Source organism: Protopterus annectens, chromosome 10.part0, assembly GCF_019279795.1.
Source record: "Protopterus annectens isolate FY-2018-M chromosome 10.part0, PAN1.0, whole genome shotgun sequence".
Classification (NCBI taxonomy): domain Eukaryota; kingdom Metazoa; phylum Chordata; order Ceratodontiformes; family Protopteridae; genus Protopterus; species Protopterus annectens.
Window position 1 is genome coordinate 465,932,957 of NC_056744.1, and position 72,089 is coordinate 466,005,045.

The window sequence follows — 72,089 nt, forward strand, 5'->3', positions numbered from 1 at the left end:
CAAAGGAGCAGAATTATTTTTGCCAAACCCATTGAATATAAAATACATTGATTTTGACAGATGTAAAATAAATAGTCATTTTTAAACTAAATCATATGTGCAAACCACACCAGGTCCATCTCTTTCTTACTCTTTCTGCATTTGGAGATATGGAGTTAAACCCCGGTCCTAGAAAATGGCAACACTACCCTACAAACCCATATAACCAATCACTGGGAGAAATAAAATGGCGTAAAACTCACCCATGTTAATGTCAGAAACTTTTGAAACAAAATCACTAAATGAGATTCTTGCCTATCATATTATCAGCTTGACATACTTGCCATAACAAAAGTATTTTAAACCAAATACAGAAGACACAGTCAATCACCCACCATGATATAACAATATATTTTGAACAAATTATTAAACATACAGAGGTATAGACATAATTTACTCAAAAAAAAACTAAACCTGTCCAGTATCACCACAAAAATACTCAAATGTAACAAGGCTGAGTTGCTGCTAACCACAATATAGATGAATACGCACAAGGCAATAGTCATAGGTACGATATATATACATACATATATATATATATATATATATATATATATATATATATATATACCCTCCATGAATATATATACCGACACCTGCACTACAGAAGATGCCTTCTCTTGGATTACTGCCAATATAAAACATGAACTCATAAGAGTAAAGGACACTGGTATAGAGAGTGACACAAACAGGACAAATGATAACACAAAGCTAGGCAACTTAAACTTCATTTTTTATAGATTCTCACATCAAATAACATGCCACACCAAAATAAATACAGCAATAGGCAAAGATAGTTTACCTGTCTTGCTTCTGACAACTAACCCTTTAATCATAACCAAATCAAGCATATTGTAGGATGCCATAAGTGACCATTATCCAGTTTCCACAGTCAGAAAATGCACCAAAACTGAAATATATATACATATACATCAAGTTGAATTGGGTTAGAATTGAGAAACTGATTGATAAAAGCACCTGCAACTCACTACTGAAATTTTCCAAGTAGAAACCACTTCACCTGTCATTTGATAAAACAGTTGCCTACTATGATGACTCATTCCTTCAGACAGAAAGAAAGATATTGGAGGTTGGAATGCAACAACAGACTATCTGTTGTAAAAAATAAGCGCTTTCACTTGTTTATTGTCAAAATGGAACTTCGTCAGATTACAACATCATTAAAAATCAACCAGTAAATAAAACAGTTCATCCAATCAACTTGAAGTATATCCATTGGATATAGTAATAATCTACATGTCCAACCAATGATTAAAAGAAGTCAATTAATTCTCTATTAAATATACAAAGTACATATAAGCTGATGTTTGTAAATACATGGGCATTTGAAGCTTTTGATTTCATCAACAAGCTCAGGGAACATCTAAGTATAGTGTGTAAAAAAAGGTAAGAACATCAAGAATTTATTTGAAAAAAAACAAGGGTCAAGTGGGTGAAGGAACTGAAAGAAGGGAATCATGAGGAAATGTAGTTCTTGTAAACTATGTAGGTTTATCTATGAAACCACAAATCTAACACTGGGGAACTACCCAAGGGTCCTCAAGGTTCAAGGGATCTATGATTGTAATACCAAGAGAGTGGTTGACACAATGACTTGTTTGTCTTGTGCAGCTTTTTATAAAGGGAAGGCAGAGAAAAACTTGAGGAAGAGACTATACCAACATACATGTGTGATTAAAAGGAATGATCCTACTAATGCATTAAGTACACACACTACAGAATGTCAAAACTTTAATAGATTTGTTTTCAGTGTTCTAGAAAAAGTGGATGTCAATGTTAGTGGAGGAAATTGGCCTACATATCTAGAGTACAGAGAAGTGTATTGGCAAATTTTGGTTAATGCTACACAGCTGCCAGGAATTAATGATAAGATTTCTGTAGCCAGTTAGTTAGTGCTTAGGGCAGATAGACTATGAATTACCTTACTTATTTCTAAGTACTATTTTACAACTTGTGTTTGTTTTTAAATATTATAAATTTAATTATATGTATTTACAAACATATATATATATATATATATATATATATATATATATATATATGTATATATATATATATATATATATATATATATATATATATATATATATATATATATATATTATGTTTAACAGAGATAATTGATGTCTTTTAATCATTGGTTGGATGTGTAGGTTGTTATTATGTCGAATGGGTATACTTCAAGTTGATTGGATGAATTGTTTAACATACTGGTTGATTTTTAATGGTATTGTAATCTGATCTAGTTCCTTTTTGACAATAAAGGAACAAAAGTGCTTGTTTTTTACAACAGATACTCCATTGTTGCATTCCAATTTCCAATATCTTTCTTTGTGTTTTTTTACATTTGGAATTCCCTCAGATGCTAAAATCATTCACTGCCTTATAGCACAAAAGAGTGAAACATGCAGCAGCCCCTTTCAAAACTTCCAAATGCATCAAGAATATCAGAAACTCTGAACATTCACTAAAACCATGATTAAAATTATAATAAATATAATTATAACAATGTATGTAAAAAAACATGGGTATGGTCCAAAACTATTCTGGAGTACCATCAACACCCTACTAAAACCCAATAGAAATCTGAAAGCTCACCCCTAAACAATTATGATTATTGCCTTGCTTGTACCCTCAACCCCCACTTTATTACTTCTGCATCATGTCACACAAAACAAAGTATAACCATTTCAGATTTAAATTAGCTTTTAAATTCCACTGCGATCAGTTTTATTAAAAAGGAATACTCAGCAAACTGAAACCCGCAGCTCTAGCCCCAGATATGTTACCCCACACTTCCGCCAGTTGGCAGGGAAGTCAGTTGCATACCAACAGTTCCATAAAAGAGCCACATTTCTAGATGAGTTCCCATATCCCTGACTAATGAATCAACTTTTAAGGATATTTTATTGATGATGTAGTTACCTGGGGTGGCAGACCTAACAAAAAGGTACTATAATACATTTCTTGGTATTGAGTTTTAAACCATAACTTTGGCACCCAGCATTTGTTTGTATTAGACCTTCCTGAAGGTTGTTCCCATCTTAGGGGGATTCAGCAAAAACTCCCAGATTGCAATCATCTGTGGACTTGGTTAACCAGGGGCCTTTGACATCTGTGAACTAGGTGCCAAAGTGGAGTGGACCTAGCACAGATGCCTGGGGGACTCCACTGGTGACCGGCTATTTTGGAAGAAAAATACTTACTTTTCACAAGCTAAACATTGGTGTTTTCTTTTTCAGATGTATTTATTTTTGTTTGTTTTTTCTTTTTTTTAGAGCAGGTAAGTTGAGTATCCAGACATGATCTACTTATAGTAACAGCAAAAGCATATAAAAATCAAAGTTCTACATGACAGTGATTTACTCTACAGAGATAAAAAATAATTATTTGGCAATTAATCAAATTTTCAATTTATAAGAGCAGCACAGGCAGTAGACACAGTAAAAACATAACATGAGAGAAAAATACAGTGCTAATGGTACCACTATAAACAGTGATGAGAATTGATAAAACATGCCAGCTAAGGGCTTCTAAAGTTTGTGAGGTAAAAAACAACTGCTGTAGTAAACAAATATGTTAACTGCATTAGAATATTTTCAAAAATATGCAAAAGACAGCAAGGAGTAGCTGAAAAGGGATGTGAATGGTATGAGTATTTGGTCATGTGACTCCACATTTGTCACATCAATTTGTGTGTTTAAAGAGGTACTTCATTACTTCTTTCTTAAAGTAATCAAGACATGTGTGGCCTAATGGTTAAGGTATTTGCCTTACAAACACAAGGTACAGGGTTTGAATCTCACAGGGGTTAATTGGTAAGGCTTAAAGTGGCTCGCAAGGGCAGTTGGTCTAGTACTACTCTATGAACCTATGAATGTGATGCACAAGTGAGGTGTTGTTTTAGGTTTAGAAGACAGTGAAAGTGAAGGCTCATCACCTTCATGTAAAGGAAACATTAGGTATTTTGAAGTTACTGGTGTTGTGATGGTTTAAACAGAGGAACCCTGGAGGCATAGCATCAGACCAGGAAGACCTGAAAGCTAGGTAATGGTGGAAGCTGAGACTGCTACAGATAAAGGTAGCGAGAATAAAGGTGCTGCTTTGTAAATAAGGTAGACAACATCTCCAATGGCAGAGAAGTAAGGTGACCTCTTGAAATTATGTACCATGTATTTACAGGTTTTGGTTAAAGAAATTTAAAGATTTGGGATTGTCAGAGAGATGAAGAAAGTAGACAGGAGTATAAGGAGATGAGGTGTATGGTGAAGAGAGAGAGGTGGTGATAAGGCATATGGAGAGTTGTATGAAAGGTTGGACACTAAAGAGAGAGAGAGAAAAGAACCTGTACCAATTGGCTAGACAGAGGGACCAATCTGGGAAAGATGTGCAGCAGGTAAGCGTGATAAAGGATAATGAGGGAAACATACTTACAAGCAATGAGAGTGTATTGAGGGGCTGATGAGTGAACAGAATGGGACAGAAAGAAGGTTGGATGATGTGGGGATAGCAAATTAGGAAGTGCAATGGATTAGCAAGGATGAAGTAAGGACAGCTATGAAGAGGATGAATAATGGAAAGGCTGTTGATCTAGATGACATACCCGTGGAGGCATGGAAGTGTTTAGGAGAGATGGCAGTGGAGTTTTTAACCAGATTGTTTAATGAAATCTTGGTAAATGAGAGGATGGTTGAGGAGTGGAAAAGTGTTTTGGTACTGATTTTTAAGAATAAGGGTAATGTGCAGAGCTGTAGTAACTACAGAGAGATAAAACTGATCAGTCACAGCATGAAGTTATGGGAAAGAGTAGTGGAAGCTAGGTTAAGAAGGGAGGTGATTATTAGTATGCAGTAGTATGGTTTCATGCTGTTGAAAGAGCACTACAGATGCAATGTTTGCTCTGAGATCATTGATGGAAAAGTATAGAGGTCTTAAGGAGTTGCGTTGTGTCTTTGTGGACTTAAGAAAGCATATGACAGTGTGCCTAGAGAGGAGTTGTGGTATTGTATGAGGAAGTTGAAAGTGGCAGAGAAGTATGTAAGAGTGGTACAGGATATGTATGAGGATAGTGTGACAGTGGTGAGGTCTGCAGTTGGAGTGACAGATGCGTTTAAGGTGGAGGTGGGATTACATCAAGTATCATCTCTGAGCCCTTTCTTATTTGCAATAGTGATGGACAGGTTGGCAGACAAGATCAGACAGGAGTCCCAGTGGACTATGATGTTTGCAGATGACATTGTGATCTGTAGTGAGAGTAGGGAACACGTTGAGGAGGCCCTGGAAAGGTGGAGATATGCTCAAGAGAGGAGAGGAATGAAGGTCAGCAGAACTAAGGCAGATTATATGTGTGTGTGAATGAGAGGGACGATAGAGGAATGGTGAGGATGCAGGGAGTAGAGTTGACACAGGTGGATGACTTTAAATACTTGGGATCAACAGTTGAGAGTAATGGTGAGTGTGGAAGAGAGGTGAAAAAGAGAGTACAGGCAGGGAGGAGTGGGTGGAGAAATGTGTCAGGAGTGATTTGTGACAGACAGGTACTAGTAAGAGTGAAAGGGAAGGTATACAGGAGGGTAGTGAGACCATCTACGTTATATAGGTTGGAGACAGTGGCACTGACAAAAAGGCAGGAGTCAGAGCTGGAGGTGGCAGAGTAATAGATGTTAATATTTGTATTGGGTGTGACGAGGATGGACAGGATTAGGAATCAGTATATTAGAGGGTTAGCTCAAGTTGGACAGTATGGAGACAAAGCCAGAGAGGTGAGATAGCGTAGGTTTGGAATATGCTGAGGAGGGATGCTGGGTATATAGGGAAAAGGATGCTAAGGGTGGAGCTGCCATGTAAGAGGAAAAGAGGAAGGCCTAAGATAAGGTTTATGGATGTGGTGAGAGAGGATATGCAGGTGGTTGGTGTGACAGAGCAATATGCAGAGGACAGGAAGAAATGAAAACAGATGATCCACTGTAGCATCCCCAAATGGGAACAGCCTAAAGAAGAAGAAGATGTCAAAGAAATTTGAAGAGCCTCCATATTAGATTAATCTGGGTCAGTAAAAGAAGGACATATTCTAGAATGAAAATATAGCATTCTTGTCAAGTACTAAATGGCTTCTTTTGGTTATGAAAGAGGATATTCTCTTTCAGGATTGTTGAGACTTTGTGTGTTAAAAGAGAAGAAAGAATCTAGAGCCATGTCAAGGTATTTGATGGTGCCTAGTGTTTCTAAAGATGTTACCTCTGTGGAGATGATTGACCAGTTAGGATATACTAACCCACTGATAACCCACCTGCAAGGTCTTTGTTTTCTGTATGTTCTTAATTAGCTATTTTTATAATATAGTCAGCAGGAGATGAGATGATTGAGAAATTGTTTTGTGAATTGTCATTCACAATGCCACAAGAGGAATTTGATCTATTTAAGACCATATTAAAGGCACAGTATGAAATGTGTTTTTTTCCATGACTAGTAGCAAAGGCCTGTATTTACCAAAGGTGTGTAGAGTAAGCATCATGCATCAGTCCTTGAAGGACTCCTCTTATTAGGTTAAAGAGGGGATGCATTGCCTATGCAAACCCTATCAGATCTATTGTTAAGGTGATTAGTGAAGAAGCTAATACTTCATGAAGTTCACCACTTCTGTCTTAAGAAGCATGAAGTTGGCTTTGGAGAAATTTTTTACAGTGGTTTCCTTAATAGGGGGTGGGGTTGGGATGTGGATATCTAGGGTGATTAGCTTATGGTCTGATCTGACCAATGAGGAGATGACCTCAGATGTGGAACACTGGTCGCTGATGTTGGTAATGACTAGGTCTAGGATATTGTTGTCCCTGTTGGGGAGTGTGGATAAGTTGATCCAGGGCATTGGAATTTATGAATTGCAGAAAGCGTTGAGCAAAGGAGTTGGTGCATGAGTAGTTTTCCCAGTTAATGGTAGGATAGTTGAAATTACTCATTATTAGGGTGTTTGGCTGAAACCTAATATTTTCCAGTATATGAAGAAAAGAGAAGTGGGAATCCTGGGGCATGGTGGGGAATCTGTAGCAAACTACAATTTGGATTGCAGTTTTGCCCAGAGTTAGTTGCACTTGGATAATCTCAGATGCATTATGCTGAGCAACTAGCCTAGAGGTGTGAATATCCTTAATGAATATGGAGACAGCTCTGCCATTAGTGTTCTGGTTCAGGTTAGATGGCCGAAAGGTGTGGTATGAATTATAGCCTGGTAATGCAAGGGTGCTCTCTGGAGCCTTGAACCAGGTCTCAGTCACTGCACAGATATCGATGTTCTCCATTTTAAGGAGTGCCTCTAGTGAGTGCATTTTCAGGTTTAGACTTCTAGCATTGAGTAGCATTACCTTCAGTTTTTGCTTGCCTGTACCTGTTATGGTGGTGAATTTGTCATTTGAACATTGCCTGAAAAAGGCACTATAGGGGCAGCAGGAGCCCTAGCTAGTATCCAGAATCCCAGGGGCAACAGGTGCAGGCCATCTCTGGTAAAGCATCGTGGTCTGTCAACCATGTCATCCCAGGCAGACAGATACTGGATCCCCTTAGAATAACACCAGAAGCTTAGCCAATTGCTGAAGTCAATCATTTTGTCCTTGTACTGTGGTATAATTCTGGGCAATGGCAGGATGCTACTCAGGGCTAGGGTTATACCTGCCTGGGTTACAAGATCAGAGTGCTCTTCCATGTCTCTTCATGTAGTCCAGGGAGGTACGTCTCAGGTCGTTCACACCAACATGGACAATGACAGAGCCATATTTGTACTTGTTGTGGAGTGACCTGAGTGCGTGGGTTATATGGCAGATCCTGGCACCCAACAGGCAGCTGACAGTAACCTTCTCCTTGTTTAGCCTGATGACTGGGACATCAGTGTGCCTGACTGTAGAGTCACCTATGACTAGTGTGTTGGATACGTTGTTTTGCCTTATGGGTTGTGGTTGAGTGGCACACTGAGTTTGTGGACTATGTGTCATTTGGGTTGTGTTGGGGGGTGGAGGTTGCTTGCATTTCTGCCCTGGTCTATGTTGCTTGGGCAAATTATTATTGAGAGCCTCCATGCATGTTTTTGTGCTTCTTTGTGTGGATTTTGGTGGTGTAGGTTTAATGGGACTATGTGATGAGTGTGGTGTGGTGCAAATGTATACCTTCTCCACTTGACTGTCAAGTCCAGTCTTGGTTGGAGAGAGCTTTGCCTCCAGTTTGGCTAGATAAGTGCATCTCTCACAGGTTGTAGTGTTGGGTGGTAGGAGGAGAGGGCTGTCAATCCAAATTCATACATTGATTGGGACATGAATTAGGAGAAGTCCAGAAATCAGAAATAAGAGATGGTCTAGATAAGGTGACTCATTCAGGTTAGAAAATTATTCACTGGCTTTCATGTCTTAAACCATAGTTTAAATGCATTTAACACTAGATGATGCATTAGATTAGAAAATGTGCTTACATAAATTATGTCAATCACAGGTTGTAAGTGACTATACTCTGGCTCTTCTTTTCTCTACGTAGATCAACTATTGTCTCACTGTCCCCTCTTTGTCACACTTTCATCACTCCCTCTACTTATTTCTCCAAAACTAATACTCCTTATAATAGTCCAAGTAGTCCCATCCATTCTCACTTTGCTCTATTACTAACAAATCATGCATATTTCATTATCAACCACCTTCCTATCTTTCTAATATTTCCATAGTTGAGCTATGTCTTCATTTAATTATTTTAATTGCTTGAAATCACGGGTAATATTACAGTATCATTTGTAATATTATATATCTCTCTGCTCTATATAGGTCTGTGTTTATTTCTAATGAATGATCAACACTGTGTATACCCATGCAAGCTAAGTACATGCTCTGTTTCTAAATAATATGTAAAGTATTGTAAAGCTTTTTCTGTCATATATGTACATGTACCTATATTTTTGTATTTTTGATGATAGCATGTAACTATATTTCAGGATATGTCAAAATTGGAGTTAAATGTGGAGCTTTTCTCCCAAGGCCTCCACTGAAAAATGGTTTTATCCCAGTCGGACTTTCCCAGGAAACAAAGATGAATAAATTAATTACTGTATTCTCCCAGAAACTTACCATTCTTCTGGGTGTTTGGGAAATGGGACTTTTATATTTTAATTAAAAAAATAAATAAATAAATAAAAGTACAGTCTGTGTCTTTAAATATATTTATGATATAATTGATGGGATGGGTACTGGTGTGCATTTCTTTTGATTGTAAAATATGCAGATATAGAATGTCCAGCAGTTTGTGGAATTTATATAATGACTGTTGAACAAGTATACCTGTCTATCTGTCTGGTGGACTGATTGACTGATTAGTTAATTGACTTTTAAGTGCTACAGGTGTTTTTTATGAAAAAGGTGTCACATTCAGCAGATAAATGCTGATTATGTATATGTCTTCTGGGAGAGCAGTCTGCTTTGTACAAGAGGGCATATGTTTTTAAGTATGTGAAGCCCAAAGAATTTTTTCTAGCAGTTAGAGATGACTCAATGACTTTCCTGTGACACGATGGAGGATCACTATAACTACACGCATTTGGACAGTTTGACTTTAGTGACTTCTGGTTTATACCACGTGGATTTTTTACAGGCAAGATACATGCATACATACATGCATGCATACATTCATACGTATTGGGTATGAGCAAGTCACAGTAATGTGCAGAGGCTAACTATAAAACATAGTTATTACTACTAAAATATTCGTTATACTGTTTTATCAGGCCAGCCTTCCTATATGCCATTTTAAAGGATTTAAGCTGAAGAAATAGACTAATTGCCTTAGTGTTGTTTTAGCATGGTCCTTTCTATTAAAAAAGATCTCACAAGCCCTCTGAGGGCATTGCCATGACAAATGGTGTGCTTTTTTTTCATTGTACAAATATTCTTTTGCAGATTACTTGTTTATGTTAATGTGACCTTCATTAGTTAGGATACAAGCACTGGACTTTTTTCTCTTGCTGTACTTAGCTGAACATGCAGATTCACAGCCACTTGAGGGATACGCCTTCTTTTGCATTTTGCATGAGTTGAATATGCATTTAAATAAGTACCTAATAAGTGGCTTGTAGTTTCTCAGACTGGGTGCACTTTTGCAGTTGATTGGTTACACGCTGTTCATTAATTCCTTTTGTAGTGCTTTCTAGGTCTCTTTCGCAGATTACTAATTGAGCAGCCTTCAGGATCTGGATTTTACTTTCCCGTCTGCAAGAAGAAGACAATTGTCAGGCTGTCATTAGGTGTCAGGCTGGATCCAGTCATACTCAGCCACTGGTGGATGAATGTGCTATGACCCCTTGTTCCTCAGACCACTCATATTTTTCTTCTGACCATCTTGGTGTAGCATATGTAGCCACCAAAGACTATGGGATAGTCATGACCTCTGCTGCTGCAGGGATGCTCTTGACAGACAAAGTAGAACCACTCTTGTTGGATTCAGGGAAAAAGGGCAGGTGAAGGTTCTTCACTTATCTGGAATAGGCAGCCTGCTTCTGGGACTAGTATGTCTGCGAACGGTTGCTTACTCTCCAGAAAACAGGCAGCAAAGGGAAATATAGTAGCAAAACCTCAGAATCTACTGTTGCTGTTTCTAAGGGCAGGGAAGATTTACTGATGTTTGATAAGGAACTTATTGTTGCCTTTTCCTTGCCTTCTGTTTCATCTAGTAAGAATATGAAGAGAATTCTCGCTCTCTCTTTCTGACATGGATTTTCAGTCAGAAAAACAAACATGGGGAGAGGGATGTACCTCATAAATTTATTTTCTGTTTCTGAAGAAAATATGGTTTCAGATCTTCCTGCTGAAGACTTGTCCTTTTCAGAAACTTTATCTAAGATAAATTAATTTTTTTTTAGTGGAAATTCATATAGCACAGGAAATGTGCTATAATTTGTTACAATTGGAAATGTCAAATTCTGTAGCTATTCCTCCAGTGTTTCCTGCTTTATAGTATATTTTTCTCATGATCTCTACCTTACCTGATAGTTAAACCCTTACTCCTAGGAAGCCTGACAGATTATATAGGGTACCTCATACCTATAAGCATCTGTTTATAAACCCTAAAGTTCCAGCTGTGATTTCTTTATCTAAAACTGCTTCTGCTGGCCATTTTATTGCTCCTAATTCCATTCCCTTTGACAAGGATAGGAAGGCAATTAATAACTTGAGGAAGGAAATATATTCCTCAAGTATTTCAACTTTCAGGATTTTAAACTATCAAACTCATATACTAAAGCGTTTACTTTTATATTTTGAGAACATGCAGAAGTCAATAGTTAAGTTTCCTTCTTCTAAGGTAAAAAAAAAAATTGTTTGAATGCCTATGTTACATCTTTTCTCAAGTTATTAAGCACATTTTATCGTGTGCTTATGGGACTCCTGATTCTTCCTCTAGAGCTGCTGCTTGTGGGTCAGTATTGAGAAGAATGGCTTAGTGGTGTTCTCAAAATCTTCCTGGAGTTGGTAAAATTTTAATTTTAAATTTTCCCTTAGATAAGGAGCCTCTGTTTTGACCTTCTGCTGAGGTGTTAAAGAAGTGTACCAAAAGGGGAAATATATAGAATGACTCAGATTTTAGAACTTTCTTTTTTAAAGGAAATAAAAATTTTCCTTTTGCCTCAGCTCACATTTTCAATAAGCCATTTAAGTAGCAAGGTGCCAGCAAGCAAGGTTTTATGAAGCAATGGCAAATAACTTCCAAGAAGAAAAGAAAGGCCTCAAACACCGTGACTATTGGTCCACTCAGACTTCTCCCCCTTCCTATTCTGGCAACCTTTTCATCTCTCTGAGACCATCTTCCTTTGTGATATCAAATTGTTATGGGAAGACGGAATCTGCATTTAATTCCTCAGGATTACACTTGGCAATGGGAATCCCTCCCTCCCTGCTTGCCAGGGGATTTCTCCTTGCCCAGTGAAGCAAGTTTCTCTTTTCTCCCATTCTGCACCAGATGCTTACCAAGGGAGTTATAGAACTTGCACCTCTCTTCCACTTAAACAAAGGCTTTTATTCAAGGATTTTTTGATACCAAAAAGGGAATACTCCTGGAGGCCTGTACGAGACATTTCTTTGCTAAATCCTTTTGTCAGAATTCTCATGTTCAAAATGTTTTCCCTTCAGTCCCTTCTTCCTCTAATCCTCCTACAAAACTTTTCTTTTTTTTTTTCAAAACAGGTTTATTGTTTTAACATACAAGAGAAATATCATAACAATTTTATACAAGTAATTAAAAATAGATATGATTATAACATTCAACAAAACAACTAAAGTATTTACAAAGACATCCACTACAATCAGATCAATTAATTAAACTAAAATACCATGCTATTGAAATTAGGATTTTTTTAACAAATTTTGTAAATTATCCCATACAATATAATAAGATGTTTTTCTAAGTTGTTCTTGACCTAATTGTGTTTATTTCCATATGGCACACTATATTCATAACATTTTTAAATTCATTGAACGAAGGAGGTGTATCTGAAATCCAATTTCTGGTTATTATTTTCCTAGCCACTGCTAGAATAGACCATAACAAGGGAAGCTTAACCTTTTTAACACTTTGAGGTACAGGTGTGTTGAATAATATAAGAGATTTAGAAATAATGAAATTATCTGTAAAAGAGCCTGCAAAAATTCATTAATTGACTTCCAGTATTCTTTCAATTTTATACAGTCATAAAACATATGAGCCCAGTCAGCATTAATTTCTACATTACATCTCTTACATAGATTATCTTTATTATTTATTTTATTCATCATCAAAGGTGTATAAAAAGATCTATGTAAAAATTTCCATGTATAAAGTCTCCAGACAATGGAAGACGTAGTTCTATAGGCAGATTCCAATATATATTGTTTATCTTGTTGATTTGGTGGGTCCTCATTAATAGAAGTGAAATAATTCCAGTATGTATCTACACTGTAAAAAGTTTCTTGTCTGATAATTTTATGTATGTATGAAAGTTTACCTTTATCAGAAACTTTATGTTGTAAATTTAATATCAAGTAATCAATCAGTGTTGGAATAGATTCTTTAACTGTTATAGACATTAGATCTATTTTATCAATGAGATGTTGTCTAAAGGTCTGAACCTCTAACCAGCAAGTTTCTCTTAGATCAAATTCTTGTTTTAAGAAATCTAGATTTTTAACTTTACTATCAGATATCAACTGATACCAGTACTTTAGATCATTATCTATAGCTAAATGAGTTCCTTCAGAAGTAGATGACAAAAGCATACCCTGAGTATACATTATAGGAATATAATAAAATTCCATTCCCTATACTTAGGGTGCATGAATATAAAGTTACGATAGCTAATAATAATATTTAATGGGTAACAAACCATATGTTTAGGTGTAATAGGTGAAGTACAAAATTCCTTTAGTAACCATAACATGGAGTTATTTACAATCATATTTTTATGTGTTAAGGAGATTTTCATGAAGTGCATACTAATTAGCTCCCAATAATCTTTCCATTTTGCGACATATGACTGATCTATTAATAAAGTAATAACTTTTACAATAGAAGAGATAGTATATAAATTAAAGTCTAAAAAAGAAATACCCCTTGAGACCAGCTATTAGTATGTTTCTTTAATGCAATCCTAGGTCTATTAGGTGCCCATAGGAAATTTAACATTAGTGTATTCAGTTTCTATTATTTTTGTAGGTGGAAGTATTATTGATTGTATTAAGTATAAAATCTTGGGGAATATTATCATTTTAATAATTGTAAGTCTCTCCTCCATAGTAAAAACATATTATTCCAGGTATTAAAAAGATTTTGTATATTAAAAAAACAGGTATTATAATTATTATATATAATAGATTTAATATCTTTAGATAGTATTATACCTAAATAAGTTATCTGACCTGAATTGGGTACATATTTAGTAAAATCACTAATGAGAATATTTTTTCGTGTATATATAGGTAGTATTTTAGTTTTTTCTTCATTGAATATTAAACCAGAAATAATTTTAAAATTCATCATTTTATCAAATAGAGACTGCATAGAAGAATTAGATCCTGCTGATGTAATTAGAACATCATCTGCAAAAAGTTGAATTTTGGATGTTGTATTTTCATCTATTTCAAAACCCTCTATGTCAGTACTGTTTCTGATCAAATTAGCCCAAGGCTCCATTACTAAAGTGAATAATAGTGGAGAAAGTGGACATCCTTGTTTTGTACCTTTAAAATGGGTATTTTTTTGAAACATATGTTCCTACCTTAATATAAGCCAATGTTCCTTTGTATAAATGCTCAATTAGATTTACAAATGCATCTGAGAAGTTTGTGCACTTCAGTAAGGTAAACAGATAGTCCCAACTTACTGAATCAAATGCTGAACTTATATTAAGACTAATAAGTGTTAAATCTTTCTTTTTCCTATTTGCAAAATCAATTAATGTTAAAGTTCTTCTTATATTATCAAAAGTATTTCTATTTACAATGAAGCCTGTCTGATCTATATCTATAATGCCGGGGATGATTGTCTTCAATCTATCAGCAAAAATACTCATAAACATTTTATAATCAACATTAAGTAATGAGATGGGCCGATATGAAGTACATCTAGTTGGATCTTTATTAGGATTTAAAATTGGCGAAATAAATGTATATTGCCAAGATGAGGGGTTATTAACTCAGTTTGGGCCAAAATAAAAACCTTATGTATTAATGAATATGTACTTTTAGAAAGGATTTTATATATCTCTGGTATAATACCATCATTACCCGGTGCTTTGTTTGATTTAAGCTTATTTATTTGTGTAATAACCTCTGTATATGAAATAATTTTGTCCAATAGTTTAATCTGTTGTTTATTAAGCTTTTTATTCATGTTTGTGGTTATAAACTCCTTTATTTTATCTTTAGGTTCCATGTTAATGTTATTATGGTTAATTTTGTGAAAGTGATTTCTAAATTCATCTAGTATTTCTGGTATACTAGAAACATTCTTCTTTTTCCTTAGAGAAAAGATTTCTTTGATATGGTTTTGTTTATTCAACCTTTTTGTTTTATTTTTAAGTCTATGTAAGTATTTGGGGCTTATTGAATAAGACAAAAACTTGTATTTCTCTAAAGTTATTTTAACTTTATGAGTTAAAATTTCTTTGTATTTCTCATTTAGTTTGTTTATTTCTTCAATAACTTTCTTGTCCATAATATTTTTTTTATTATTATGTTTATAAGAGTCTAATTTACTTTGAATATCTAACAATTCCTTATCCCAAGATTTCCTTTCATTATTATACCATCTGATACTTTGTCCATATAGATATGATTTTAAGGCATCCCAAACAAAGACAATGGAGACTTCAGGAGTATTATTTATGTCTAAAAAATGTTTTACTTCTGAAAGTATATATTCTTTATAGTCTTTTAGTTGAGTTAAGTATGCTGGTATCCTTTTGATCTGAACATTATGAGTATTTTTATCATGAATTCAAAAACAATTGAATTATGATCAGATATAGGACATGAAATGATTTTGGAATTAATTAAATCTGTTACCATCTGGTTAGAAATAAAGACCCTATCTATTTTTGAATAAGTTTTGTATCTGTTAGAAAAAAGGTGTATGGTAATGATTTTGAATCTATCTGATTATTAATATCATTCAAATGTTAAGAATTAGCAAAATCATTTAAATGTTTTGCATTAGATGTAATTCTTCTTTTTCCTATAGTGGTAGTATCACTTTCATGTAGTATACAATTAAAGTCACCAGCTAAAATAATATCTCCTATAGAGAATGATATGATCTTATCAAGATGATGTTTCACTGTATTAATACCAATTCCAGGTATCCAATATACATTAATTAAAGTGTAAGTCTTCCCATTAATTTGTATTGTAACCATACAAAACATTCCTTTGTCATCCTGATAAGACTTAATGGTTTTAGGAATGGGCATACTTTTATTCCATAAAATAGCCACTCCTCTTTTTTCTGAGTGTGCTCTGAACTAACCAATACTGTATATTTGTTTGTGGCTAGTTTATCAATATCTTTTTTCAAGAGATGGGTTTCTTGCAGGAAGACTAAGTTGGCATTATGTAAATTAATGTATCTTATTAGGCTTGCCCTTTTACACGGATTATTCAATCCATTAATGTTTAAAGAAATTCCTTTTAAAGATGTCATTTGGCATTTTAAAACTTAAGAATCTTATGATCAAAATAACAAATAACAACATAAGTAATGTTACATCTCCTCCTTTAGGTGTACCTTTAAATATAGCTGTATTTATTGAATCTCTTATGGGATTTTGTATAGAATTCAATTTTGTTCGTAGTGACAATGAGTGTACAAAATATATTGTGGATGTCAAAACTATATACATATAACAATGAACAAGTGAAAATAATGTAAGGATTAAACCTTGCATCCAGCCTGGAGTTAAAAACTCCAACTTAGAGTAGTATTTACCACTCAAGTTAACCCCCTACCCTAAGCAGCAGTACCTCAGCTACCACCTTATCAATTTAATACTGGTTATATTTAACTTAACAGCTTTCAATTCAATTATCTAGCAAGACAAGACTACACATTTGATAAAACAGCATCATATAAACTAAAATAAACTTTTTTTTTTAAAAACTATTCATACTACTATATACATCTATGTAATATAATACACTTGTAGTCAAATAGCATTCAAATAATCTTGATATTAGGAACCAAGAGGAGAGAGAGAAATAAAAGACGTGAAAGAGGGAGAGAGAGTAAAAGAAAGAGAGAAAAAAAAAAAAAAAAGGAAGGCATATTTACATATTAATTTATTCAAAGTATGTAAAAATAAGTTCTAGCATTCATTTAAATCAAAAACTTTGGCTAATATGGTTCAGACATTACATATATTAAGATGCATCTATTTTCTGTCATGTAAATGCAGTCAACAGCTTCCAAAAAAACCTTGAATTGCTTGTATATGAGCATTTTACTCATACTCATTATTGTCAATAGAATAAAATATTATATTTATAGAAATTGTTATAAATCATACTGCATAGTTATGCAAATTCTCAGAAACACTTGCATTATTGTAAAAGAAGCCATCTGTATTTTGTATGTCTATACTACTGCTTTAAAATATATCACATGACAATTTCTTCCAGAATAGAATTATAAAGTTATTTATGCTTGTCAATCAGATAAATTAAATGAGTTATAGTAATGTATATGTTTGGAACATAAGTTTTTAACAAAGATTAGTATGCTGCAGTCAAGTAGATTTTCAAAAACACTTGAATAAATGTTTCATTTTCTATGCCTTCTAAAATAAGACATTTACTTACTACAAGAAACTGCATCATTTAAAATCATTATAACTGAACATATTTTATGAATTATAACATAGATATTTAAGTAATTATATAAAATAACTCACATTTAAACGTTAAAGAGTTCATTTTCCTTCACATAGTCACATTTGCATCAGTTCTACTTCCTGGTAGAGTGTTCTTCCTGAATCTGCGATGTGTCAGTGTGATATCTGGGTCAAAGGTCAAATTGACTGCTTTCAGCTTCTCTGTGAGAATTCTGAGAGTTGAAGCTTTTAAAACAACTCGAGGACACTGTTCATGAGGTAGCCACATCCCAGATTGTCTCCCTTAACATTTTGGCGTGAAACTTGTTAAAAACTAGTGACAAACATTCATTTAGCAGTGTAAATGCATCTAAACATGACAAAACCTTCGCAATGTATTTTACAGGTTATTACAGCCTCTATGTAAGTGAAATTAAGCCCAAAGTTATTAATAAGTAATAAAACTCAATATTTTTGTCCCAACTCAATTTTTATGCAAATCTTATTATTTACTGTGTCTATATGATCAAAAGCATTTCTATATATTAATATGAAAAAAAATAAAGAGAAAGAATAAAGAAAAGAAAAAGAGAGTAGAAAATAAAAGTGTGTAAAGCAGAAATAAAAAAATGTAAGAGAAAGCTAGAAGAAGTATATACAATGGAATATTACTTACTGTTTATATTAATAGAGTTAAAAATAAAACATATTATTTACTATTATTTAGTTCTAATTATTATTAGTTAAAGAATGACAGATTATTTACAAACAAGCATAAGCAGTATAATCAAGAAAGTATAATTAGGAATAGCATTTGAAGAACATATAAACTTTTTACAAGGAATAAATATGTTATTATTCCATTTATCATATTTTCATTACTCTTCTCTCTGCCCTCCCCCACCCTTTACCCACTACATAATCTAAATAGAATGTCATTGTTTAAACAAAGAAAAGAAGAAAAGGAGAAAAAAAGAAAAAAAATGTATCAAATTACTGACCTTACTTCTCTTTTCAGAAAGAGAAACAAATTGAATAATAGCTTGTTATTAGTTCCTCAGATATTTTGACTGGTTATGAAACAAAACATTTCTTTGCACACAGAGAATAACTTTGATTAAATCTTTTTCAGAATATTTGTGGCTTTCTGGAAATGCAGGAACTATATTTAAAAAGATTAATAATGAAATAAAATGATGAGAGAAAGAAAAAAAAAACATAGAACAAATCATTTGTTTTTTAGTCTCTTCTTCTTCTCCTCTGAAGTCTTCCACGAAGTTTCAGTTGCCAGTCTCTTTAATGAAGGACTAGCCCATTCCATTTCCTCTATTTTATCCAAAATCTTATTTTTTTGATAAACAGTAAAGCAGAGTCTAAGTCATCAAAAATTTTAGGACCATCAGGAAGGAAGATTTTTAGCTTGGCAGGAAACAGAAGGTATGTTTTAAACTGTGCTTTTTAAGCTCCCTTATTAGTGGCAGAAAAACTTTTCTTTTAGCTATTACCAAGGAAGAATAGTCATTGTCAAAACGCACAGTTGTCTCATTAATCTTAACAGGAGCTTTAGCCCAAGCAGATTTAAGAACCATCTCTTTATCAAAAGATGATAGAAATCTAACTATAACTGATCTAGGATAGTTTTTGTTAGAGTTAGTATTAGCTATAGATCTATGTGCTCTTTCGATACCAAAGAGAATGCTTCTGGTAAGTCTAAAGTTTTAGGGAGCCATGTTGTTAAAAGGAAGTAATATTGTTACCTTCAATATTTTCTGGCAGTCCAAAAATCCTAATGTTATTGCGCCTAGATCTATTTTCCAGGTCATCCAGCTTTGTTTGTAAATGTGTATTTTGTTTCAGCAGAAACTCAATGTTGATTTCCTCTTCTTGGATTCTATTTTCCATGTCATTCACAGCTTCTTCTATGCCTGTCATCTGGATCTTCTGTTGTTGCAGGTCTATATGTAACAAGTCTATTTGTTTTGTAGTTTTTTCTATGAAGGTATCAACTTTAGTATCCATTTTATCCATCTTAGCAGTAAGTTGCTGGTTTATAGTTATCAGAGACTGAAGTTCTTTCTTTATGTTGGAGTCTTGAGAATTTGTCTTACTGGAACTCATTTCAGACTGATAAACTGACAGGAAAATTTCCAAAGTGATTTCTGACAGGAATATTGTTAAAATTTCCTTTCTTTTTTAGATATAGTTCAAGAACTATATAAAACAAACATATTTAGAAAGAAAATTACTTCAAAAATTAATTTTTTAAGTAATTAATTCCTATCAGTGTAATGAAATTGGTGGAGCTGAAGAAATCTGCTGCTATCCTGTGTTCATCCTTGGCCACGCCCCCTACAAAACTTTTCTGGTAAGGCTAAATTTAAATGATGCCTATCACCACATTCTCATTGGTGATGAGCAGTTCGGGATTTTTTTTGAGGTTTGCTATGTCTGGTTTATATCATCAGTTCTCTGTCTTATCCTTTGGACTTTAGATTATGTATTCATAAGGTATCTTGATCCAGTAATTGCTTATTGCAGGTTTCAAGGCATTCACATCTTTCCATATGTGAATGATTGTCTTAACTTTGCAGACTCTTTTTCCATTTGTCAAGAACCTTTACAAACTGTGCAGAATCTTCTACTCAGTCTGGGTTTTCAAATCAACTTACAGAAATATTCTCTCTTCTCTTCACACAGAATTGTATTCCTGGGATTTCTGTTAAATTCTGCTATGGGAAGAGCCTTTTTTCCTCCAGGTAAAGTAGAGATGTTATGGTAGTTCTTACTGAGTTTTTATAGTCATAGCACACATCTCAGGATTACTCAGGGTTTTGGGATACATGACCTCTGTGAGTCTCATGTTTTTCCTGGTCAGACTTATTGGTTTAATTTCTGTATGTGTTTTGGGTTTCTAATACCATAATGGGAATGGACCCCCATTCCCAAGTCATGGTATGATTATACTTCATGAAATTAGTATTGTTTCAGTCTTTGATGTTAGCTAAGAGTGCTCTTCTCAGTACCCAGAATTGCCTTCTTCTGTAATTTTTATGTTTGTTTGTATTGGTAGCATATTTAAGTATGATAGAAAATTCCTTTTTTTTTAATCTGTTGCTTCTACTACTGTTGGAACTGTCTGGGTGTCTTTTTTCTACATTGCTCTATTTTCCTGAAAATCCTGGTAATTTATGACTTTGTGTCTCTCTGTAGATGGGTGATCCCATGTTATATAAACATCATTCTCTACAATGCTTTGTGATTCATGTTGCCAATGCTTCCCGGCTACTTCTATATTGTAGTGTTTACACAGTCCCCAGTGCAACAGTCTTGCCATATTATTGTGCCTTTCAGTATACAGGCCCTCTGCCATGAGTGCATCACACCTAATAACAAGATGTGTGACTGTTTCCATTTCTGTTTTACAGAACCTGCATTTGTCTGTTTCTCCCACATGTTCAATGGACTTTGTTAACCAATGTGCAGGTAGTCCACTAACCTGGGCCATTATTATTAGCCTGTCATCTTTTGGTTTCATTTCACCTCTCCTTAACAATTCCTGCATCAAATGTTGGTCTTTATGAGGTTGTTCCAGGAGATCACAGTACTTGCTAATATATTTGGGGATTTTCCTTTTTTTTTTGAATTTCATCTTTTCCTCATATTCTTGCTTTTGTTTTTGGCACATTCATTTGCTGTCTGATTTTTATCTACTTCTAGTTTGATTTCCATTCTAGCTTGATACTGAAATGCTTCTGATAACTTAAGCAAATATATAATTTTATACTTCTTCTCCTCATGTTTTAAAATTTTCACTATGTTTGGATCTAATGAGGTCAGCAGATATGTATGCAGTCCCACGACTGCAGATCTATACATGCAGTCAGTTTTGAGGAGACCCATCCCTCCTTCAGAGCAAGGAATATATAATCTTGGTATACATTGATTTTTCTATATCACTGGACAAGCATGAACCATTTTTCTTGTTTTAGTGAACAACTAATCCACTACTTTTTGAGGTCAGTTATTCAGCCAAAAACTGTAAGTTAGAACAGGAAGAGCAAATTGATTTATGTCATGGACTTTATTTCTAAATGTCAGGTCAGTTTTCAGTGTTCTTAGTATTCCTTACTGAGTTTTATTCACATTTGTTCATATTTTATTGCCAACTTTTCATCTATTCCTAAACATTTATACATTCTGTCCTGCTTGATTTCATTTATATTACATTCCTGTCCCATGCTGCCATTTTCTCGGTGCTGTAGCTTTATTTTTTTTTAATGTTGCTTTTAAACATATATCAAGACCAAATGTCATTCTTATGTCATCTAAGAAAGTTTTAACCATTTGTAGTTTTGTTTTCAGCTCCTCATCTGATGAACTATGCAGTTTTAAGTCATCTCAAAAGGTAGATGAGAAGTTATTAAAAAAGGTTGATTTCTGGGAGACAAATTATAACTGCAGCCTAATCAGTTAAGTAAACAGTTTAATGGTTAAGGGACTAGACAAAAGATCAGCAGTGAAAAAGAATCATCCTGAAATATCCCCCTGTGAATTTTTATCCCTGGGATAACAATTTGTCCTTTGGCATGACAACTGCAAAATGGTTTACCACTGTTTCATGGTCACTGTAATGTAATAGGTTCATAGATTCATAGGTATGTACTAGGCTAACAACCATGAGGGCCTTTTTAAGCCTAGCCATGCATCAAAATCTCTGACAAGTTTTGGTACCCCTGATAAGTGTAAGCAGATGCTTGGGAAACAAAATATTTAAAGCAGGGGCCTCGAAGATGAACCATTTATAGGCTGCCTGTGTCCATTAGAGACATAGGTGCCATACCAGGATGAATTTTCTGTTCCCCATCCAATTGTTTGTTACACTTGAATTGTGTTACAGAGGAATTCTGATTCGCACATATGGAGAGCACGTTCCAGAGAAGGGCTAGTCTCTGGGATACATACCTGTCTCTACAGCAGGTCCTATTTATATCACAGTCAAGGTTTAAGTGTTTAGAATGGGTATTTCCGATGCTAAATGTTATGTTCAACAGGGTCTTCCTAGATACTTTTCAAAATGTGTCTACGTCTTCTTTTTGGTGGTGTTTCTTTCCCTTTTACTTTGCTTCACAATTCCTCCATAAAATCTTTTTCGGTCATTAAAGAATTGTTTATTTCGTCAAAGAATTGTTAATTTCCTGCTTTTCCTTTATATTTATCTGGATCTCTGCTAAGTTGTTCTACCTGTGCTGACATTTTTAGTTTCTTATTTGCAGTAGTGTATGATAAATTCTAATCTGTTTTGATACCAGGCATTGCTTTAACTATATCTGTCATTCTATGGTCTGTTTCCTTTTCTATATTCTTTTAATGGTGATACTTCTTGTCTTAATTGCTTTATAGTTCTCTTTGTTCAATGCTTCCATGGTGGTATTCTGCTTGTCCCCTTCCTTTCCTTTGTTTCTTTACATTCTTTGTAGCAACACTTATCAGCACAGTAATATATCCTATTTATTTCTGTTATATCACATGAATTTCTCTTAACATTCCTGATTACTGTGTTCATCTGTTTGACCAGTCTTCTCACATTTTAGGTCTTATTTACTTATTGTAATCTGTTTCTTTCATTTATCTTAAGATATCTATCTATCTGTATTAAATCGAGCAGGTCTTCTCTTAGATCATTTTCTTCTGGACTGAGAACATCTTCTTTACTCTCTGTTACTTGTGAGCATTCTACAAAAAGTTAAAGAACATCTTGCAACATATCCAGTTCAGAAGTACTCTGCTTCATGTGTTGTTCCTTCATATCGTGATCTATTGGCCCATTACTCTGCAAAATTACGTGTCGGAATTGCAACTGTTTCCTACTCCTTCCTTTGTGGTGCAACTACAACTGGACTTTTGTACCGGTCTTGTACAGAAGTCTCCAGGGCATCATCATATGGCAAATCTTCTTCAGATGCCTCCTGCTCCAACTGCTGCTTCTTAATCTGGAGACCCATTGTTCCATTATACTGTGACGCTACCTCCAGACTCCACATGTGGATAATACAATGGTACCTCAAATCAATCTAGATTCAGCATCCAAACCCTTTGTCCTTTCAGACCCTAGTTTTGGGATTTTAAAAATGGAAATTCTTTGGTAGGTAGACCAGATCACTTAGGTTCATAGGTTCATAGGTTCATAGGTTCATACTAGGCTATCTGCCCAAGGGCATTTATAAGCCTAGCCCATAGTTATGTGGCTTTCGCCACCCCTTTAGTTTGAATAAAAACTATGCCTATCATTTTTCTGTGCCTCTGTCAAGCAGTGACACTGAAGTAAACCCCACACTCCCTTCTGACCCCCATACAGTTTGTGACTATAGATGCATCAAACTTGTCATGAGGTGTGGTTTCCAAAGGAGTAAAAGTGCAAGCTCTGGAGAACTCTTTAAACAAACTGAAGCACATAAATGTCATAAAGATGTTGGCAGTAATCAATGCTTTGCAAACCTTAAATCATCTCTGGTCCCCAGGACTTCTGCAAGTGTGCATAGACAATACCACAGTGATGCAGTACATAAACAAACAAGGGGCACCAGATCCTACCTTCTTTGCAGACTGGCTATGAAAGCCTGGGAGATAGCAACTCAACCTAGTTTGACTGTGGGCTTCATACATTCTGTCTGAGCAAATCCTAACTGCAGATAAAGTCAGCAGGACCAGGACAGACCCCCCCAAATAGAAAATTAATTTTGGGGTCTTCCAACAATAGATATAACTGTGGTGAATGTCTCAAGTCATACCCCTCAATCTCTTAGTGCAAGAAATCTGGGCAAAGCCAAATAAACTGGGGGAGGGGCAAATACCCCCAAACAGGGACAATTTTTAAATACTACAACCTAGAAAGTTGCAAAATAAAAGCATGTGCATTAGCATGCATTTTCTGAAGGATACAAAGTTTGAATCTTAAATGTATGACATTATTTAGAGACTTGCATCCCAAATGATTTTACAGAAAACCCACACATTTTATGACAGTTCAAATATGAGGCAAAAATCTGGACATTCTAAGAAAATCTGGACAGTTGAGAGATATGCCTCAAGTAGATCTGTTTGCCTTCTTTCAGAGCAGACAGTTAGATAATTCCTGCTCCAATGCTTCTTGCAAACAAGCCAGGAAGACAGATGCCTTCTCATTTCTATGGGTAGGAATGTTGTTCGATGCCTTTTTACCCTTTCCATTAATACCCCAAATTCTTCTGAAGATCTGGAAGGACTCTCCAAAAAACTGTGTTGATGAGTCACTTTTGGCCAAGACAAAAGGGGTTCTTCCTCACAGATTGGATTTCCTCACACAGTACAAGAGTTGTTTGATACACCCTGACCTGATAAATCTTTAACTGCCTGGATGATAGAATTTGATTACCTTTTAGGCACCTTTTCTCTGACAAATGTTGTCTTTATATGGAGCTCTGCTCCAGCTCCTGACAATTGGAGTGCATGAAAGGCACGGAAGGCATCCTTTAGCTTTGTAAGCTAGCCAGTCACATGGTGCAGGACCCATATAGGCTACAACAACAGTGATCTATTAGAACATTTACTGTTATGGTAAGTTTACTTACACAGTTGTACTTTCTCTCTCTTTTGATCATCATTTGACAAAAGTAGTCAGACAATACTTATAATTAGGTTCATAGGTTCATAGGTTGGTACTAGGCTATCAGCCCTAGGGCCTATGCAAGCCTAGCCATAACAATTCTCTGGGTATTTCTTCCCACAATATTTACTTCTCTGGACCCCTGTCTAGCAGGGTGACTGACATGATCCCCGGGGTGAATTTCCTATCTCCCATCCAATCATCAAGGTTCCTTTTGAAGAGGGCCAATGGGGCGCTCTGCTTGACAAGATCCAGTGCAGGTAATTGTCAAAGGAATACCTTCAAGATCCAGAGGTCATCATTCCTTTATAGTCAGCATTGATAATGCAAGTTATTGAGTACAATGTCCCATATGGGTCAGAACCATAGCTTAAGTGGGGGTTGGGTGGGCACAATTCGCAGATCCATTTTATTTTTCTTATTTTTCATTTTTCACTCCTTGTATGTCCTCTAAGTAACAATAGAGCATGAAAGTGTTAGGAGCTTGTGGTCTTCCCTTAGAGATAGGAGGAGTGCCAGGTTGGAAAAAGGACCTTTTTTTTGCTGTTATGTGCTGTCTCATGTTAGAATGTAAGGCATAGGGCTTTAGGTTTTGAAGGATGCCAGGTTAGGGAGCAGCAATGGGCACCAAATAAGCCATTTACAGTTATGTCTGTACTTTGGGATGTACCTCACTAAACATATAAAACTATAAATATCCTAAAGCTTTCAAACAAAGAAGATCACTAGTCTGAAAAAATGAACTATCATGATAGGCTGGAAGCAATGTTGTTTTCGTGAGTGTCTTAAAGATTCTGGCATGGTGAACTGTGCCTGGCCTACCATGTCATTAGATTCTCACTGGTCCTGGACCTCCTGTAACTTTGCAAGTCAAATAATTCCACTAATGCTAGAAAAAGGGTCCTAAATCTCTACCAACAGATAAATAAAAAAAATTGGAGAAACAAACAGGCTCATTATACAGCGCCTCCCCTATCTCTGGAACAATCTGCCCCTGCAAGTCAAGACATTGTGACGCATTATCTTCCTTCACATTGAACCTAGATGATTGGATAACCACACATTTACCTTGTGTGTGACTGTCTTAGGCCTCTTGGAGAAGGAGGGTATGGATTGAGGGTGAGGCGTATATGGTCATGAGACAAAATTGTCCTGAAAATTCTTATGATTTGTATGATTAAACAAATAATGGCAATTAACTATACTAGGACGTCTATGTAAAATCTCCACAGGCATAGCGGCATTTAAGAAAACAACGCAGTAGATGATGGTTTGGACGCTTGAACTGTCAGAAGTTTGTGCTCAGACTGCCAGGGCATCAGAATATACCAGTGCATTTGTTTACACCTGTAACATTGTGTCCTGTTTTAATTTCTCCAAGTCTTTTGGGTTTCTAATACAATGACGTGAATGAACTCAAGATTAAAGTTCATGAAATTAGTATTGTTTCAGTATTTGATGTTAGCCAGAAGTGCTCTTTGCAGCACCTGCAATGTGCCCAGTACTAACTCCTTCTGCAATTAATATAAAGTTACATGTATTGGTAGCATGTCTAAGTATGACTGTAACTTCTTTTTTATAAGACCCATTGCTCCTACTGCTATTGGAACTCTCTGGGTATCCTTCTTCCACATTGCTTCTGTTTCTGCCTGTAATCCTGGCATTTTATAACTTAGTGTCTCTCTGTACGTAAGACACTATAGTCACTGGATTTAGCAATTTCAATGATCAATCCTACTTTTGTCTTCTTTTCCTGCACTACTATAACTGTTTTTTTCACGTCTGTTTTTTGAACTGTTGGCAAAGGGTGATCCCATGTGATATAAACCATCATTTTCTATAATGCTTTGTGGCTCATGTTTCCAATGTTTCTCAGCTACATCAATATTATAATGTTTGAACAATCCCAAATGCAACTGTCTTGCCAGAATATTATGCCTTTTAGTATACAGTCTTTCTGACATTAGTGTATCACATCCAGCAACAAGATGTGCAACTGTTTCCAAATCTGTTTTACAAAACCTGCATTTGCCTGTTTCTCCCGCATGTTCAATGGACTTTGTGGGCCAACACGTACATAATCCATTATCCTGGACCATCAATATTAACCTTTAATCTTTTGGCTTAAATTCATATCTCCTTAACATTCCTATGTTTGGTCCTGAATGAGATGAGGTTGTTCCAAGTGTTTTCTATACTTGCAACTATATTTATGCATTTTCTACATATACTGACTTGTCATCTGATCCTTCACCTTATATTCTTTCTTTTGTTTTTGGCACATTCAGTTGCTGCCTGATTTCTATCTACTTCTGGTTTGATTTCTATTCCCTGTATGAAGTATTGCATTCAGTCAAAAATCTCATAATTTCAGAAACATTAAAGCATTTCAAACAATTTGTTTAAATACTACATTAAATAGTTCTTTTAAAGGCTTTTCTTTTAGCTTTAAACAGCTTTTTATGAAATAATACATTTCAATAAATACTTTTCAGAATATTAAATAATCTTTTTCTTAGTGTTAATGGGGTAATACATTAAAATGACATACACTATGTACATTTAGCTCTGAAGCTTTGTACACCCACACTGCTGCTCTTTGTCTTTGTCTCTATCTCTATTTCTCTCTCACATACAGACCCACACACACACAGAAATATAATGTTTAATGTTTGCTTTCTAAACTTTAAGCAGTTTTATATTAAATATTTCTATACACATTTTTCAGATCATTAAGCAATTTTCTCTTTAGTGGTAATGCATTAAAATAGCTGAGAATGATATGTAGATTTACAAACAAATGCAATGTTTAACAGGTCTGCGAGTATAAACCCACACCCACCCACATGCATCTCTCTCTCTCTCTCTCTCACATAACACCTGTGCACACATACATTCACCTAAAGTTTTTCTTTCTGAACTTTAGACAATTTACATGAAGTTGTAGTTGTCTTAAAGATTATTTCTCGGAATATTAAGCAATTTTCTTGTAATTATTTTAAATACCTACCTACCTATCTCTATCTGTCTATCTATCTATCTAGCTATTCACTTATTTATTTTTATTAACCAGGTAGGAGGGCTTTTCCAAACACTCTTCACTGAGGACCCAAGCAGAGTGGTTTGAAAGTGCAGTGAATAATACTGAAACAACATCAGATGTCACACATAGATTTATTCATTGAGTTCACAGATGTTATAAAATAGTTTATATTTTAGTTAATTCACTACATATTCTTTAGCGTTCTAGTTGTTTGTTGCAGCATTTACTGTACACATAGTGACTTGTGCAGAGAACTGGTATTATTTAGAAAAAATATTTATAAACATGGTACATAAAATAAGTCATATATTATAAAGCTTCTGCAAATAATAAGTTAAAATGTAACACAAATTGTATCTACTCAAACGACGGTCGTTACAAAGCATCACAAATGACAAGATGCTACAAGTATAAAGTCACAGCAGTGCTACCTCACCCTTTTGTAGGTGAAGTGCTGCATATCAGAAATTCATACTGTTCAAACAGGCATACTTCCACATATCCTTGCCAAATCAGTCAATTACTCAGTTGGTGTGTTTGAATTCCTTTAGTATCATGTAGTAAGCACGGACAATAATAATTTCCACAAAACTTGTATGTACATAGTACTGAATACAAATTTAAAAACAGTTAGTGATGCACACACACACACACACACACACACACACACACACACACACGCACGCACGCACGCACGTGCACACACACGCACATACGCACACACTATTTTGCTATACGTAAAGTTGTGCTGTGGACCTGTGGTTTATCCTCCAAGATGAAATGGACAGGATGATAATGAGATGAAGTTTACTGACTTTCAATGCAAGTGCAACAGCATTTTGTCTGAGATGTTCTAATATTTTTTTATGAACTTAAGAGTAATTTGTTCCTTTCCGTAGTCCTCTGTCAGTGATTCCAGTTTCCTTTAATGGTTTTACTGATTTATTTTTCTCCTAAAGTGAGGCAAAAAAGAAGTCTGTAGAGGCTAAATGTTCCATCATCTGGCGATTTGAGATATTTAGTTTGTACCTGAGTCAGGGATAGATGTTACTCTTTATTAATCTAATGTAGAGGGTAGATAGAAATAAAGTAGCTTTAGTGGTGACTGGTAATCCATTTTCCTTTTCAGTGAGAAACAGTGATATTCATTTCTAGAGATCAGAATGATGAATTAGTAGCACAGCAAGCGCATTTCCAAACGTGCACATCTTTCACAGATTTGCGCGCGCGCGCACACACACACACACACACACACACACACACAAGCTAATAGACAAACAGACTAAACAGGCAGGTAGCTAGACAGACCAATAGTTTGATACTTGTATACTTTTTAATTTTCCCCTACAAGAAATAATCCTGTAGCAAAACAGATTGTTTGAGTCCATACATATCCCTTGAGATCTGCTGCCTTTTTAAATATTCATTGAGAGCTTCTGGACATATGTGCAAGCCCATCTGAATGGCCTAAGGCATTGTAAACGTTACTAGCCAATGTGTCAATTACTATATTACAAATGTCATTACAGTCTTGAAGTGGTGCTGCGGTAGCGTTGTCGCCTCACAGTTAGACGTTGCCCGTTCGATTCTCAGGTAGAGCGTCTTCTGTGTGGCCACATGCGTGAATGGGCGTTCCTTCCGTGAAGGTTGTGCATTAGGCCCGGCAAGCCAGCATGTAAAAATCTACTGCCAATCATTAGCAGACCGGAGTTGTGCTGTGGCGACCCCTAACCGGGAAAAGCCGAAAGACACAAAATTACAGTCTTGAAGCTCAAAAATACATGGTTTAGAAAGAAACAAAATATTGTCAGACAGTGACTCCCACAGATAGCAGTTCCCTCTGAACTTTTGAGATGGTAAATAACCAGAAGCTCTGGTTTTAGTAATGATGCATGCTTATTTGCTATTCACTTTTCATGAAGGACAACTGCCCTTTTCAAAATAAATATTATTTGGCTATATTCTTATATATCAGCTTGCATCTTCATTCGGTTGCCTGGTTCAGAGCATTTTTTCCTGATACTTTTGTCAGTCAGAATTCTGTGTTAGTTCACTGAAAGTCTTTGCTTCTTTATTTATGTTTGATCATTTAGCTAACTGCTGTAGACATGCATCATAATAAGGGTGCATAGACTTTCAATACCTTATCAGCATGCCACCATTCCATTAATTTCCAACCAAACTGGGGTCATCATCCTAAGTGACACATGTTGTGTCTCCCAGCATTTCCTAAAGTGTAGTCTATTAAATGCCAGTCTTTTTTTGGCTCCCTGTTGAAATGTTGGCACTCGAAATGCCAAGTATCAAAAAGCTAAAAAAACAAAGACCAAAAACTCAGAGAAGACCAAAGCTCAAAAATTGCTCTTCCAGTAAATATGCTTCATACGCTCAGATCCTTTTCAGCCATGACCTGGGCCACAGGGACAGGTGTTACTATGAAATATTTCTATATTCAGAACGTATTCTTCAATCAGAGAAAATCAGTTTAAAAATCAGGGCATGTAAAATGCCTGTAGATACAACACAACAACAATAACATTAAATAAATAGCACTGTTAATAGCAGAGGATCCAGTTTAACCACTTTGATATTTCCATGTATATAAATTCAGAATCAGAGTCAAAATATGGTTAAAGTGCGTTATGTATTCCACAAAAGAGACACATTGTTATATGACCAACTATGCACCTTTATCTATAAGCCATATTGGATGAATGATGTTTTTCAGGTTTGCTAACTACGTACAAGGAAGACAGAAAATGTTTTGGTTAAATGTAAATATGTATATAATGCTGTAATAGATTCATACCTTCATACAAGGTTAATGACCACTAGGGTCTTTACAAGGCCAGCTTTATAACCCAATCCAGTTTTGTCCCAGAGTTCCCTGGATGCCTATATGGTGGGATATGTTAGTAAAGAGGTAGATAAGGGTTATGTGTATGAGTGGGTTATGTTAGTTGGGGATTAATTTACTTACTGTTGACCTTGGTCCATGAGAAACATGGAAGCCAGACCGGGGGTGAATTTGTGATTTTTCATCCAGTGATCAAGATTTCTTTTGAATGGGGTCAGGGATGAACTTTGCTTCATTTAGAAGGGGAGCTTATTCTAGAGCACGGGGATCCTTTGAGACACATATTGGTCCCTCCAGCAGGTTCTATTTATGCCCCAGACAAAGTTCAAGCCCTTGAATCTAGTGTTTATGGTGCTGTTTGTCTTCTGGATGTGTAAGAGGTCCATCAGAGCTGGGTCTGAGGATGTCTTATATGCTAGGCATAGATCACCTATCAATAACCTGTAAGATAGTGAGTACAGAGGCAGGACCTTAAGGTGATCTGTGCAGGATGGGGTTTTCATACCCTGTCTCCTGGTAATAAACATTTGAGGGGCATTACAACTGTTGCAAGTGCCTGGTTAGGTACATGCCAAAGGAGGCATTATACTCAATGATAGGTTTGATATGGAGTGGTACTATTACTTCCTTGGACCTGGATGCTATACCCTTGCTTATGCATTGGGTGAGATAGAATGCTTTTCTAACTGTCTTAGCTACATGTTGATCAAACACCAGATTATTGTACAGATATGTTCCTAGATTCCTAACTGTCTGGTCAACCTTTAGGGGTGTTTTATCAATGAAGTATTTAGGCTGGGTGGATGTTTTCCCAAAGGTCACTATAATGCATTTCTTTGCATTAAGTTTAACTCTGTGGCTTTCATACCAGTCATTTTTTTGTGTTAGATCCTCTTGTAGGATGTTGGTGTCATGGGGGACTCTATGATTGCTCCCAGCTTACAGTCATCTAAGAACCTGGTGATCCAGAGGCCTTTGACATTACCTTGACTTTCTAGAAGTACATCCCAAACAGGAGCGGAACCCACCCAGAGCCCTGGGGTACTTTGATGGTGACTGGTCTCTTGTTGGAGGTGATCTCAGCGACATTACCTTGACTTCCTAGAAGTAGATCCCAAACAGGAGCGGAACCCACCCAGAGCCCTGGGGTACTTTGATGGTGACTGGTCTCTTGTTGAAGGTGATCTCACCGATCCTGACTTCTTGAGTCCTATCTGTGAGCCAGCTGGGAATCCAATGAGTTATGCAGGGAATTATACCTAGCTCTGAGAGTTCATCAACAATACCTTAGCTGGGTATTGTATTGAACACCTTTGCCAGGTCAATGTAGGCAATATGCACTGTTTTCCCCTCATCCATAGCCATGACATCACTCTCAAATAAGTCTACCAGGTTAAGTTGGCAAGACCTTCTCTTAACAAACCCAAACTGGGATGGGTCCATTGCCTGTAGGTTGCCAATGTCCTTGTTGATCACTTCCATGATAATTCATTCCAAGACTTTGCATATTAGACTGGTCAGACTGATTGGTCTGTAGTTCCTGGGATCAGTTTATGGAACACTTATGAAGAGGGATGACCACTGCAGTCCTCCATCCACTTGGCACGTAACCTGTTTATGAAGCTGTAGTTGAAAGAGTGTCTCAAGTGGTCCTGCTAGGTCATATTTGAGCTACTTAAGAAGCAACCAGGGATATTGTCACGGCCCTTGAAGCAGTGTTGTTGGCTTTAGTGAGTGCCTTCAGGATCTTCCCTCTGTTGACAGATGGGGAGAAATGCTAGAAGGGATTTCACAGGGGGTAGTAGGTTAGAGGTAAATTTATCAACAAGTAGATTTGCTATGTCACCCTGGTGCATCAAGGTTCTGTCACTTGCCACCAGTTCTGCACGCTGCCCAGTATTACCTTTAAGGTTCATGATGTAGCTGAAGAAGGTCATGTGATTAGTTTGGGAGACTATCCTAACCTTGAAATTGGCTTTGTTGGACTTTATTAAATCTTTCAGTTTCTTGTTTAGTTGAATCTGAGAGTTCTCTGATTTTGCAAAAAGAGTCCCCCTGCACGGAAGTGATTGCACGGCTCAATCCAACACTGTAGACCAAAAAACAAAAGCCAGCAACTGTGAGCTGTGTAAACAATTTACTAAAAAACAACAAGAAATAACAGACCGGTTTTGGCTTTGGAATTAACCTAGCCTTCATCAGTGTTAGTTTACAAAAGCATCTTCAAGTTCTTATATACATTTACAAATAATTAGTCATAAGATTTCATTGGTGAGCTCATGAATATTCATGAATGTTTCTAATCATAAATATTCATTAAGACCAGGCTGGAACAGTCCACCTAATTTTACAATTCATTTTTTCTCTTTTGCATTTAATTTACTGTGCCATCCAGATTTGTTGGATCTGTCACCTACTATTTTATCAATAATAGTAAAATGAAATGTTGCTGTGGTGTGTTTTAAAGTATGTTTATAAAGGGCATTGCTCATCCTTTTGCATTTAACATCACTAATGTGTTCAGAAATGTGTAATCTGAGGTGTCTAGATGTCTGCCCTATGTAAAATGCATGGCACCTACAGGAAGCCATATATATGATCCAATCTGTACTGCAGTTTGCAAAAAACTTGATATCAAATATGGTCCCACAATTACTACTAGAAAATTGTTTAGTCTTCAACACGTTTGCAATGGCTGCAGTGGCCACATGGCATACAACCAACTAACTTGTCTCCAGAAATGGAAGTTTAGATCATATTGTGATTAATGGAATCATGTTGATGTTTGTAATGATTGAAATAAGATCCAAGATTTTTCCCTTTTCTGAATGAGAACTTGCAGGTGTCAGATAAATGTTGTGACAAAAAATTGTCAGCTAAGAGAATGTTCCAATGTCGTCTGATGGCATCAATGACTCTGTTGGTATTTCCTGCCATATGTGGTAATAAACCATAAAATGTTATTGTTGTGTTGTGATTTTTGTTTATATTTAAGAAGGTCCTCTCTGTCCAGATTTGCAGCATAACTGCTTGCCGTGTGTACATAACCCATGCTGTAACCTCTTTCTTGAAACATATGAGACAAATCTTTGCGAAAGAATTCAAAAGTATGTTCGTCTGAGCAAATACGTCATCCTGGTAAATTGAGACTTGGGAATATTTTTAGTAATATGGGCTGGATGAAAGCTGGATGTGTGGAGTAGGGTGTTATATTCTGGATACTTTCTGAATACTTCAGTACAAAGAGTGTTGTCATCATTCCTGCTGATCAACACATCCAGATATGTGATTTTGCATGAATGATAGTTGATGGTAAATTGTAGACCCCACTTATTATCACTGAGATACTCCACAAGTTCCATTTGGAGGTCTGATGTTGAATACTTGATGGATTGAGCTCACCATTGAAATCTTATGACTAATTATTTGTAAATGTATATAAGAACTTGAAGATGCTTTTGTAAACTAACACTGATGAAGGCTAGGTTAATTCCATAGCCAAAACCAGTCTGTTATTTCTTGTTGTTTTTTTATTAAATTGTTTACACAGCTCACAGTTGCTGGCTTTTGTTTGTTTTTTGGTCTTCTCTGATTTTGGCCATGACTTTGTTTTGTGTTATATAACCTTTTACGGTAAGGATTCCACCATTGTAGTTTGTTTTTGATGTTAGATCTGGGCTTTATTCTGGTAGATACAGCAGCCTCAATGCAACCATTTACATGTTTATACAGGGTTTCTGTAAGTAATTCTGCATAGGTAGCTGTATTCTCAGGGTTTAAGGGAGATGTGAATGTTAAAAATCTGTCACTTAATAGGATGTAGCTTGCTTTAGTATAGTTGATAAATGTTACAGGTATAGTTGGGTTTTGCATGTTGATTTTTATTTCGAGAGAGCCAGCTTTGTGGTCCGACTTCAACAATGAGGATGTCACATGGGGTGAGGGGGCAACACTCTTCCATTTTGGTGAGTAGTAGGACCAATATGTTTGTTCCTCTGGTTGGACAGTGCACTATCTGGTCCAGAGTATTTGTGTTGATAAAATCCAGGAAACATTGTGCCTATGAGTTAGAGGCAGTGCAGTCTATAGAGGGGTAGTTAAAAGTCTACCATGAATACGTATTTGGTTGGATGGTGATTACCTCTAGTAGGTCTAGGCAAGAGTTGTGAGCTTCATGGGTCATAGACAGTGAACTGCAGCTGACGAAGACATGGTAGAGAACCCTGTCTATGGAGACTTGGACATTGATGAACTCCAGGGCATCATCTTGTTTAACCAACCTAGAATTGTATTTGTTGCTTATGTAAACTGAGACATCTCTACCTTTAGCCCCTGCCTGTGCTGCTCTTAGTCTAAATGTGTGGAAGGCCCTGTAGTCTTCCTCTGCTGGAGTACTTTCTGAGGCTTTAAACCAAGTCTTGGCAAATGTCTACATTTTGCAGAGTGAGGAGAACTTGTAGGGGGTGGAGTTTCTTGTTTAGGGTCCTAACATTGAGCAATAACACCTTAAGGATGCTTTGAGATTTTTTACTATGTTGGTAGTTTTGTCATTTTGATGTTGCTTAAGAAAAGCTCTAAGAGGATGGATAAAGTTTTATCCAATATCCAAAAGACCAGGGGAGACAGTTGCAGCCCATCCTTGGCAAAGCAAAGTGGTTTGTTTATCATATTTTCCCATGCTGATAGATATTGGATCCCCCTGGAATAACATCAGAAACTAAGCCAATTATAAAAATCAATAATTTTCTGTTTGTACTGTGGCATAATTCTTAGTTAAGGTAGAATGTTGCTCATTGCAAAGCACGCATATGTCTGTGACACATATTCAGAGAGCTCCATGTCCTTTTTCATATAGTCCAGTGAGGTACACCTCAGGTCATTTACACGCAGATGGGCTATGATCAAATCATATTGATACATGTGATGCAGTGACTTGAGTTAATTGGTGATGTTGTGGTCTTAGCTCTAGATAGCCAACTAACTGTTATCTTCTCCTTGTGCAGCCTTGTGAGAGGAATCTCTGTGTGTTCTACAATAGAATCATTTATGACAAGACTAGGTAAAGTGTTTCCTGGCTTTATAGGTTTTGTTCTTGTGGGATCTTTGGATGTAGCCTTATGTGTGATGTTAGGCTCTGCTCTTGGTGTGTGTTTAGTGATTGCTGAGGGTAGGTGTTTTAGGTTGAAGGCTTAGGATGTCTTTAAGCTATGGAGGAGATTATTTTAAGTACCTCAGCATAATAATTTCTATGTGTGTGGTGAGTGGTATGTGCGAAGGATGTAGTCTGTGTTTTTGGCAACCTTGTCTGTAAACGAGATTTTTGTCTCTAAGGAAGTTGTGTATGCAAATCTCTCACATACTGTGTTAGTTTCTTTAAGGATTAAAAGGTTGTCTGAATAAATGAGACAATTGCTACATTGCCCCCAGATGCCCATATCTACCAAGCTGGTCACAGAGATATTAGGAAATTGCAAATCCACGTTGTCAGGATGTGTATTAGGGTTGTGCTATTATGGGTCTCGGTTTTACAGGGGTCACCTGAGTGGTGTCTACAGTGAAAGCTATATGTTAGATAGTGTTATGATCTTAGAGCTGGTGATGTTATATTCATCTGCCCTAGGCTTAGCTCCATGCAAAGCCTTTCTGGGTTATAGGTAAAGTCTTAAGTACCAGCTTTATAGGTTTGTTACTATAAACAATACTGCTAACCACCACTGAGTAAGTAAATAGCACTGCAAATATGCACCTAATTTATAACAGGCAGAAAAAGCAGAAAACTAACTTCCGTGTCCTCTGGCCAATAAATTACTACACTTTAAGTGCCCTGGAGTACCTCCCAACTCAGACCAGGTAAAGACCTTCTGGAAAAAGATAGATGATCCTGGAAGTTCTTAATGTAAAATTACAACAAAAGTAGCTCTGAACTGCAGACAAGAACCCAACCAAGTCCCTAAAAAGCCTGATGATACAATCTCACTTTAAGCTTCATTGTGTATTTCCCAACTTGAACTTACCAGGCTGCTTTACTAAGAATAGCAATCCCAGTCTTCTTAATGTAAAGACACACTTTGGTTAGCCAAAAGTGAAAACGTAGCAACTATCTACAATAAGTAATCGTCACTTTAAACTCCCTTGTGTGTTTCCCAGCTCAGACAGACCAGGCTACCTTTCTACTCCCACTAGAATTGTAGTCCCATCCTTCTTAATGTAAAGCACACTTTACTTAGCTATAAGTGAATAGGTACCAGAAACAAGTGTAACAACTAGCTACAAGTAATTGCAAAGTGATTCAAAGTTATGCAACGCAGCACTGAGGAACATACACACTTTAAGGCAATTTCAAAGTACACTAACAGCCTAAGGAAGAACCTTCCTGGTTTCTTCTGTCAGCAACCAATAAGATGAGCAGAGTTGATAAGAGTGGGAGGAACTTCTAGGACCACGTATGTAGAAAATTAGACTGGGAGGAGCTTCCATGGCCAAATATACAGTATGGGCAGGCAGCCCCAAGTCTCCAAGTGTAAAAGCAAAGCAGGAATTGGGAGGGTGGGAGGAAACCAAACTCAGAAAACCAAAAATCAATGCAGTTTGTTTGAGTGATACTTAAATATACAGTGTATTTCTGGGCCTTTGTCTTTTTCTGAAAAAGTTTCAAGCCTGCATAAACTAAACACTGCTGGTGATTCCCTGCTAGTTTTTCCCATGCACCTTCACCTTTGTTGATCTGCTTTTTAAACTTGGTGATTTTAAACTGCTTACCCCAAGTGTAAATTGAGCTTAATAAGCTCTTCCCTTTCTACACTGCTGTTGATATCTTGAATCATTTATTTGCTTTTCCTTGTGCTTATATTGAAAAAGCGCATTTTGCCATTCATTGTCTGTTCTTCTGATTTACTTGCTCTGACTTCATTCTCTAGCTAGCTGTTGGATAAAGTAGTGTATTTTTACACTCTAGCAAGCACTTGTTTTTACATCAATAGGTCAGTGGATTTTCCATCTAGTGCAATGGAATGTAGTCTGGTTTGTTTAGGTTGGGGAAACACTTGAGATTTCTGCATGTAGTTTTATTCACTGGATGGGTTATTAATCAGCTTCTCTTGTTTTTAGTGCCTTTATAAATTCTGTACAATTGAGTGGCTCATGGCTCATTTATACAAAGGAAGACTTTTATTGAATAATCACAGTTTTATAAGCTATTTAAAATACACTGCTATATCTGTATCCTTAAGATTGTTTGTGGTAACATTTCTTATTTTTTAAGTTTGCTTGTGGTAGCATTTCTCTCTGGACACTCATTTACTGTGCTTTTACATTAGGAGGACTGAGATTATTCATCTAGTGGCAGTAGGTGTGTAACTGGTCTAACTGAACTGGGAATTACACAAAAGGGCTCTAAGTATCTTTTTGCACTTCTCTTACATACTGTAATTGTACTTTAGCAGTTTCAAAAAACTATATAGTCTGCTACTACTTTAAGTAGCTAAGTGCACTGTATTACATTGTATCTGTTAGTTGTAGGGCTGTTGTAGGGAGTTTGTGTGGTCTTGTTACACTTGGGCTCCAAACCAACTATTCTACATCAAGAAGGTGTTTTTCAGCCCCCTTGTGGCAGAAGTGTGCTGATCTAACCTGTCTGAGTTGAGGATTGCTGGTGTAAGGCTTATTGTGTGCTATCCTGATAGTTAGCTTAAAACTTGCTTCTCTTTGCTCATATTTAAGCCTTGCATTTGCATGGTGCTGTTCTTTAAGCAGCAGCAGTTAACAGTACCCTTGTACAGATGCAAAAGCCTAGAAGATGAGTTTTTCCATAAACAGCTGTCAGTGAAACCCTTCCATGCTTTTCTGCTGCTCAAGGAGCAACTCAGTTCAACACTGAGCAGTGTAGCCTCATTGATCAACCTTAGCCTACACAAAGTATAAGTCCCTCTTGTAGTCTCGGCTTTACCAGCACAGTCCTGTCAAATTAATTAATTTCCTTCCCTTCCCTAATAAAACATACAGTAAGAGCTTGCTATCATGGATATGGACAGTTTCCTATCATCTCTGTCTTTCTAGTTTGATAGACATGGGCATCTTGAGGGGAAAACCACTTACTCCTGAAACAAACAAATATTTTGTGTGAGAGATGTAGTTACACTATGAAAGTGGAGGCAAGATTCTCACACAAGTACAAACTGAATGCCAAACAGGTTGTCAACACACACACACACTTCCCACACTAAATAAGGACACGGCACATAAACTCACATATGCAGAGGTACTCACCAGTAACTTACCAAAAGATCAGAGGCCTCCCAAATGGAAACCAGTTACACAAATAATAATGCAAAAAACAACCACAACATATAACAAACACACCAGTGTCGCAACAAGTAAGCCCATAAGGCATAACACCACAAAACCTAATGGATTAGTCATAGGTGACTCCATTGTGAGACAAATGGATGTTCCTCTCACCTGGCTGGATAAGGAGAGGGTTGCAGTTAGCTGCCTGTCAGGTGCCAGGATCCATCAAGTCACTCAACTACTCAAGTCACTCAACCACAAGTACCGGCATGGCTCCATCATAGTCCATGTGGGTGTGAATGACTTGAGATGTATCTCACTGGACTATATGATGAGACATTACTGAGCTCTCAGATTATGTGTCACAGGCAGGTATACACCTACATTAAGCAGCATTCTAGCTTCTACAAGGATGATGCCACAATAAAAAACAAAAAAATGATTGACTTTTAGCAATTGGCTTAGCTTCTGGTGTCAGTCCAAGGGGTTCCAATATCTGTCAGCCTGGGAAGACATGGCCAACGTACCATGCTGCTTTGCCAGTGATGGATTGCAATTGTTTCCTCTAGGCTTTCAGATACTGGCAAAGGCATTAGCCACCCCTATTGTGCCTCTTTTAGTCAGTGTCAAAATAACCAACCTCCCAACATAACAAAATCCTCTCTAGATAAGCTCAAGGTACTGCTGCTTGATGTTAGGAGTCTAAACAAGAATGCTGACATCTGTGCAGTCACCAAGACATGGTTCAAAGCCACAGAAAGTACCCTGGCTGTGCAGGGCTACAATGCCTTACATACATTCAGACCACAAAATGAGCATGAAATAACCAAAGGAGGAGGTGTATTCATCTTCATTAAGGATAAGCACACCTAGAGACTAGTCAAACAGTATGACTCTTTTGAGCTACTCCATGTCCAATTAACTATAGGCAAAGCCTCCTACCACATCATAGCTAGCTATAGGTCCCCCACCATGAAACAGGAAAAGCATACCACATACTTGGATTTACTGGAGTCACTTGCCACACAGCCCAACATCTTACTCATGGGTGATTTTAATTAACCTACCATCCACTAGGAAACATACATGACCACAAACATGCTTGGTTCAGAGGTTCTTGGACTTTGTCAATGCAAATGCTCTGGAACTGCTAGTCAGCAAACACAGAAGAGACTCAAATGTCCTGGACATAGTAATCACTAATGTGGGAGATCATTGCACTCCTCCCCTGCGTGATGTCCGCCCTGGTAAGATCGGACCATAAATCAGTCTTGTTTGATGTAATTATATGACCAGATACGCCATTAAGCTCAAAAATGCTTAAGAATTTTTCTAAGACAAATTACCTCCTACTAAGTGATGGTTTAAGAAATTTCAAAGACCTTTGAACAGAGATAACATGGACTTCTATACAGATGTATACAACAATGCCCTCTTTAACCACTTAAGCAGTTGTATAGAATTGTCTGTAATTGACCAGATTAAAACCAGGTGTTGCCTAAAAAAACAAGCCACCCTGGTGGACCCCTAATATAATCAGGCTATATGGCAAAAGAAGAAACTAATGTCCAAGAAGAAGAAGAAGGAACTGGCTCAGCAGAGGAAGAAATCCCTCTCTAGCTTAAACAAACAAATCAGAGATCTTATCAAGTCCTCCAAAGCAGGTCAATATTATATATTCAAAGCTTCAAAATTATGAACCTCATATGTTCGACAACATATGAGCAAAACTTAAAACTTCGAATATATAATAAAAAAGTAAAAAAATAAAAAAAAACTTACCTTAACGCTCTGAGCAGGGGGGCAAGCCCCCCTGCACCCCCCACCCACCCTACTTAAATATACCAACTCTGAGACCGCACTTCAGTGCAGAAAAGGGACATTTTTCCATTCTGTGTGTATGAAGCTGTTGCCTTTCACCTTTGAACTTTTCAAAGTTTGATCATATGGTGTCAACTATATGACATACGTACTTTGAAACGTGCAACAATTTAATAGGGACCCCTCCAATGCTAATTACAAAGCAAAAATAGCCTCCCTAGCTAAGGATAATCACAAGGCATTCTTTAATAATGTCCACAATCTAAAAGGGAATACCCAGCTATGCAGTAAACTGGCTGTGGATGGCATCACCCATGCTCAATTGGAGGTAATAGGCTACCTGCTAGCTGACAGATTTGGAGAAAACTTCACCCCTTGTCCCCTCCAGTGATCCACCAAAGTATACCTGCCACCATTCTGCAGCCTATTATCTCAAGAGAGCTGGTCATCTCGTGCTCTACAAAGTCAAAAAGGTGGCACAATGGGACCAGACAACATCCCAGATTGCCTTTTAAACAACTTAAAGCATGACCTAACAGTTCCACTTGGAGCCCTGTTTAACCACAGCCTGAGAACTGGCTATTTTCCAGTGGAATGGAGGACAGCAACAGTAATTCCCCTGCACAAAAGGGGACCATCAACCAACCTTGGGAATTATAGTCCCATAAGCTTGACTACCCTCATCTGCAAGGCCATGGAAAGAATCATTATGGACGTTATTAACAAGGACATGGCTAATCTCCTAATGCTGGACCCGACCCAGTCCAAGTTCATTAAAGATAAATCATGCCTGTTAAACATGACTGACTTCTTTGAGAAAGTCACCAAGGCTCTAAACGAGGGAAAGACACTGCATACCACCTATCTTGACCTAGCCAAGGCATTTGACACAATCCCCCAGTCAGGTATTATACAGAAATGCTACCAATTATGAATTAACCCCTACATTACCAGATGGGTAGCTAACTGGTTCACCTAAAAGACACATATTGCCAAAGAGGGCGACTTCACTTCTAGCAAAAATACAGTCACCAGTGGCATACCACAGGATTTTGTGCTGGGCCCTTTACTGTTCAGAATTTATTTCTCAGAAGTCCAGACAAACTTGGATGGCCTGTAGCTGACTAAGTTCACTGACAACTGCAAATTGGGAGCAACCATTGAGTCCCCCAACGATGTTAATATACTGCAGACAGAGCTAATGATTGGTGCCAAAGGCACAGATTAAAGCTAAATTTAAAAAAAAAATGCATTATTATTCCCTTTGGGAAAGCTGACATCCCTGCTAATTACATTATAGACAGCACCCTCCCATAAGTGTAGACCCAGTGGTATGTAATCCGGGTACTCATGTGGATAGTAATTTGAACTTTGACCAGCACGTATCCACAGTAGTAAGGAAATCCTTCTATATGGCACATATTATAAGTAAAGGCATTTCATCTAACTCTAAGGATGTTATAATTTCATTATACTCAGCCCTCATCAGACCAATAATTGAGTACAATGCTCCCTTTTCATGTATCTCACCAGACACCTGCAACAACTGGAGAAACCACAGAGGTTTCTCATCACAAAATTACAGGGTATACAAAACAAGTCTTACATGGAAAGACTGAAAGCACTGTCACCGCATTCTGTCTCCTACAGGTTGCTAAGTGGTAACCTGTGCTTGGCTTACATGCAGTCTCTGATCCAGCCCTGATGGAAATGCTACACATTTATAAATCAAACTGCAGGAGGATCACTCACTCCAGGGATCTTAAACTAGCCTCTGACATGAACTAGAGACAGACAAATCTCTCAGAGATTGCCAGTTATCTGGAACAAGATTCCAGTTCATGTGAAACAGAGCCCCTCCCTGACCCTCTTCAAATACAAATTCTTCAAATACAACCTGGATCAATGGATGGGTGACTGCAAATTCACTCCTGGGATGGTGCCCATGTCCCTCCTGGACAGAGGAAGTTGGTATTAACTTCCTTAGAGTCCTTACCTCTATAAACTTCACTCACCTAACCACCGACAATTAGGGCAACTTGGGATAAATAGGGCTAGGCTTGTAAGGGCTCTAGGACCACTAGCTTAGTAACCTCCTATGAATCTATTATAAAAATACCTTAAATTAATAGATGTATCTTTAGATAGCCAATAATATACACAATTGATTTAAATGCTTAGATAATTGCAATTATATACAGTGCAATTGTATACATACTTTAAATGTACTTCTCTGAATGCAAAATGTAGCTTTGTTATCAATCTTGCAGCAGTCCCAAGACTGAAATGACAGACTGCTTGTGTGATGTAAAATACTGGGGGATTTAATTACTAATTACCACATGCTCTAGTTACAACTAGCTACAACAAACTCAGAAAAACATCTAGGCTCGGCAGAGAAACAAAAAAGCAATGCAGATTATAAAATGCCTTAAATTAATAGATTATTTCAGATAAAGTAAAAAAAACACACAGAACTGATTTAAATGGTAAGATGACTCTGAATGAAAAATGTAATCCAAATGCTCCATTATCAAGCTTGCAGGAGTCCCAAGACTCAAGTAACTCCCAAGTAATATTTTTTTTAATTATGTTACTATATCTTACAAATTGTACATACAACTTGTAAAGTTGCAGAATTTATGTTCTTGTTGTTCATGTCCATTTGTTTTGAAAATCTAATAAAAATGATTTAAATACATGAATACCGTATGCTACAGAAGGTCAAAAGAGAGTACCATCAATGTCAGGGCATAAAAAGTAAATGTTCATAATAATTTGCTCTGGTTAAAGCCTCCCTGCATTCAGTCTCACACATGACAGTGGCAACATAATGTGCAGTTCTTACATCTGATGCTTCTATCTCAAGAGATGTATATGTACCTTGGATTATAGTTAACATACTTGGCCAGATAAAGGCTGCTGAAAAAGTGTCACTTTATTTATGGGTTTGTTTGCTTGCTTCCCTTCCTTGTTAATTGATTAGTATATGAATTCAGGGACCCTTTTCAGCCACAGCTTTAGCCACAAGGTGTGAATATAATAGAGGAAGCATTGGATATATTCAAGATAGGTCATATTTTAAATTTTACTTACTTTGTGCCATATATAACATACAACAGGTAACAAAACATGTGTAGCAGTTATACTCTGAGTCAATATAAGGAGTAATTTGTATTGTCAGTTGAAAAGCAGTACCTGTCTACATTCCTTCAGTGTCACTGCTGTCATAAATGTTACACTGAGCTTGATTCATCCAAGTCTTTGGGTTTCTAACACCATGACAGGAATGACCTCATTCCTAAGTCAAAGTATGATTACAGCTGATGAAATTAGTATTGTTTCAATCTTTGATGTTAGCCAAAAGTGCTCCTTACAGCACTCACTGTACTCCAATGCTACAATAATCTCCATTCCTGGTTGATTGAATGTTGCTTCACTTTGGACTCATGAATATGTTCAGGTGCTGGAACCATGATGGAATTTTTTGATGTTACTGTTTGCGAAACTATGAGCCTTCCTTATTGAAAGCCCATAGTAAAAATCTACATTTGGTGGACAGCGTAAGAAAGAAAGTAAAAAAAAAAAAATCTAAAGAATAATTTGAAATGCATGCAAAGTTATTTTTCAATCCAAGAGCCAGTAAGCAAAATATAAACACGTGTAAGTGAACTCATATAATTTCAATAAAGGAAACTGCTAAATAATAATTTGATTCCTGTATTTTCCAGTACAGTTTAAAATGCAGACTAATGTATGACTTTGTGCTGTCAGTATTGTAGTATCCTGTATACTTACAAATTGGCCTAGAACTGTTTTCCCAGGATGACAGACTATGGCACTTAGGATTTCATTTGCTTGTAGAATACCAGTTCCATGAAATAACATTTTGATACTCAAGGCTTATACATGATGCATTTCAAATATTGACCTAATACAGCCTTTCTTTTCTATGTTACAATATTACTCTGGTGTTATAGAATATAAATATATCCCCAGTGTTTTATTCAGTGGACACACTTTGAAAATGAATTCCTTTAGAAGACATACGTCTGCATCAGTACTGAGGCTTGTAATTCTGAATGCTAAATATTCCCAGCAGGCAATGAATAATAAATGAATTTTAAGAACAATGTATAATCTCAAATGTTATGTATCTAAACTTCAATTGAAACATAACTAGAAGAGCTGAAACAGAAATGTCAACATGTTGCCTAAAACCATATTATTTTGGAATTGCATCTGTATTAATTAGATGAACATAAAACATGGACTGATATTAAAAGGGGCATATATGTGATTAAGTTCTTTATTACATTTAGACTGAATTATGACATGTAACATTATAAACCATAAGAAGGGATGGTACAATATAACTGGTACATCAAACCTAGGTAAAAGTGGAGGGGGAGGAATGAAAAAAAATAGTCCTAAAAAACCTGATGCTGATATGTTCCTTTGCTGTATACGAGCTTTGATTTTTAAAGTGAAACACATACAGGATATTAATCTTGATTAATGAACTTTAGGAAATTATTGTTCATAGGTTCATAGGTAGGTACTAAGCTATTGGTCCTAGGGCCTATATAAGCCTAGCCAAACAGTACTCTGGCTTTTGCCACCCAAGAAAATTATTTTCCTGTGCCCCTGTCAAGCAGAGCCACAGAAGTGATCCCCAGGGTGAATTTCCTATCTCCCATCCAATCATCAAGATTTTTCTTGAAGAGTGGTAATGAGGAGCTTTGTTTGATATAGATAGGTAGTTTGTTCCAGAGTATGGGAAGTCACTGAGACAGGAATCTATCCCTCCAACATGTTCTGTTTATTGCGGTGATAAGGTTTAGGCCCCTAGAGTGTGTAGCTCGGAGGGATTGGGATTTCTTTACGTGGATCATGTTCAACAGCTCTGGGTTTGACATAGCTTTGTATGTTAGGCAGAGATCACCTCCGAGTAGGTGATATGCGACAGAGTAAAGCTGGAGTTTTTTGAGACAGTCTGCATAGGGCATCTATTTGAGGCTGGTAATCCTCTTTGTGAGGTATTTCTGTGGCCTTTCCAGTTGTTGTAGATATCTTGTGAGGTACATACCAAAAGGGGCATTGTACTCTATAATGGGTCTAATGAGTGATGAGTACTGGGGAACAATGACCTCTTTTTTCCTGGATGAGAAACCTTTTGTGAAGAGGTGTGCCACATAGATGGATTTCCTGACTACTGTGGCAATGTGATTATCAAAGGAGAGACTACTGTCCACCTGTCTCCCAAGGTCTCTTATCACACTTTCAGTGTTAAGTAGACTACTGCCTATGTGGTAGTTCATGGGTACAGAGTTTTTACCAAAAGGGATGACAATGCCCTTTTTTGCATTGAGCTTGAGGCCATGGCTTTGACACCAGGCATCTGTCTCAGTGAGGCCCTTTTGTAGGATGTCCACATCATTAGGAGATTTGATTATGGCTCCTAGTTTGCAGTCATCTGCAAACTTTGTTAGCCAAAGGCCTTGTGTGTTAGCCTGTACTTCAGAGAAGTAGATACCAAACAGGAGAGGACCTAGGACTGAACCCTATGGTACTCCACTTGTCACTGGTCTGAAGTTGGATTTAGAGTCTGCTACTTTCACAGTGTAGGTTTGGTCAGTGAGCCAGTTGGCAACCCATCTTGTGACATAGGGATTTATACCTAGTTTAGTGAGTCTGTCTATAATTCCAGAGTGGGGGATGGTCTTGAAAGCATTGGCGAGATCTAGACAGGCTGTATGTACCACCTTACCCTCATCTACAGCTTTGGTGACCGCTTCAAAGAAGTCTGTCAGGTTTAGGAGACATGATCTGCCTTTTACAAACCCGAACTGGGTAGAGTCCAGAGTTTGGAGATTACCAATGTCATTGTTTATAAGTTCCATGATGATATGCTCCATAGCCTTGCAGACCAGTCTCATCAGGCTAATGGGGCGGTAGTTCCCGGGGTCCATGGTGGCTCCCCCTTTGTGGAGTGGGATAACCATTGCTGTGCACCATTCAGTCAGCACAAAGCCTGAGGTGAGGCTATGACTGAACATGGTACTTAGGTGGGGTGCCAGTTGGTTCTGTAGTTCATGTAGAATGCAACCTGGTATGTTGTCAGGTGCCATGGATGCTGTGTTCTTGGCTTTGGAGAGTGTATTTTTTACCTGTGCAGTCATGATTACAGGTACTTTGCATTCTTCCGGTATAGAGATGGGCCCTTTAGGGGATAAGAGAGGGGTAAAGTTAACACTGAACCTATCTGCCAGGATGTTGGCAATATCAGTTGGTTCTGTATATTTAGTGCCATTGTGCTGTAACTCAGAGCAGATCTGAGTGTTGCCATTGAGATTCTTGACATAGCTGTAGAATACTTTGTGGTTGTCTTTAGCATGGGTATAAAGTTAAACTACAATCCAGAAGGAGTACATGATCACTCAGCACCTATGGCAAAGCTTCTCTCATGTCTGTACAGGACTGTCTTCCTTCAGCTTATTATCATTAAAGGACTGATGGTAGAAAATTTGGTACTTACGTATTATCGCAACCAGATTTTCGCAGTTGCAAAATTCATCCTGTTTATGAGAAGACAGGTTAATTAAGCTAGAAACAGGAGTGGAAGCAAGTAAGGAATACTGTGGCACACACGGTATGAGGCAGGGAGAGGAATAACTGCCAATTTTTTTACTCTTGCCTGGAGTGTCTGACTTGGCCGGTGAACTCCACACTGCAACAGCTCATGACAGATCCTGCCTTTCTGATCACAAGCGCAGAAAAGGCAACTTAATCAGGAGTATGCTGTATGAATGTTCATGGCCAGTAGTCAAGTGTTACTGTTTCCTGCTGTTGACATTTGTCCATTAATGTCGCACAAATGTCAGGAAATCTGTTTGCTTTTACAATGAAGGATGTTTTAGCAAGGGTTAACAAACCAAACTGAAAATTGTCAGTGTTGCCGTTGAAGTATGCACTTTACTGCTGGCATGGGTGGTGCTATCTCTTCCCTGCATTAACATATATGTGAACCTTTAGTACAAAGTCAGCTGTACCCTTTCAATTCCCCTTCAACTCTTTGTCTGGAATTCAGACGTGAATGCACTTTCTGTCATTGACAGGGTTTTTTTAACCTGACATGGAGTTTACTGGCAGTATGTGTGCTGCAATCTCATTTCTGCATTAACTGTAAACGTAAAGAAGTATATGTGAACCTCAAGAAATATAGAAACATTCTAAAGAAATTACAGCAGGTTTACACCGCTCAGTTACTATCAAATCTCAGCTTAACCCTTTCAATTCCGCTTGAACTTTTTTGCCGTACTTCAGGCGTCAATACATTATGTGTTACTGGTAGTCATTTCATCTGGAAGACAGCAGCCCTGACAATTGAAGCATGCATGTGTGATACACGGCAAAACAGAGGGAAGACTGGTGAAATTGTTTTCCTTCCAGACTTGAATCCAAAGTTATTCATTAGTTCTTCTTCTTCTTCTTCTTCAATTCATTAGTAAACATGTAAAAAAACAGTCTAGGGTGTTTTCTGCAGTAGTTCTTATTACAGCATGTGATTTTTGCAATTGTGAAAATCTGGTTGTGATAATACGTAAGTATGGAAAATTTAAAGAAAGGAAAGAAATGTTCAAGCCTATACACTGATAAGTTATCTGAAAAGAAAAATAAGAAAATTCTTAAAATGGATACTCAGATTGAACCCATTTCTAATACCTAACTGTTGTATACTTTTGTCAGATGAAAGTAGTTGAAATGCCATTATGATGTCAGGACCTTTAACTGATAATGGCCCGGTAACAACTTTTGTACATGTATAATCTAGGGATGGTAGAAAATGCAGAATTTTGAGTTACTGCTTTTTTATGGCTGAAAAAGAGTAAAATCAAGAATGAATACAATCAGTTGTGAGTTCCTTTACGTTCAGACTTCTCTGTGGTTTCCTTATTCTGGTATTGCTGAAAGTGAAGGAGCCAATCTAATCAAAGGTACTCAGTGGTTTATTAAGAACCATTGCACTGGCAATATTCTTTAGAACAACAGTATGAACTTCCATGATGTTGATAGTACGGTAGCAACCGCATACCCTACATCTAGCACTGGGACATATTTTAACAAGCTTATTGAAAGTGTAAAATATATTATATCAAATGCATTTACATCTCTGTGGTACTTCTCTGTTTTTGAATGCCAACCCATTTTGGGGTACTCTCTCAGGCCTGAATATCGTTGGTAGTACATTTTCTCTCTGATAGGCTTAGTGAGCTGTTAGATTTTGTGGGCTAAAGCAGAAGTGAGTCTCGGGGAGGAGCTAATAATTTCTAACAGCTGCCTCAAACTGCTTCAAGTGTTTGCATGTCATTGGAGGCTGCCCTCAGTGAAATATTTTTCTGGTAAAAATTCCTGATTCTGGTAACATTAAAATAAGGAAAGTACTGACTGGACAAAAACAGGGTGACTCTTAGCTGCCCACCTGGAGCCAAGATCTGTGATGTTACAAGGTCCTTAAGGTCCTTTAAACAGAAGAAATATGACTATGACCTAGTGGTGGCTTATGTGGGAATGAATGACCTGAGGTGCTCCAGCTAGAGGGACATGCAAAGAGCCATGATGGAACTTACTATGCATGTGTTAGAGGAAGGAAAGGCACTAGTCATGAATAGTATCTTGCCTTCACCTAGAATGATGCCTACATATGAAGGCAAGATGATTAGTTTTAACAGTTGATTAAGTAGTTGGTGTCATTCTAAAGAGATCCAGTATGTGTCAGCATGGGATGATATGGTAGATAAGATTTCCTGTTTCAACAGAGATGGCTTACAGCTATCATATCAGGGCTTCTACATCCTGGATAAAGCTTTTGCTGTCCCTATAGTGTATTTTTTTATGCAAAGTCCCCCTAATGGACATTCCTACATAAAAAAAAAAAAAAAACTCAAATTTGGTCATCATCAAGGTGGCACTTCTTAATGTTAGGAGTCTAAATAGAAAGATGCCAGAAACTGCACCCTCCTAACTCGAGCACATTCATATTTGTGTAGTTACTGAGATATGGTTTCAGTCCAATGACAGTACTCCCTCTTTACCAGGGCTTAGCCCCTGTCATGCTTTCATTCAGAACTCTCCATAACTATGGGGGTAAATGGGGAGTATCTATATTTGTTAGAAACACCTTTACTTCACATTAAATTACCCATGTCCCTAACTTGGAACTCCTGGAGAACCAAATCACCCTTAACAAATCCAACTGTTACTTCATTTCTAGCTCCAAAATCCCCATCAGTGTCACTAAAGATCACACAAATTACCTCAACACCTTTGAGGCATTAAATATTAAACCAAATAACTACTTACTAAGGGACTTAAATTACCCAAATATTGATTGAACACATATACCTAAAAATAGTTATGCTCAGCATTTCATAGATTTCTTTAATTCCAACATAATAGCACAAATTGTAAAATTGCCAACTAGAAGCTCTAATATTCTTGACTTTGTCCTTACAAACCTATCGCCACATGCACCACACCTCACATCCCCTCACTTCTTGTTAAATCTGTTCAAAAATCTGTAATATTTTCTGTCAGGCCTAGTGGTACCACCCCACCAACAAATGAGACCATATTTAGAGACTTCTCCAAGGCATACCTACTTCAGCTTTTAGAAGACCTATGCAAAATTCCCCAATGATCCCTTGCAAATGGATCCAACTGAGATGTTAGCTGTATTCACCTCTGACTTCTATCAGCATCCAAACAGTTGCGTAGAAAAGTCAGTACTTATCTGCCCTTAATATAATGGTAAATTCAGGAATATACCTGTCTGATGGGACTCTAGTTTTAATAAACTGTACAACAAAATAAGGAAAATAATGAAAAGTTGCAAGACATCTCCATCCCCCATGTGACGCCCATGCACTGGCCCAGCAATCAAGGAGCCTTAGTCCTCACCACTAACACAGGTGAGGGGTGTTCATATAGGGAAAGGATAATGAATGCACACACAGTAAAATACAATTTCCCTTAAGAACACACAGAGACCACAGTTAGTCTGGGGCTGGTTTCTCCCTTTCTCTCCAGGTCCCCAATAAGACTCCTCACTGGCACAGCTATAGGGTTCAGATCTCAGCCTAGTGGACAAGCTAAAACCACCAGCACCCTCTCTGTCCAACCAGTGCTTTGTGTCCCTGTCCAAGTAGCTGACACACAGACACACTTTGAGATAAGAGTTTATACAACCACACAGACACTCCTGGGGAAGGTTGGCACAAGTTCTCCAGATGTGCCCCTTTTACCCAGACTATATGGTAGAAATCACTGCCACCACCCAGCTAATATTTATCAGCTACTCAAAGGCCCTTATGAAAGGGTATCCAATTATACTGTGCAATAATATTATCCAAATAGTAAGCGCAACCAAACAGTCAAGACTTATGTGGGGCGACTTGGTACAGTATCACTATATACATGCAATGTACTCTTAGAGCTTAAATTATCTCTACACAAAACAGCCACAGTTGAAAGATTTAAAAATATTTAATACTAAATAATAAAAACACAAGACAATACTTCTTACTACACAGTGCCAGTCAAGAGTTCAGAGATCACAGAGAAATACTTAAAATAATACAGTAGAAAAGTTCTGACGTCAACACAGAAAAACACTTACTTTTCCTAATTCCTAGCTATTTCTAAGAAAAAACACAGTTCTGTAATCCTACTTACATATAGACACAGGCAGAGTGATGAGTTGGATGTTCTCAAGACAAATGCTAAATGCTCTCATTCTTTCTGTCCTTAAATTGATAACACAGTGCCAGTGATTCATTTCAGATTACATAATTTCTTTCTGGTTCCCTGGCTAACAGACTCTCAGAAGTTAATAGCCCTTGATCGTGCAGCTGGTCAGAAAGCCAGAACAATAAAAGTAATTATACATGCAAATTCTAGCCATTAACTCAGGCCTCAAAACAATAGGCAGACTGCCTTTATCTAGACATCTCGGCTCTGAGTTTTGACATCAAAGAATTGACTTATCAGCTTTGTTACAGCAGAGTGCACTGTTGTTACATTTTTGCAGTTCCACATTTAACACCATTTTTTTCCATTTAAGAGAACAAGCCTGTGGCTTATATTAATATTTGCAAATGACAGAATTATCTATAAAATTCTATCTGGCTAGGCTGGTAGCCTTCACCTATCTTCACACCCCACATCACGATTACACTGAGAATACCATCAGGAAACTTAAAACTATTAGAAAATATAAAGCAGAGTATGAACTTAAGGTTGCTACAGATTCCAAAGGAAACTACAAAACTTTCATTGGTTATGTCAGGGATTAAGGAATAATGTCCAGCAATGCTCTGACCTCATCCATAATAATATCACACATTCTGACCTCCAAGGTATAGCTAATATAACAGCAGTCAAATTTAGTGCCAGCTTTACCCCTCCTCTCCACATTTTTGCCCCTGTTGTCGCTGAGAATTTAGTTTCTCCCTGAAATCACTTTGGAACAAGTCTTAGAATCCCTATCAAAGGCTAAAATAAATGCTTCCATAAGACTCGAAAATGTAACAGGCTGCTTTCTGATCAGTGCCAAGGATGCTCTATGAGTCTCTTCTTAAACTGACCAATCTCACCTGTTCTACAGGGTTTTTTCCTGATACCTGGGGAATAGCCACTGTGACTCCCCTAAACAAAGATGGTCATTCTACAGACTCAGGCAATTATAAACCCATCAGTCTCACCAGCCTTTTATGCAAAGCCATGGACTGTATCATAGTAAAACCCATTTTTGCAGATACAGGCAACATAACTGATCTAGATCCCAGTGAGTTTGGTTTTGTGAAGGGCAGATACTGTCTCCTGAACTTAGTAAGCTTCTTTGAAAAGGCCACAGGGACCGCAGGCAATGGTCATTCTATACACACACTACTTATCTTGACCTGGCCAAGGCGTTTGACACCACTCCCATGTTTGTGGCTTAACTTTATACACAAGCTAAGGTATTAGTGAAAAAAAAGACAAACTTAATGTAAATTCTTGCATTGTCCACTGGATTGCAAATTGGCTATCCAGTAGATTCCAAGTGGTGAAAGTTGCTGATTCTCTTTCTGAATATAAAATTGTAACTAGTGGGGAGACACATGGCTTATTTCTACACCTTCTCCTGTTTGGCATTTATTTTGCAGACATCCATGCCAGTATCCAAGAAGTGTGGTTGACCACATTTTTTAATGACTACAAACTGGGCACTGCTCATCACTTATACAAAACAACTACAGCAAAGGCTGGGAAAATACACGTGCATGTATCAAAAATGGTCCTAAACTAAATGAAAAAAAGTACAGCATAGTAGCATTTGGCTAAAAATCTGCTCTGATCTCATATTTTATAAATGGACAATTGGACCATCAGACATAGGTACCTATGTGGATAACTCTCTCTCATTCGATCATCATGTTTCTCTAGAAAATCCTTCTGTCTGGCCCAGTGATTTCTAAGCTAATATCTTCAAGATCTAAAGAAGGTATCCTAAAACTGCACTCTCCCCTTATCCGACCCATCATTGAATATAATGCCCCCTTGGCACATACAAATCCAAGCATATCGCTCCATTGAAAAAGCCCAAAGGTTTCTAACCAGGAAAATTAAAGGTCTTATAGCTTTCGCCTACAACTGATTAGCATAACTCTCTCTATACTCTGTAGCCTGAAGGTTGTTGTGAGGTAAATCTTGCTTTTTAAGCCATGAAAGACCAAGCCCTATTTGACCAGCTATTATTTGCAAATTCAGTGGCTCTACAAACACCCGCAGTAAGGACTTAAAAATATCAACAGATAAACAAGACTCATTGGCGAGACAGGTTCCTAACTCAATGTATTCCTAGAACATGGAATGAGTTACCACTACTTTAAGGATAGTCTTGGTGACTGGATGGGTAGACACAAATTTACACCAGAGTTATTATGTTCAATCCTACTCAGTTTTGTAGGTGATCTCTAACAAGTGCTTGAAAAGGATCTGCTTAAATGTGTATATAGCTAGGCATCTTGTGGTCCCAATGATTTCTTGCCTATGATCCTGTATTTTTATGGATTTTATTGAATAGTATGGGACATTAAGGGTACACCTATTAGATAGGGCTCTAACTCAGCCTCAGATGAAAAAATATTGTCCATTGTACTGAGCATTATGAATTTTGTATTATGCATATTTCAGGAGAAAAATGAAGAGTTACTCACTATCCTTTTGACCACAGATATCAGACAGAGTTATGAATCATTTGCTTTTGTCTTTATGAAATATGTTTTAACAGGCTGCTTTGTAAGGCAAATATTCAAATGGTTTTGAATGTTGAATGTTTTGAGCCAACTGTAAGTGAAGTAATTGCTTAACATGATGTTTGATTATGTGTAAGTGTGCTTATACGGGTCCTCTTCACATGGTCGACATTTCAGAATGTCGAAGACCATATGGTCGAGACCATGTAATCAACATTCGAAATGTCAACCATGTGGAACTGGTATCTCCATACAGTGTGGAATGGAAATATTTCCATCGTCCGCACTGTAGTGCGATCTCGGGGTTGGTATATTTAAATTCCAGGTGGTGTGGGGGGTGGAACCCCCATGGGGTGCAGGGTGAAGGTAAGTTTTTGTTGTGTTTTTTTTTTTATTCAGTGGTCGGTCGACATTTTGAATGTTGATCATATGGTCTTGGCCATATGGTCTTCAACATTCTGAAATGTCGACCATATGGCGTAGGTCCGCTTATACACATGTAGCTCTGTACATCTGTGTGTTTGTGTGTGTGTGTGTGTGTGTGTGTGTGTGTGTGTGTGTGTGTGTGTGTGTGTGTGTGTGTGTGTGTGTGTGTATGCATGTGATACAATTCATTTTGGCCTTTGCAAATGTAGTCTCTCAGTTTTTCTGTTTAGAACATTACTTATTTCGAACATACACAAAGCATGTTTACCTTTCTATAGCCACCTGGGCTGAAACTGAAAATGATCTAGAAAGGTCAGAACTGTATCCGGGTTAACAAAAATAACTAACTAACTAAATAAAAGTTTCAGAAAAATTGCATAAATCAAATTTTATTTTTCATAAAAAAGTTTTACAATGAGTTCTCAGTTACGGTGTCATGTGAAAAGTTTTAAACACACCTTATACTTTTGAATTTAGTTATCAGATATTTGTTTCATTCCCTTATATGTTGGCACACTATTATTCCAGGCTCTTTCTCATCCTTTTAAAGTAGGTCTTTGGAGGCCAGTTTTAGATCTGTTCAACCTGAACAAGCATCACAGAATAAAGCAGTCAGAATGCTGATGCTTCATACCATACGGATTCTGCTTCTGCACAGGTTATAGATAGTCACAATGGAATCAAAGGAGGCTTCTCGGCTTGAGGCAGTTTTCCACCCTATAGAAGATTTCTGTGATTTTACTAGGGCATCCGCCTTTCCAGTTAGCAATCATTCCATTAGGTATGACAGTAATCTCAGGCAGTTTTCAACCTATAGAAGATTTCTGAGATTTTACTAGGGCATCCGCTTGTCCAGTTAGCAGTCATTCCATTAGGTATGGCAGTAATCTCAGGCAGTTTTCCACCTATAGAATATTTCTGAGATTTTACTGGGGCATCCGCCTTTCCAGTTAGCAGTCATTCCCTTAGGTATGGCAGTAATCTCAGGCAGTTTTCCACCCTATAGAAGATTTCTGAGATTTTACTAGGGCATCCACCTTTCCAGTTAGCAGTCATTCTCTTAGGTATGGCAGCAGTCACAAGGGCTTTCTTTAATGAGTTTGAATCATCAGTTGCCTCTCTGAGATGAAGAAGTTTCCACAGTGAACGTTACCTTGCTGATCATCAAATTCAGGTGCATTAAAAGGAACAGCTCTAGAAACTCTTAAACTGATAATTTCTTTTCTGGATTCATTGGAGCCCTCTGAGTGTAAGAAAAAAAACAGATCTCTCGCTCTGTTAGTAGTAAATCTGTCTCTGGGTGCCTTACAAGATACTGTGAAGCTGAAGTTCTTGTTGGCTTAGAAAATGTGTAGCAGGTGGCTTCTCAGTTACAATAGCTTTTGGCTCAACCTTAATTTCTAACCATCCTTTTTCTTAGCATTTTTGCTCATTTATAATCCACCATCTTGTTAGTGTAGAATGGCAGGCAAAATATTAAACTGGTCTATAATGTGAGCTTAGTTGGATTCAGAAAAATTCCTTTGTTCTCCTGTTATCTCCAGTTCTGCTGATGAATGTGTCAGACTCAAGCTATGAAGCCCACTTGCAGTAGTAATTAGTAGAGACTCTGAGCCTATATCAACCAAAACTGTGCATAAATCTGAAGGAGATGCTATCTGTAACTATAATTGTCAAAGCACTGAAGAAGTTCCTGATACCAAGAATTCTTCAAGTGGCAATGAGCAGCACCAGTTATGTAGTAAATAAATAAACAGGGAGGAAAATATCATACCAGAATTGAAGGATGGCCTTGTGAGTTAAAATTAGTCCTGCCCCTAAATTTGGAGCAGATAGTTATTTGCATACCAGGAGAAATAATAGGAGGATCACATAGGTTGAGTTACATCTCTATACCCAATATGGCAACTCAGCTAAACAGTGTTTCTTCTCATTCTTCATCATGTAGGGAGTTACAGTCATGAACTATTTGTCTTATAAAACAGCTCATACTTTCTACACTTCTGGGTAAGGACTCATGTACTCCCTGTCAAGATGGGTTAAAATCTGTTCTATGCTTTTCAATTGCTAACTCAAATTCTGGTTCTAGAACCAAGATAGGAAAATAAATAGTTATTTTAGGTACTCATTGGTCAAGATAGCTGTTGTTCTCCATTCTTTTGAAACTTTGATACAAGTACTACAACTTCCTGTTTGAGGAGGTATTCTGTGGTAGCTGGGAAAAGGATGTTATAGAATCTGTATCACCACACTTCACCTCATAGCATAGGGCCATGATTATTTTATCTGTAACAGAGCCTTATGTTTTCATGGTTGAGCAGACTTTGTAGGAACTTGAGAAGCAGAGCACTAAAAAGTTGCACTTCTCTTAAAGAAAGAAAGTTCACCTTTTGGAAGTTAGGGCAATTGCCTTATTTCCCTGCAAGTCACTCAACCTAATTTTCTTTATTATATTTGCCATTTGATCCTGAACAGCAGGTATTTCATAACGTGCTGCATGGTCCTTAGTTTCACTTTTTTCAGCAAGCATTGCACCCTGGATTATGTTTCCTTGCCTAGAAAAGGTTTTGCTAGAACAGACATCCAAGGGATTTGACTGGGCCCTACAACCAGCTTGTGGATAACTTGTTTTTTTTCTGAGAAGTAAATGTAATGTCCTTGCTCATCAGATATGACCATAAGGCAGTATTGCTTGAAATGAAAATTAATCCAGGGACCCATCAAAATCAAAAGCCATTAGGAACTATTCCAAGTTAAACTTCTGTCTACTCAGCCACACCTTAGCTAAATTTTGGGTACCCACAAACCCAGTAAACATCATAGCATAGGCCGAGCTATTTACAAAATCTCTGTACAGCTATATTGATAGCTGTATAGAGCAAGCTGAGCCCACTGGTATTAAGAATAAGACAAACTGAAAAGACAAGCCACCCTGGTGGAATCACAGTATCAATCAGTTATACAACAAAAGAAAAAAATCTTGGCCAAGTGTAGGAGGAACAAAGCTCAGCATAATAAAATCCCACTAACCAATCTAAACAGGTATCTTAGATAGTTAATTAATACTTCAGAGGCTAAATTTGAAGAAATAATAACTTCTCAGGCAAAGGGCAACCACAAAGCTTTCTACAGCTATGTCCGTAATTTCCAGTGAAATATTCAACAAAGTGCAGAACTTATTGTAAATAGCATCATCCACACTGAACTGAAGACTATTGCCAATATTCTGGCTGACAGGTTCAGCTTAAATTTCTCCCCAACTTCCCCTGATTGTTGAAAGAAAATACAGCATACCACGATCCTCCCAACCATTACTAGGGAACAGGTTATCAATGCACTTTCCAAGGCCAAAAACACTGCATCAGTGGGCACCAATAACATATTGGGATGTTTACTAAATAGCATAAAACATGACCTCTATGGTGCACTTGAATCACTTTTTGCATGGAGCCTGCAGTCAGGTTTTGTGTCCAAGTAATGGAAGATGGCTAAAGTCATTCCTCTGCACAAAGAAGGTCCAACAACTGATTGATTGACAACCTAATTACCCAATACCAGCTCCCCCCTCATTACTCCTCCCACCTACAGCCATCCTTCTTAAACTCTGTAATCTGTAGCCCACCCAATAATTATAGTCCCCTCCTCTTAAATCTCTAGAATACATCCATCACTTTTTAAACCCTTTCTTCTTCATAGCCTTCTCTATTTTCCTAACCACTCATACCACTCTGTCTTTCCTCCAACATGCTCTCCTCAAGTTATCACACCCTCCAGTCCCCCAGCCTCCTCTTTATGTTCCTACTTCCCTTATACTATGCTACCTCATATTCCACCTATGCTGGTCCAATGCCACCTACAAAGACAACTACCATACAAACCAACCTTCTACCTGACTCTTACTCCCATTTCCACTCTATCTCCTCTTCTCTTATTCAGCCCAACCCTCTGCACCTATTTCACCCTAAACTCTTCTCCTCTAAAGTCAAGACACTGTCACCTGCTCCAATCTACAATCTACCAAAATTCATGCCTGGCAGACCAATATGGCTAAAGGCTATCTCCTTCAACAACCTAGTCCAAGCTGGTGATATCCATCCTAACCCTGGTCCTACATCCTTTATTAACAACACTCATCCCTTATCCTCTTCCTCCTATCTCAACACCCTAAAGATTTTAACAATTAATGCACAAAGTATAAACAACAAAGTACACCAATTTCAAGCTTGGTTAAGCCATAACCAACCAGATATCTTAGCCATCTCCAGAACCTGGCTCAAGCCCTTTATCTCCAACTCTGAGATTCTGCCCCAGGATTTCATTGTCTCAGAAATTACCAACTAAATAAAAAAGGTGGTGGCACTGCCCTAGTCTACTCCAACCTTCTAACCTTAATTCCCCTCCAAATTCCAATTCCTCAATTCCAGAACACTGAACTAACTGCTGGAATTCTAAAACTAAATAAACATAAAAATATCTGCATCATTGCCCTATATATCTCACCTGGTAACAATATCTCTACACTCAAAAAAATTCTCCTATGGGCCTCTACTGAAATTAACTATGAAACTTATATCCTTGGTAATGTGAATATTGACTGGAATAAAATCAATTGCCCCTCTCCCTCCCTATCCATTAACCTCTATAACTTACTCAAATAATCCTCTCCATCACTCGACCTAACAAAATAAACCCTCCCAGATCCACTATAGATTGGATCCTAGTCTCAGATCCAAATAAAATAACCAATTCTGGCACAAATCCTGATACCTTTAGTGACCACCTCCCAGCCTTTATGCATCACTCAACTAGTTCCTCCCCACACCAGCATCAATACATTCAAACTCATAACCTCAGTAGCTTCAACCCAACTACTTTCTCAAATACTTTTAAACAAATGAACTGGCAAATTCTAAACATCCTTCCTCTTGACAATACTATAGAATACTTCAACTCTGTCTTCCTTGATAGTTTAAACTCACTAGCCCCACAAAGAAACAAAAGGATAAAAACTAAAACTGCTCCTTGGCTATCCAAAGAGACAAAACAGATTATGAACCACAGAGACAAACTATGGAAGCTTTACCAAAACAATAAACTGGCCAGTACCTTGCTCCAATATAAGCAGCTCCACCACCATTCAAAACGACTAATCACTAAAGACAAAAAATCCTACTATATCAGACTTCAGTCCAATAACAATAAAACCCCCCAAAAATTCTGGAACTCAGTAAACTCACTCCTCAATCCAGGCTCCAAGAATAATCCCTGTTCTGACCCAAGTAAATCTGACCTCGAACTAGGCTCTGAATTTAACTCATTTTTCATAGAAACCATTACTACCCTCACCAAGACATTTCCAAATAATAACCCAACTGCTCTACACTCTCCCCCGTCTAACTCACCTCATCTGTTTGAACTCAAACCCATCTCCACTAACTTTATAAAAAAACTTTTGTCCAAACTTAAACCTTGCTCTAATGCTCCTGACAATATTCCCTCTTCCTTCCTAAGATGTGCTGCTGATGGCATTGCTCTCCCAATCAGCATCATTATTAACTAATCCATAAAAGAATCCCACGTCCCCAAACTCTGGCGCTCAGCTTATATTCTTCCTCTTCATTAAGGAGGCAAAAATACCAGTATCTCAAACTTTCGCCCCATTGCTTTGCTCTCACCAATCTCCAGAATCCTAGAAAAATGTATCCACCTCCAACTTATGCCTTTCCTGACCCAAAGCAATCTTCTCACTCCTACCCAGCATGGCTTCTGTCCAGGCCATAGCACAATAACTGCTCTATTCTCTTTCCTAGAAACTGTCAATCAAGCACGAGATTCAGGACACTTAGTTTCTACTGTTTTACTCGATCTGTCTAAAGCCTTTGAAACTGTTTCCCACAAGCACCTTCTCTGTCATCTCTCAAACCTTAATCGCTCACATAATGCTTTATCCTGGTTCTTCAGCTATCTATCAGACAGATCACAGGCAGTCAAATGGAAGAACTCCATCTCTTCCTTCCTACTTACTCCAACTGGTGTACCACAGGGATCCATCTTTGGGCCATTACTTTTTAACATCTTCAGCAATAACTTTCACACTGCTATTACTGATGCTAAAATCATTTGATACGCAGATGATTCAACCTTAGTCTACTCTGCCTCAAACCTCTCTGAATTGCTGACTAAACCCAAACTGCCTTCTCAACAACTGAAAACTGGATGCACCAAAACCACCTCTCTCTCAATGCAAATAAATCAAAGAGTATACTATTCCCTCCCACAAAGACCCTCTCCTATGGTAAAAACAACTTCAAAGTCTATAGTCAAACCAACTCACCTACAGAAGTGGTCCCCTCTGCCAAACTACTTGGCATTAATGTAGATGAACACCTCAAGTTTGATATTCATATTCAACAAAATATTAAGAAAACTCACCAAAAGCTAGGTATGCTGTATAGGAATAATCGCTTTCTCTCCAACTCTACCAGGCAAACTCTGGCCTCAACTTATCTTCTTCCTTCCTTATTATCTCCTAATCAACCTGTCCTCCTCTATCACCTCTAAACTAGAAAACTGCTACAACAAAATCTCTAAATTTGCCTCTAAATCTAAAAATACCATCCATCACTGCCTAACCCTGCAATCCCTGAACTGGTTTGAACTCCTAAACTACCTAGACTATCTCCAACTCACTACTGCATATAGACTCATATTTCACCCAACAAAATGTCCCACCCTAACTAACATCCTCCCCCCTTATACACCCAACAGAGCTCTCAGATCTGAAAATCAGAACTTAATTACTATCCATAAACCCAAACATCCTGCTGGCCAACTTCTCCCATCTTTCTCACTAGGCAAAAAATGGAATTCCCTTCCCTCCACACTAAGAACCATACAAAACTCAGAAAACTTCAAACACCTGTCCACTAAATGGAAATGTACCTGCCTTAACCCAACCTAATCAAAGGGGGTTCTCTCTCTGGTTCCCAAGCTCTACAACTCTCATAGTTATCTTCCTATGAGCCTATCTAAGATCTCAACAATTTCTATAGCTTCTCTTTAAGCTCTCAACAACACCTACAGCTACCCTCACACAGCCCAACCTTGTAAATATTGTAAATAGCATTCTACTGCTGATGTGTTTATGTAAAGCGTATTGACATTTTCTTAAAAGGTTTGTATGTAAACTGTTTCCACATCTAGCACATATCTGCTTTCCTCAAATGAAACTGTATGATCCCTACCTTCAAGCTTAATGAATTTGTTAACTATGCATGATACTGAATGCATTTATGAGTAACTATTCTACATAATATTATCTTTAATATTAACTATCAGTTGTATCTAAATTGTATAATGCATCTTGGAGCTTTTCTTCCTGGGCCTCCACTGAAAATGGTTCAGTTCGGCCCAGTGGACTTCCCTGGTAATCAAACTGCAAATAAGTAATAAACTGACCTGGGAAAGTAGAGGTCCATAAGTCTGATATGTCTGATCCATATGTTTGATTCTGCTGGGGCTTAGATTGAGAGAATTCTAATTTCTTTTTTCATTAAACTATTTATTCTCTCATTTATTGTACTGGCCATGTTTGTATTTTTGTATTTTTGCATTTTTTTGGGCCGTTGCACTTGCCCACTTGCAGAATTTCTGTTTTTTGACATTCATGTTTGATTCCACTGGGGCTTTGATTGAAAAAATTCTAATTTGTTTTTTCATTAAACTATTTATTCTCTCATTTATTGTGCTGGCCATTTTTTCTGTTTTTGCATTTTTGTATTTTTTTGGGCCATTGCACGTGCCCACTTGCAGAATTTCTGTTATTTAACATTATTGTTTGATTCCACTGGGGCTTTGATTGAGAGAATTCTAATTTGTTTTTTCATTAAACTATGTATTCTCTCATTTATTGTACTGGCCATGTTTTGTATTTTTGCATTTTTTTGTTATTTTGGGCCGTTGCACTTGGCCACTTGTGGAATTTCTGTTTTTTGACATTCATGTTTGTTTCCACTGGGGCTTTGATTGGAAAAATTCAAATTTTTTTTATTAAACCATTTATTCTCTCATTTATTGAGCTGGCCATTTTTTGTGTTTTTGCATTTTTTTATTTTTTTGGGGGGTTATTGCACTTGCCCACTTGCAGAATTTCTGTTTTTTGACATTAATGTTTGATTCCACTGGAGCATTGATTGAGAGAATTCTAGTTTATTTTTTTTATTAAACTATTTATTCTCTCATTTATTGTGCTGACCATTTTTTGTATTTTTTTGTGTGTGCGTTTTTGCATTTTTGTATTTTTTTGGGCCATTGCACTTGCCCACTTGTGGAATTTTTGTTTTTTTGAAATTAATGTTTGATTCTGATGGGGCTTTGATTGAAAGAATTCTAATTCGTTTTTTCATTAAACTATTTATTCTCTCATTTATTGTACTGGCCATATTTTGTATTTTTGCATTTTTGTATTTTTTTGGGCCATTGCACTTGCCCACTTGCAGAATTTCTGTTTTATGACATTAGTGTTTGATTCCGCTGGGGCTTTGATTGAGAGAATTCTACTTTGTTTTTTCATTAAACTATTTATTCTCTCATTTATTGTACTGGCCATATTTTGTATTTTTGCATTTTTGTATTTTTTTTGGGCCATTGCACTTGCCCACTTGCAGAATTTCTGTTTTATGACATTAGTGTTTGATTCCACTGGAGCATTGATTGAGAGAATTCTAATTTATTTTTTCATTAAACTATTTATTCTCTCATTTTATTGCGCTGGCCATTTTTTGTGGTTTTTTTTGTGTGTGCCTTTTTGCATTTTTGTATTTTTTCGGCTGTTGTACTTGCCCACTTGTGGAATTTCTGTTTTTGACATTAATGTTTGATTCTGCTCGGGCTTTGATTGAGAGAATTCTAATTTGTTTTTGTTTTTTTATTAAACTATTTATTCTCGCATTTATTGTGCTGGCCATTTTTTGTATTTTTGCATTTTTGTATTTATTGGGCTGTTGCACTTGCCCACTTGCGGAATTTCTGTTTTTTGAAATTCATGTTTGATTCTGCTGGTGGCTTTCATTGAAATAATTCTAATTTGTTTTTTTCATTAAACTATTTATTCTCTCATTTATTGTGCTGGCCATTTTTTGTGTTTTTGCATTTTTGTATTTTTTAAGCCATTGCACTTGCCCACTTACAGAATTTCTTTGTTTTTTTACATTAATGTTTGATTCTGATGGGGCTTTGAGAGAATTCTAATTTGCTTTTTCATTAAACTATTTATTCTCTCATTTATTGTGCAGGCCATTTTTTGTGTTTTTGCATTTTTGTATATTTTTGGGCCGTTGCACTTGCCCACTTGCAGAATTTCTGTTTTTTTACATTAATGTTTGATTCCGCTGGGGCTTTAATTGAGAGAATTCTAATTTATTTTTTCATTAAACTATTTGTTCTCTAATTTGTTGTGCTGGCCATTTTTATCTGTTTTTGCTTAAGTCTGACCAGCCTCATATGTAAGGTAATGGAAAGAATCATCATGAACATGATAAATGAGGGCAAAGGTAACTTGCAAACACTGGACCCATCACAGTTGGCTTTGTCAAAAGAAGGTCATGCCTCTTAGATCTGGTGGATTTCTTTGAGAGGGTCAACAAAGCAATGAAAGGCTTTTGACATAATACCCCACTCAGGAATTATAGACAAGCTCACTAAATTAGGTATAAACCCTTTTATTACCCACTGGATAGTCAACTGGCTCCCTGACAGGACCCAGGAGGTCAAAATAGTTGAGGCCACTTCCACCAAGAAGCCAGCCACTAGTGGTGCCCCCCCCCCCAAGGTGCTGTATTGGGCCTGCTTCTTTTTAGCATCTATCTCTCTGATGTGGAAGCAAATGCTGAATGTTTATGACTGACTAAGTTTGCAGATGATTGCAAGTGGGGGGTTATCATTGATTCCTCATGCAAGCACTAACATTCATCAAGAAGTCTTATCTCTGACTAACAAATGGTAGCAAAGGCATGGTCTTAAAATCAATGTTAATGCATAATTGTGCTGTTTGGGAAGTCAACCATCCCTGCTAATTACCATGTTGATAATATACCCCTAGGAGTTGACCCAGTGGTCACAGATCTGGGTAAGTGCATAGACAGTAGCCTTACCTTCAACCACCACATGACTACACCAGTGAGGAAATCCTTTTATGTTGCACAGCTTATAAGTAAGAGCATGGCATCTAGGTTTAAATAGGTCATTATCCTGCTGTACTCTGCCTTTATCAGACCAATTGTAGAGTACAGTACTCCATTCAGTATGTACCTGGCCAGGCATATGCAGCAACTAGAGTGACCTCTGAGGTTCATTACAAAAAGAATACAAGGCATAACAAACCTGCTTCATGCAGAGTGCCTTAAAGCCTTTTCCATCTACTCAGTCTCCTATAGATTTCTGAGGGGTGAGCTATGCTTGGCTTACAAGTCCTCTGCAAAGCCCACACTTATTAACTCCTGCATATTCATAAGTAAAACAGTGCCAGAAATACAAAGTCTAGGGATCTGAGTTTTCTCTGTGACTTAAGCAGAACATGCTGGAGATACAGATATGCATCCCAGAGACTAGCTTCCACCTGTGGAACAGGCTTCCCATGTGGAGTTCAGTTCTTCTGTTACCCAATTAAAGTGCAACCTAGACTAGTGGATGGGGAATAGGAAGTTTACACAGGGCCTGGCACCCATGTTCTTTATGGACAAGGGTAGCTTATAAATACTTTGCCCTCAGTGTCCTATTTAGTTAAAGGCCATCATTATTCATTCAGGAAAACTTGGCTAGGCCTAGAAAGGTCCCCTTGGTTGTTAGCCTAGTAACAATCTATGAATCTACAAGTAAAGAACTTCCAGGAAGACATAAAACAAGTTTTATTTCACAGTACATTTATATAATGTATTCCCCTGTGGAAAGTATGCTACTTAGGTCTCCTTGGTAGAATCTGCCTCCTTCCTGCTTTTTGTTTAAAATAGGATTTTCTGTGCTGTTGTGCCCTAGCTCATAATTAATGTGTGTGTGGTGCGTGTTTATAGAATATTTGGCAAAGTCACCTTACAAATAGTAAGGTTTTTGAATTTAAAAATGCTTGACTATGTTAAAGCCATCAGAAAGTTACTCTTTAAGCTTATGTGGCTCTGAGATCTATTTACAATGAGCTACATGGGTGATGGGCAGGTATGCTGAACATGCAACAAGATAAGTTCCTTTGTTAGGCACCTTCCTCATTCAGTGCCATGATTGAGGATTAGTGGCAGATTTGAGAGGATGAGCATGCTGTTATGTTGGTGATGCACAGCATGTTTACTAATTGCTTCTGAGGCTGAAAGCATTCATTTCAACTGATATGTGTGACTAATCAGTTTATCAAGGAGGAAATTTACTACTTGTGAATTAAAGGCTGACTCACAATTCTAGTTAAAGAAGATAATACCTAAAATAAACAAGAAACAAATAAATACACGTAAACATTGACTGTTATAATGAGCATGGTGTTTGTTTGATTTAAGCTAAAATCCCACTGCTAACGTCTAAGTGCAGTAAAAGCCACTGATATGATGACTGTGCAATTGCTGAGTTTCTTTTTTAGTTTTCTGTGGCTCTAAAATGATAAATATGGTGTTGAAAAAAATAATAATACAAATTATTGTCTAACATTCTTGTTAAATACATTATTTTCAGACTTTCAAGGTATTTGTTGTTTCTTTAAGTGCACCCATGACATTACTATAATAAAGTAAAGCTCATGTGAACTACAGGGAGGCTTCCAGAAATGCTTTCAAAATGTCATTGATTTGTTTATAATGTGTATTATACTAATTGACTCTGCATTTCTTTTTAATTGGTCTTGCTTTTAGTGGTTTTCCATTATGCTGCTACATAACTGTGGGGATCCTTTGTTGATTCACTACTTTGACATGATTTCATAAAGGTGAGTATTTTACATAACTGCAAGTTCTGCAGGCATTCCCAGCCTCAACAAAATCTCCACTGAGCAGAGTGGGAGGCATGCTATATTACTGCTGCTGAGCAGTCTTTATTTTGTTCAGAGAAAGGAACACTTAGCTTATGATTCAGTGGCAAATGTCATGTTTGACATGACTTGCTGTTTTGTAGTTGCAGAAGTGCATACTCTGTTGTCAGTGGCATAATACTGCTTTTATAATCAAGTTTATATAGGTTTACTTCTCCTTGTTAACTTGACCCAAAAAGTTTATTTAAAACTAATTTAACAAATATTTAAAAAGTGCATCTGTCTGCATTGTTTTTTAATGAATTTAGAACTCATAAAACACTGTATTTTAAAAATTGGTCCCAGAATATCTGAATATGAAATCCAGTCCGTGTATCTTCCATTAATTATTTGAAGCAATGTCTTTGTACTACATATTGAGATTAGAGATATTGTCATTAGTTTAATTTAACACTTGTTAAGATGTTATTAATATATGATAGTTTTGCACTGAGGATTAGGAGTCAGAATTCTTAATGAACATCATTGTGATGGTTTAGATCCTATTCCTTCAGTCTCCTCTTGCAAATTGCATGACACAGAGCAAGTCACTTAACTAGTTGGTGCTTTTTTCTTGCTCCTGAAAAGAGCATGTGAACTTATATGCTTACCAAGTTAACAAAATAAATGCTGGATGCTAGCAAAAGTAGAATGGCTCCATGCATGATTATCTGCCAAAACGGAAATTAATCCATCTTATTGCAGCTTTTCTCCTTGGGTGTCTGCTGAAAAAGGGCACCTGCCCAGCCAGACTAACCCGGTTTACAAACGGCAAATAAATAAATATTGTGTTTCTGCAAGGCTGGGGACAGTTTAAGTATAACAAAGGGTTGGGCTTAATCATTTTTGCTCTATTTTTTTTGTCTTGCAGCTCTTTGCCTATCAGCATGGTCATTGTGGGGAGATATGGGGCTGTTCTCTGACCAGGTAGTCAGGCTGACCCCCTAGAAAAGGACGAGTGAACATTGAAGATTTGCATAGAAGACCACAGAACCATAAACCCTTCCTGACTCTTCAATAGTAACTTGTGTCATACTGAGCAGCTGGGGATTTTTTTATTAGCACTGGCATTCTTCCCCTTAGTGTGACAAGATACAGAGGTCTGGCTGGGCAGCCAATAAGGAGTGGCTTGTGCATGTGTCCTCCATCCTGGGCCCCATGAGTGGCCATGTGTTCTCTGCTTCTCACATTCCCCAGCCCAGGCATTACTCTTTGTGAGCCCTGGCATCCCATATAGTTCTATGAAGTACTATACCTCATTCTCCCTCCAACCCAGGAGGCACATCTACACTACTCATGTTCTATGATCTCAGGTAATGATATATATCAACACTACTCATGTTATATGATCTCAGGTAATGGTATACATCCACACTACTCATGTTCTCTGATCTCAGATAATGATATCCATCTACACTACTCATATTCTGTGATTTCAGGCAATGGAATATATCAACACTGCTTATATTCTAGGATCTCAGGTAATGATATACATCCATACTACTCATGTTTTATGATATCAGGTAATGGTATCTATCTACACTACTCATATCCTGTGATCTCAGGTAATGGTATATATTGACACTACTCATGTTCTATGATCTCAGGTAATGGTATGTATTTCACTACTCATGTTCTATGATCTCAGGTAATGGTATATATTTCACTACTCATGTTCTATGATTGCAGGTAATGGTATTCATCTACACTACTCATATACTATGATCTCAGGTAATGGTATACATCAACACTACTCATGTTCTATGATCTCAGGTAATGGTATCCATCTACACTATTCATGTTCTATGATCTCAGGTAATGGTATACATCAACACTACTCATGTTCTATGATCTCAGGTAATGGTATCCATCTACACTACTCATATACTATGATCTCAGGTAATGGTATATATCGACACTACTCATGTTCTATCATCTCAGGTAATGGTATCCATCTACACTATTCATGTTCTATGATCTCAGGTAATGGTATACATCAACACTACTCATGTTCTCTGATCTCAGATAATGACATCCATCTACACTACTCATGTTCTATGATCTCAGGTAATGGTATACATCAACACTACTCATATTCTATGATCTCAGGTAATGGTATACATCAACACTACACATATTCTATGATCTCAGATAATGATATCCATCTACACTACTCATGTTCTATGATTTCAGGTAATGGTATACATCTACACTACTCATATTCTGTAATCTCAGGTAATGGTATACATCAACACTACTCATGTTCTAGGATCTCAGGTAATGATATACATCAATACTACTTATGTTCTATGAGCTCAGGTAATGGTATCCATCTACACTACTCATATTGTCTGATCTCAGGTAATGGTATACATCAACACTACTCATGTTTTGGGATCTCAGGTAATGGTATACATCAATACTACTTATGTTCTATGATCTCAGGTAATGATATATATCAATACTACTTATGTTCTATGAGCTCAGGTAATGGTATACATCTACACTACTCATATTCTGTGATCTCAGGTAATGGTATACATCAACACTACTCATGTTGTAGGATCTCAGGTAATGATATACATCAATACTACTTATGTTCTATGAGCTCAGGTAATGGTATCCATCTACACTACTCATATTGTGTGATCGCAGGTAATGGTATACATCAACACTACTCATGTTCTAGGATCTCAGGTAATGATATACATCAATACTACTTATGTTCTATGAGCTCAGGTAATGGTATCCATCTACACTACTCATATTCTGTGATCTCAGGTAATGGTATATATCAACATGACTTATATTCTAGGATCTCAGGTGATGATATACATCAATACTACTTATGTTCTATGATCTCAGGTAATGGTATCCATCTACACTACTCATATCCTGTGATCTCAGGTAATGGTATATATCGACACTACTCATGTTCTATGATTTCAGGTAATGGTATACATCAACACTACTCATGTTCTCTGATCTCAGATAATGATATCCATCTACACTACTCATATTTTATGATCTCAGGTAATGGTATACATCAACACTACTCATGTTCTGGTATCTCAGGTAATGGCATACCTTAAAACTACTCATGTTCTCTGATTTCAGATAATGATATCAATCTACACTACTCATGTTCTATGATCTCAGGTAATGGAATACATCAACACTACTTATATTCTAGGATCTCAGGTAATGATATACATCCGCACTACTCATGTTCTGTGATATCATAGGTTCATAGGTAGGTACTAGGCTGTCTGCCCTAGGGCATTTATAAGCCTAGTCAGAATGTGTTGGCTTTCGCCACCCTTTTAGACTAGATTCCCGAGCCTCTGTCCAGCAGGGCCATAGAAGTGATCCCAGGAGTAAATTTACGATTTCCCATCCACTCATCAAGATTTCTCTTGAAGAGGGTCAGCGAGGGGCTCTGCCTAACATGAACCGGGATTCTATTCCAGAGCGAGGGAAGCCTCTGCGATATGAATCTGTTCCTCCAGCATGTCCTATTTATTGTTGTGCTAAGGTTTAAATCCATGGAGCGTGTAGCTCTAATGGATTTGGCTTTCTTGAGGTGGAGCATGTCCATCAATTCTGGGTTAGACATGGCCTTGTATGTCAGGCAGAGATCGCCTCTGAGTAGGCGGTAAGCAACTGAGTAGAGCTGGAGTTTCTTTAGTCGAGTAGCATAGGGCATCTGTTTGAGGCCCATGATCCTTTTGGTGAGGTACTTTTGAGGTCTCTCCAGCTGTTGCAAGTGTCTGGTAAGATACATCCCAAATGGGGCATTGTACTCAATTAAGGGCCTGATGAGCAATGAGTAGAGGGGCACAATGACCTCTCTTGATCTAGATGTGAACCCTTTTGTGATTAGGTGATCTATATAGAAGGTTTTTCTAACCACTTTGGCAATGTGATTGTCAAAGGAGAGGTTACTATCTACTTGGGTTCCCGGATCCCTAATTACTTCTTCCGTACTTAGTGGATTACCTCCTATGTGGTAGTTTGTGGGCACTTTGTTTTTCCCAAAAGGGATGACTATGCACTTTTTGGCATTTCGCTTAAGGCCATGGTTTTGACACCAGGTATCTGTCTCTGTAAGACCCTTCTGGAGGATTCTTGTGTCGGCCAGAGAGTCGATTATGGCTCCCAGCTTGCAATCATCTGAGAACTTGGTCAGCTACAGTCCTCCTGTACTTGCCTGTACCACAGAGAAGTATATACCAAATAAGAGGGGTCCCAGGACTGAGCCCTGTGGGATGCCACTTGTAACCAGTTTAGAGTCGGACATGGCACCTGCAACTCTGACCATGTGAATTCTATCCCTGAGCCAGTTTGCAACCCATCTTATGACATATGGGTTGATATTTAAGCTGGTAAGCTTATTTATGATGCCAGAGTGGGGTATTGTGTCAAAGGCCTTTGCGAGGTCCAGGTAGGCTGTGTGGACTACCTTTCCCTCATCTATGGCTTTGGTAGCTATTTCAAAAAAGTCAAATAGGTTTAGGAGGCAAGATCTGCCTTTAACAAAGGTGAATTGGGTAGGGTCCAGTGTCTGGAGGTTCCCAATGTCTTTGTTTATGAGATCCATGATGATGAGCTCCATAGCCTTGCGGACCAGGCTAGTCAGGCTTATGGGGTGATAGTTCCTGGCATCCGTGGTGGCGCCACCTTTGTGGAGTGGGATTACTGTTGCTGTACGCCATTCTTTGGGTACATAACCTGTGGTAAGTCTGAGTTGGAACAGTGAGTTTATGTGAGGGTTTAGTTCTTTTTGGAGTTTGTGTAAGACGCAGACCGGGATATCGTCCAATCCCATTGATGCTGTGTTTTTTACTTTGGAAATGGCTGCTTTTACCTGTGTGTCTGTGATGACTGGGGGACTGCATTCTTCTGGGATAGACACATGCCCTTTTGGGGGGAAGGGGGGGGTAAAGTTTGCACTGAACCTGTCTGCCAGGATGTTGGCAATGTCAGTGGGTTCAGTGTATTTTGTGCCATTTTGCACCAGCTCAGAGCAGATCTAAGAGTTTCCACCCAGATTCTTGACTTAGCTAAAGAATGCCTTGAGATTATCTTTAGAGTCTTTGGCGATTTTTCTTTCGAAGTTAGCCTTCGATGATTTTATAATTGAATGAAGTTTCTTGCTAATACTGATCAGGGATGCCTTCCCGTTTTGGGATTTTGCCCTATCATGTAATAGTTTCCTCCTTCTATTGTATAGCTTATTTATGGCCGGGGTCCACCAGGCTGT